Raw genomic sequence first — 70,962 nt, forward strand, 5'->3', positions numbered from 1 at the left:
ATTGAGTATGGTATTTAGCGATTGTTTATAAGACATTTTTGAGTGTATAGTATGGCTTATGTACTTAACTAAAGTGATGAATTGTTAAGAGTTTGATTTGGAGTGTCATTGGTGGCACATTGGTTAGATCTTAGGTTAATTGATTTGGCATGTTATGGTTGTTCTTGAATGTATTTAAAAGCATTATGATCATGTGTTATAAGTTGGGTTAGGTACCTAATCATTTGGATGTGAAATTGGCATGGTTTAGGCTCATTATTGCACACACATGGCCTGGGGCACGGGCTACCACATGACTGTGTCACACACGGGTAACCTATACAGGCGTGTGCCTTTAGTGTGTTATGGTGTAGGTTGATCCATACGGGCACAGAGAGTTACACGATCTGGTGACACGACCGTGTGACCCTGAGCCACACGGTCACAGAGAGTTACACGGCCTAGCCATACGACCATGTGACCTTATATTACACGGGCACAATGAGTTACACGGTCTACGCACATGGGCGTGTGGAGTAATCACAGAAGCGTGTAGAGTAGCCACACGATCATGTCATAAGTTGCATGGCCTAGGCTTTGTCACATGGCCGTGTAACCCTTGATTTGAAAATTTTTATTTTTTCCCTGAATGTTCTAGTTTGCTTTGAATTGGTCTCTAATCGTTCCTAAACTATTTTAAAGGCCTTGTAGGCTCGATTTAAGGTTCATGACTGTTTGTTTCACTCCAATCTGATTATTTATGAATTTGTTAATTAAATTTGTTAAACTTGATACTATTTGTTATTATTTGTTCTGAATTGTACGGTAATACTCCGTAACCCTAATCTGGTGATAGGTACAGGTTTTGGGTGTTACACAAGTTGTAATATAGTTTGTTTACAACGAAACACTTGGTAAGTATTCCAAGGATCGTACCCAATAGATTGCAATTTGGGAAAAACTATTATCAAGCCAATTATCGAAAATAATTACTAATTTACTCGAGTCACAAATTAGTAGTGTTAACCAAGAAGCAAGATGATAATAATAATAAACTAAATGAATTTAACTAAATCTAAATCTATTCCTAGATTCCTATATCAGCTTTTCTTATTCTTTGTTTTGACTACGCGAGTTCCTTTTAGTCTAGATCCAATTATTTTACCTAATTAATTATTGATGTAGAGTTTTAATCAATGAACTAGTCGATACCTTAGTAGGACCTTCCGATCTTCCATTAGAATAATGAGTCAGTAAAACTACTTATCTTACGACCTCACAGTTCAGGCTGGCTCGAGGTTAAGGTGTTCACGGATAAGCCGTACCAATTTTGGGTTAATTCCCACCTAAATGACTTCCTAGGATTGTCAAGCCTAGGGTTTAAGTTCTTCCTCTCCCAAACAGTTGATCCGCTAAGAAACTCAGTCATTCAATCAATTAATTAAGTTAAAGCAATTGAAACATGCAAAATATGTAGAAAACATAAATTGATTCTAAACTTTGCACAAGCATTCATCTAACAATGTTAAAGAAAGAAAATATAAAGAAGAGAATAATGAAAAGAGATGCTCGTGGTCTTTATATATAGGCTAAACTCAGAATATTAAAGTGCCTAAATGAAAACTAGGAATGAAAGGAAAAACTAAGAATCAAACCCTAAAAATTATGTTTAAACTGATTATAATGGTCTTTATATAGGCTAAACTCGAAATATTAAAGTGCCTAAATTATCCTTGAAGTCATTAGAATTCGACTGGGACAAATACACCTAATTTCCCCCTAAAACATCATTAAAATGTGCAGGAGTTTTTGGGCTGCGCAAGAGGTTGGTTGCAACACAGGCTTGCAGTGTTGCAACATTAGAGCTTGATGTCTAAATTATACTAAAATGCTTTCATTTACTATTAAACAAGTTATAATTATATGTAAAAAGGGATATAAATAATAGTGCAATTTATGGCAAGTCAGATTCATGAGAGAATCTCTAGATAGAGCATGGTTATGGCCAGACTAGGGATTATGTCCACTAATAGTCGGCTTAGAGAGAATGAGGCATTGGCCTCGCCAACTAAGTTGTGAATCCTCTTACGAAATCCAGGGAGTTTAATTTTGGGCCTAAAATCTCATTTTGTTAATATTTAAGCAGTCTTCCATGAATTTTATGTACAGATCTCACTAAGTTCTTCTGAACTTATAAAAATATTGCTTGGTTGAAGGGTAGATGAAGATTTAAAAATAAAGAGGAGGGACAAAGCCAAGCCCCGCCAAAGTTAATAGTGGGCACGATAGTTGTTTTATGTATATAGAGGGGTTTCCTTAGAGGCCACGCCTTAGGGTTTAAGTCTTTATGTCAATAACTGGATTTTATTTTGAAACTTTTAAATAGATATGGGAATCAAAGTTGTAAGAATTATTGTCATTTCTGTACGAATCTTAATAGTTTGGTTTTGAATTTTAAGTTGTTCAAGTATGCAATGAATGTAGAATTATAAATAACATTAAGTTTTTTGGGTCATTGTATCATCATGTACCCGAACTCAGTGATTGGATCGGGTATAAGGTGTTACATATATCCCGAGACATGGGTAAATTATATTCTCTCATTAGCATTACATGATTGATGAAAAGTAAATGTGGTCACGAGTCATTCGTCTTTTGTGATGAATGATTTGATTACTATTTAATAGTAATTGACTTTTCATAAAGGAAGATGTAATGGTTACCATGAGATAAAATTGGATCATATTGGGAGAATGGATTTATCCCAAAGAGATGAAGGTATCCTATGAGGGTAACACACTTATAACAAGGCCATTGGATGAGTATTGATCGAGTTACTTTCGTAATGGTATGTCGTTGGGGAGAGCTCAATCGCAATACTATAGTGGAATAACTTCGTGACTAAATGAGTTTATAATTAATAGGCGAAAAGCTTAAACTTAATTATAAACCATTTGAGCCCTAATCGCATATATCCAATCGGTCCCTTCACTAGCTCATTAAAACCAGAAATGAATTGCATGTTAAATGAAATGAACAAAAATGGATAGAAATTGTGAAAATGGATAAATGAGAAACATTTGAAAATGAATGTGATTTTCTCCAAAATAAAAATGAAAATGGAGAAATGAAATCATTTGAAAATGAATGTAGTTTTCTCCAAAATGAAAATGAAAATAACCTGGAAATGAATTTATATTTTTCGAATTAAATAAAGTTCAAAAATAAAAATAAATCATTTGATCATAGTAAATTCGTTAAATGTAAAAATATTAAATATATTTTCTCATAGATTCTTTCACGATAAAGTTGTTATGATTTTAACGAAATTAGAATTGAATTGAGAAAATTATTTAATAGGTAAAATGTTTATTTTGGGAAATAGAAAAACAAATATTGAGTTAAATCAAATTATAAAGTACTGAGCTAAAAGTTCAAGAATTACTTGTAATTAAACCCGATATGTGAGAAGCCCAAAAACCCTTCATGTTTAAAAGAGTGACGACAAATCCTAGTATGTTTAACCAGGGTTGTTGCCCCCTATACCTCTAGTTAGACTAGGCGTTTGTTTTTCTATTTGAAATAGACTTCTACAATTCAACAAGATTTTACTTCTTCTCCCTATAAATAGATGAAAAAATACACAACTTTAATATATTGTTACTCTGCCCGAAAATAGTGAGAATGTATTCTTTGAGTATTAAATATATTTTTTGGAATAACAATTATGTCGATTTTTATTGATAAGAGTTTTTCATTTTCATAGAAGTAAAGAAAATTATTTCTACTTTTGTGTTTGATTCGAATCGTTCGAGCCCACACTCGAAGCAACTTGTGGTATAAGAATAATAGAGAAGGACATTCGATTGAAAGCCAGGAACGATAAAGGATCTATCTAGCAAAAAATACAGGTAAAATTTCAATAAATGGTTTATTGCTATAAATATCACAAATCAACTCAATTTTCAAAATAAATCAACTCAATTTTCAAAATTTTTATTTTCAGTTAGTACAAAAAAATCGTTTTCAAACAAAAAAAAATTCTAATAAAAAGTTGATCCCCAAGTCTAACCTCATAGCACAGTTGATCCCCAAGTCTAACCCCATAGCACCGATATTTAACTCTCACAAAAGAGCTAACTTCATATCCGAGCTCGGATTGGGATCCAAGAGAAAGGGGAGTTCAGCCTTTGCAACAAATGATTGAGGTCCCGATATCTTTTCCAGAGCCATCCATGGGAGCACCCCAGACATTGGTATGGCCAAACAATATATAGAAGTGGAAACCAACTCGTTAGGAATTTCTAAATCACAATTACTACTTTTGTTTTACATTAATCATAGAATGTTGAATTTCACTATGTATGTCTTTTACTATGACAAAAGTTGCTTCTGGCCACCTTTATGAAGATCCATCTCATAATCAGCCAACGATGGCAGGATCAACCGAAAGCAGGATGGCAACAATGAGAAAGTGGCTCCATCAAGTAATATCATCAGCATCAGGGATGAACAGCAGCCAAGTAGTTCCTCTCCGAGTTCGAAAAGCAAAAGGCAGAGTTAGCAAAGCAGAGTGAGATTACAACCTTCACCGATGAAGAGTAACAATCAAGAATAGTACATAAAGTTGAAAGAGTATAGATATTAACCAACTGTTTCCATACTGCATTCAACGGTTTGCCATAGGAGGGAACTTTAAAGTTGAAAGGGTTTCTTTTTTCTAACAAAAGGAACGTCATGGAGTTGGGATAAAAAAAGAAAAGAAAAGAGTTCGGATGTTGAGATGTTGGGATTTAAATTGAAGGATGTCACCTCTGGTTCAATGAATGTTTAATTTTCTCAACAATAACAGCACCCATAGAGCTATTAAATTACAAAGCAGAATTAAATGATGCAAAATTATACAGAAGTGGTGATCTGTATTTCATTTTACTCATGCTGCTGATGTACATTTACAACATAAGGGGAAAAAAAATGAAAATATACATTAGATCTCAGTAATATGACCTGTAATATTCTGGTTGTCGGAAATCAGGCTTTGGCATCCCCAAAGATGACCCTGCCGCTGACTCAACAAGATTGCGAAGCTCCTTTGCATGGCTAGTCATACCACTGATAGAGTAAGCCTTAATCATGGTTCTATATGTGATCTTATCAGGTTTATATCCTTTTTGCTTCATCATTTCAAGCACCCCCTTCATCTCTGCAAAGCATCCCATCCTACCGTAAGCATCCACTAGACAGTTGAAGAACACAATGTCCAATGTTACATCCGAATTCTCAATGATCCGCAAAACACCAGCGATTTTTTCAGCTTTCCCAGCTTGACCATAAGCCCTTACAAGAGAGCAAAGTGTGACACAACTAGGCTTGATTCTTTCTGACCGCATTAGCCTAAACAAATACTCCACCTGTTTCAAATCACCAGCCCTTCCAAAGGCATCTATCACTACATTGTAGGTAACAATCGTCCACGAGTAATGGTATTTTTGCATATATTCCATTACAGCACTCATCTTCTCGTAGTTTCCAGTTTTTCCATAAGAATCTAGCAGAATGTTGAATGTCTTAATATTGGGCTGGATACCAGCACTCTGAAACTTCTCGTAACACTTCTCCATGGTTTCAATTTGCCCACTGCTGCCAAAGGCTCTAATTGTGGAGTTCATGGTCCAAACATCTGGTTCACAATCCTTCCCTCTAAGCATCTCCACGAGTGTCATTTCCATCTCTTGAAACCTTTCAGTAAACCAAAAGAATGAGTTACTTTCGTGTAAGTGGACTTGAAATTTTGTTATAGACTATAGTGCATATAATTTGGCAGCCAGACAGAGCATATTCCTGAAATCATAGAGAAGGATTAACAAGATACATTTTTGCTTTGCCGTAGGCATCGATAAGGGTGTTGTATGTAACTGTGTTGGGCCTGATTCCCCGACTTGCCATGTCGGAAAGCAAGGCGCGTACTTTATCAAAGGCAAAAACCTGCAGGCATGATTTGATGAGGATGGAGTAGGTCTGCACATCAGGGTGACAAATAGGAGTGTCTTTCATCTCCTCTAAAAGGGAAAATGCTTTATCAAAGAGACCGCTACGACTGTAGGCAGACAAGAGAGCAGTGTAGGCTTCATGGTTCATAACACAACCTTCATCGCTCATAGCCTGAAAGAGCTCATAGGCTTTATCAGGCTGCTTGCATTTCCCAAGCAAAACAATAAGCTTGATGTATATAGCAGCGTTGGGTCTATACCAAAGCTGCTCCCGTAGTAACTCAAAAACCTGAAAAAAGAAATGTGATGACCTTGGTATTATCATTAGAATATGTGCGTGATATAGGAAGCTAAACTTGTTTCTCAAAGCAACAATGAAAAGGAATAGAGAGCACTGTTAGATTTTTAAGATAAAAATTTCAGTATCTCTTCCACTTTAACTTGTTTACAGAAGTGGTTAAGCAAAATTTGAAAAGCAAAAGGAAAACTCAAGATTTCAACCAGACCTTAAGAGCAGATTCCCAACGCAAAGCAGTGATTCTCTCGTGAAGGGCTTCAAGAACAGTCCTCGGAAGCAACTTCTTGGAATTGTTGGGTCCTCTCTTTTTTTCGATAAAAGCCTTGGTGGCCTCTCTTCGCATAATGACGGAAATAGCCTTCCTTGAAGCTATCTTCCTGTTCACTTCTTCTCTCCTCCCTCTCGTCTCTCTCTGCTTCAATTCCTCGGCAATTACAAGTCTTCCCTTTTCTCTTCCTCTCTCACTCACCGTTAAGCTCCTCGTTTCCTCTTCTTCGTCTTCGTTTGGAGCAGATGTTTCGGATTTGGAAGCGGATACGGGCGAAACCCGGAGGGGCTTAAGGCTAGGCGACGGTGGCCGATTGACAGCGGGTAGAAATGTGTGGGGGTGACTGCAGAGAGAGGCCATTTAGATTTGCAGAGAAATTGAGCACCAGAAATATAAGTGGAGTTGGTAAGGTAAATTTTCAGATATTTTCACTGTTGGGCTTTGGTTATTGTATTCTATTTTGGATTGTTTGGGTTTCCCCTAATATTAAGTGTTGTCGAAATCCCCGCTTTACAAGTAGTGTTAGACCTTTAAATCTGTATTCAAACTATTTAATTATATATACCTATATCTTTACAATAGTTTTCTATCTATCTAGTCGGGTTTGAGTTGAGCTTTAATAAAATTTTAGGCTCGATTAATAGATTTGAACTCATCTCAAAAAATAGGTCTAATTTTTTTCCAAGCTCAACCCAAATTATATATGTTAAACTCGATTTCAAACCGACCCGACTTGTATTAAAGCTTATAGTATTAATACTTGCTACGAGGTATCGATACAATGAGGAGGATATTGATACTCAAGAAATATTTCTTTAATTTTTAAAACATTGAGTCTTAAAACGGTATTGATACTTTCGTGAAAGATATCTGGGCTGGGCTCGGCTCAGACTAATGAAAGTTTATTCGAAGCATGGCCTATTTTCTAAATAGGTTTTCTCTTTTTTTGTTCAAACCCTTTTTCTTAGCCTATATTTTTGCTCAAATTATCTTATTTTTTGGGTGAGCACTAACCTCACTCATGGTCAAGTTTACTATTTACTAAGGATTTGGGAGTATTAATCTTACCAGCTTGTCCACTGTTCTTTGCAAAATTGTGACAAAACTTCCGCCTTATATCAAAAGCATGTTAAGCTCCGTTTGTTTGCCAGTAAAACGTTTTTCGAAAAATAATTTCTGGAAAATAATTTACTTTTTTGGAAATGATTTACTTTTCTGGTGTTTGGATGAATCTGTGTAAAATATTTTTCGTTGTTTGGCAGATTTCTTGAAAATATTTTTCGAAAAAGCTGTTTTTACATATATTAATAAATTTATATATATTAATAAATTTATATTTTAAATTGTTTTTACATATTTTGCAATGATTTATTTATAAATAAATAAATCAAATTAAATATATAATAATACTCAATTATTAAGCTAGAATATTAATCGTCATAAATTGAAAACAACCAAAGTCAAATAAATTATTTATAATTATGTTATAAAAAATAAAAAACAAGGATTGAATAATTATAAATTAGCTTCCAAACTATAATTTATACTAAAAATTAATAATATTATCCAAATACATAATTAGTAGTGCACCACATAATAACAACAACATTGTCCAAGTGCATAACTAATTTACACCACATTAAAAGTATCAATATTTTCAACCTTGAGAAATTTTTTGAAGCCAAATTTTTCTATGCTTCTTACTTTTACCTAAAAAAAACTTTGGCCTCGGATTCATGACTCACTAGATAATCAAACACAGAACACATGAAGTCATCATCAAATCCTTCTACCTCCATCGACATCACTTCTTCGTAAAGATGTGGTGTCTTACCCGCAGTAAATTGTTCCAAAGCATTAGCAATTTTGCCAAGTTGTTCACCCACAAATTTAATTTGATCATCAACGGCACTTTCTTGAGCATTTTTTCTTGTACATTTGGATGTACCAGATGAAGATACTTTTGTTCTTACCTCTTCAGTCTCTTCATTGTTGCAGTCTATAGGCACTAAATCTTGGTTACTATCATCCAAATCTATATCAGCAAATGTTCGGGCAAATCTCCCTGTTGCCATATCTTTGCCAACAACCAAAGTCATTTCATCGTAATGATCAATGATTTTATTCAAAAATGGTTCATACTTCTTGTGTGCCACATGTTGGATATTATACACAATTAAAATAACAAGTAAAAAACAATTGAAATATACTTAACATATATAAACATATATTACCATCACTGCTGCATCATATGTCGCTCTATCACATATGATCATTTTCATGTTATTATCCCATCCAAAACCACTTTCACCCCGGATTGTGCATATAATCTGCCACTGGTTTTTTACAATCCTCAAATGATTTTCCACATGCTTCACATCACATTGGACTTGAAATCTTTCAGAAATAGCTTCGGCAACTCGATTAATAGAAACTGCTTTGAAAGTATTAAAAGGCTTATTTCCTTTCTGGGCCTCCTCAGCTAGAATTTCAAGAAAAAGATGTTCCATCAGTTTTGTCCACCTGAATTGCTTGGAGGTCCCTTCTTTGTTACCCTTATCCATTCTACATTAATAATTGTCATTGTCAATCATTTCAATATCCAACAAGCTTAAAACATAATAAATTCAATATCTAACAAGCTTAAAACATAATTAATATCTAACAAATTCAAGACATAATAATTTCAAAATCCAACAAACTAAAATTTCAATATCATTATTCAGCCAACATTAACAAAAAAAAATTTAATACTAAAACATACATAACATAAAAACAATAACCCTAAGCCCTAAACCTACATAATATTTCTAGCCATATAATCAGTCCACATAGTTTGTACAATTTCATCTCTCTTAGTAAACCATTCTCTTACTTCTCGCTCTGTAAGAGTTGGTATTATCAAATCAGACTCAGGCTCCTCGTATAGTCCTTGATTAAGTAAATCACTAAGATCAACTCTCATTATATGATTATGAATGATACAACAAGCCAAAATTACATCTACTTGAGTTTGAAAATTCCAAAATGGTTTAACATCTAATACACGAAACCGTTTCTTCAAAATCCCAAAAACAAGTTCAATAGTGATTCGCAATGATGAATGATGAAAATTAAAGAGTTCCTTTGCATTTTCAATGCCCTGAGCACTAAACTCTTTTAAATGATATCTGACACCATGATATGGGATAATATATCCATTTCGGATGTCATATTCAGCATCAGCAAGACAATATTTACTTACAATTTTACAAAATATAATTAATACTAATAAATTATGAGCTTACTAGAACTATTTGGTATTTAATGATAATTATTACCTTCCAGAATTCTTAATTCTCTTGGGAGTGAAAGTGCATCACTTAAAATACGAGAATCATGTGCACTACCTTCCCAACCAGCTAGAACATAGGAAAATTTCAAATCAAATGTAATGGCAGCCAATACATTTTGTGTCGTCCCCCCTTTACGGCTACGAAATCTTCCTTGAATGCTAAACGGAACGGATGCATGAACATGAGTTCCATCTAATGCTCCAATACAATCTTTCTTTAAAATAAGGATAAAACCTTGGATTGTTTTTTTATTTCACTAGGGGTTGACTCATCAGGTAATCTAATAACTAGCTTATACAATTTCAAAATAGCTCTCAATACAACCTTAAAGTAACAGTGAATTGTCTCAGTTGATCTATAATATCTAGATCCAATCACTCGAAACCTTACATTATGACCAATTATATGTAAAAATATAACTACTTGCTCCCTAATATTCACATATTTAGTTGATTGTAACAAATTATTCCTACTAAGAATATTACACAAATTAAAAAGGGAAATCGATCTCATCCTTATCACATCAATACAATTGTGGTCACCATTATATAAAATACTATTAATATAATATTCTCTTTCATAATCTCGATTCACACAAGGGTGAGAAGTAATTTTCTTCCTAGTTTTTAATTTTTTAATCCAAAGAGCCCCAAAGTTAAAACTGAAGCCACGACTCCGACAATTGCATTTTGATCTTGACTACGATCCATCTACACAAAATAATGCGACACAAATATTTGATCACTACAAAAAAGATGCAAGCTTTTCATAAGATCACATATATGAATAAAGTTACCATGACAAAAGTGCATATATACATATATTAAAACTGATATCTGATACACTAGTAGCCCATAAAGATATCTGATATTCATTTATAATTTTTAATAAAACAACGATATAAGTATCTACACTGATCGGGAAAGTTCCAACATGTTTTCCATGCACTTCCCCTTTTGTTTCCTTTTATTATTATTTTTTTTGTCTTTTTTCATGTTTAATTGATTCATTTATAGCAATGATATTATATTTAATGTAAGGATTAATGATTTAGATCATATGAATAATTATATATACTGACTACGAAGGTAAAAGAAAAAAATTAATTATAATTTATTCTATTTTTTATTTTACCATATGAAAAAAAAGACACAAATTCTATACTTCTCTGATTATTTTATAATGCCATGCAACTTAAATTTTTAGTAATTAAAAAAATTCTACTTTTCCTTATTGCTAAACCCAGAAAGAGCTTAAGAAATTGCTTCAATTTGTATTGGCTCAATGTTGAATAAGATCAAGAAGGCAAATCTATTGACAAGTTGCAGTACTGCCTCAATATATTAGTTCATGCACAAACATAAATCAAGCATTCATTGGAAGAAATTGAAGCACTTGAAAAGCTTACTTGCTCCGCCTTTTTCTATTATAGGTAAAACCTCCAAACATAATGGCATTTCCAAAGATCTACCATCAATTCTCTATTGACACTCTATTTTGGTTAAAATATGTTACGTTGCATTAAACTTGCAAGTAAAAAGCACAACAAATACAAGGACATAAGTAAGCAAATGCAGTGAGTGTTAAGGCCAATGTTGGAAACTAAACAATGAAGCTGAATGAAGTCCACCACTGATCTTATGAATTAAAACCAGCCAATAACAAGTCAACTGCCTAAAAGAATTTAAGCACGAAGCTTCATATCTGAACCATGGTACCCATCACGCTTCGCATGGATATTTTATGAACTCCAAAGTAGAATCTTTTTAATTACTAAAAATTTAAGTTACATGGCATTATAAAATAATCAGAGAAGTATAGAATTTGTGTTTTTTCTTATAGTAGATCATATTGTAGTATTAATATAAGTTATAATTAATATAAGTGATATTATATTTATGTAAGGATTAATGATTCATGTTTTTTGTTTCACCCTAAAGGATCACATGGTACCTCTTTTCCTTATTGCTAAACCCAGTCAGACCCATAATTTCATTTTATGGATGTAGCAATAATAATGGATCACAATCAACCATACATGACACTGAATGGTCCTATACAGATTATGACACAAGTTGATAGTTTAATAGTTGCCTCCCTTTTAATCATTTTGCACCACTCAACATATCCCACGAAATAAAAGTAAAACAAAAAAGCAAAATCATGATTTGGATTCTAGTAGAGTTCAAAAAATTATAGATATCATATGCTGTCCTTCAAGAATTTAAACAGGTTGAATGGAAATTGGTGTCAAAGCAAGAATGATGGATACATTTTTAGTTCAACTAGTGCAGCAAAAGCAATAAAAGTGCCATAAGTGCATTAATGAAAATGCTATGAGTTTCAAACTTGCAGAATTACTAGTTCTACTTGACATGGTAAGTAATCACAGTAAATACAACCAATGCAAGTGCTATGAATTTGAAACTTGCAGAGAGCTCTAAGCACCAACCTGTTTGAAGAAATGGACGCGCCTCTTACTCACAGTAAAACTCTGGGAAGTCGCTAGTTCGAACTTAAACGTGGCCTACTTGAACTACTTATACAAACTGGTTGCTGCATAACAAAGCCAAATTCATTATAGCATTTCTCTAAAAGACACTCAAAATATTCATTACTGAAGAAGAGGTACTAACAACACTAGCTCAATGCACTTAACTGTTAAGTAATTTCCCCACAGTAAAAGCAAATCACAAAGTAATGCAATATCAAGCAATTTTATCTATCTATATACATATTATATGTTATTGGATAAAATTTACAGCAATTTAGCTTAGGGCTCAGAACTCAGATAAAAATTATCGAGAAAATTTTACATTACATAACTACTTTTGTTCATAAACGAATATAGAACCCAAACCACATGAATGTCGATCGACATTCAGCACCTCCCACTTTTCTTTTTATACTTTTCATTCGTTTGAGAAAGAAAATGATAATCACAAGAACTTAGCCACCATTTGAAAAAGGTTCAAGCATCTAAAGATGGACAAAGAATTCAAATATATACAAGGAAGAACAAACCCGAAAGTGGAACTCAAAGAGATCAAACTGAAAGCCCACAGCAGATCAGAGATCAAAGAAGATAAAATTACTGGATGATGAAAAAATCAAAACAGAGAAAGAGCAAATCGAAATGGAAGTATTCAAACCATTTATAGATGCAAAGAAAAATGCAGCAATTTTATCTCAAGCTAGTAACAGAAATATATATATATGGAAGAACAAGAAGTAATAATAAAACAAAACAACAAAAGTAAAAGAAAAAAGAACAAATCTCAAGCTCAGGAATTTCAGGCATAAAATCAAGAATTTCAGGCAAATGTAAAAGATGAATATGAAGAGAGATCAACAACAAAAAGAACAAAAACCTGGAAGGGAAGATGAAGAACGGAAGAAGGGGAATGAGCCTCACCTGGATGAAGGAGGAACCGAAAAATGTCTTACAGAAATGAAATCCGTAAGACATTTTCCAAAATTAAGGGCTTCTTTTCTTATATTTTGTAATTGATTTTACCTGAGGAAAATATTTTTAGCCAAACAAACACTAAAAAAGGCTGAAAAGCTTTTCTGGAAAGTGTTTTATTTCCAAACAAACATACCCTTAGTTTAGTTTTAGGCTGCATTATTACTAATAATATTATTGTAGCTCAAGAAATTATTCATTTTATGTATAAAAAATTTGGTAAAAAGGAATGAGTGATTGTCAAAATAGATTTAAGAACAGCTCACCACAAGTTAGATTAACATTTTATTTGTAGGCATTGGCATTCTTGTGAAGCTGTGGGGCATCACTTTTGTATATTGCAACTCAATTAGAAGGGTAGCCTTTTCGAAAGCTTCAAATTGAAAAGAGGAATCCCCATGGTGATCCCTTTTATCACCCTATTTGTTCATTCTTTGTATAAAGTGTTCCCAGGCTTTTTCTTTTGAGATGGGCTTGTTATCTTTTGGTCGATAATATAGTTCTTTTTACAATAAATTATATTAATTAAATGGGAGTATCGAATTGAGTTGTCGCTCATTTTAATTGAAGTTTTAGTTATAAGATCAACTTGCAAAAGACTCAATATACTAAAATATTTTTTTAAATATTTTTTTGACTTTTAAAATTATAAATAAATTGAAAAAAGAATTAAATTTTTAGAGATTAAAATTTTTTAGAATTAGAATTAAAATGATAAATTTTGTAAATATGGAGGGCTAAAATTATTATTAAGCCAATAAAAATGACATATATTAGTTTTTCATCACTCATCTAATAACAACAAATAGGAAAATGACTAAGATATTTAATTTCAAAAAAGTTGAGTGACTAAATCGAAAAAATAATTATTAGGTAACTAAAATAGAACTAAAGACATAGTTTAATTTTTTTTTAACCCTGATAATAAACATAGACAAACTTCACAAAAACCTTTTACGAAAAAAAAAATTCTAAACAGACTTCGCATACAAGATAAAAACTTTACCGATACGTTTAATCTCAAGCAAGATTACTTTATAAACTTACCTTCAATTAGGGCAACAATTGTTTTATATATTCCAAAGCCTCCGCTAAGAGAAGAAATGTTGCCAAACTCCATCAAGAGATATACATTGTAAAGTATTACACCACACCGAGTTCAACCACTTTAATAAAACTACCATCACATCACCATCAACATATACAACAATCCCATCACATTAAATTATAAAACCAACCTAATAAGTTATCCATATTGACGAGTTCCTTTAAATATCCCCTAAGAAGAATAGATCGACTGCCACATTTTTCTCTCCATTTGGAGTATCTTTCAAATTCTTCATAATTTTTTCTCTTCCAACTCGATGACTTGCAACTCTTGACCCACCAAATGAATTACCTTCTCTCTCTAATCACATTTTTCATAACAATATTACTTTATTTATCATTTGTCCTCAATTAAACTCTAATTCTTGATTCTATCAACTGATTTAAAAAAAAAGAAGAAAAATGTAAGCGAAAAAGGAAAAGAGAAAGATGATTTGGTTGGACAAACGACCTACTTTCAAGTGATTGTCCCCTCTTTTTCTTTATTTTAATAAATATTTTATTTTGGGATGAAAGAAAGGCAAAGGTGGGAAAAATATGATTGCTGTCTCACATCAAGAAATATTTACTATTTTGTTTCCTTAAAATTTACAGTGTGAACAATTTAATTGTAATGAAAATATTTTCACCACAGTTGTTTCCGTTTTTGTGCTCTGAAGGAATCCGATGTTGATTTATTTTATTTGTAAAATAATGAGGATTTCTTCTTTTAATCACAGTTTTTAATTCAAATCTCCTTTTCTTCGCTTTTTAAACCAAACAAACCCTCCCAATTTTCTCATTCGTCTTTCATTTCCAACATTTCTTTCTCCTAAAATTCTATTTTATTTTTTACTCTTTTTGTTTTATGTTACTCTAATCTAATGCCATGGAGAGTAGTAACCGGAGACTTACGCTTTTCGAGCAGATGTCAGCGGTCGACAACGGCCGCACCACTCTGGCCGCTGCTTTCACTCTCGATGCCCTTTTGGGAAACACTAAACCGCCTCAACAACCGCCGTCTCACAACCGTACGCTTCTGGAGATTATATTAGACGATGGGTCCAACAAAGACAAGAAGAGTTGGAAGGCGTTTCGGGACAAGATCCGGCTCAAGCGACCGGGCTCTGCCTTGACCTTCTCGGTTCATGTTCCGGTTTCCGATGTCAATGTTCAGACTGATAGATCTGAGTCACCGAGGAGCGGTCCGTTTCTTTCCGACCCGGATGACTCGGTTCGGGTTGAGGATGGTGGTGAACGTGCCCCGGTTTCTGACCCGCCGGTTCTGAATTCTCTGCTGTTATTGGCACGGACGGACTCGGACTCGGATCGGTTCGGGCACGATCCGATGCAGCCCTTTAACGATGATTCAGCTGAAGTCAGCATGCCTAGTAACGCTCCACCGTTGAGAAGAGTCAAGCCACAAACAGACCGCAATGATTCGAATCGTTTACCTTCCTCGAACACTGCTGTAAACAACATTGACAGCAGCGAGGACGATGACTCTCCTCTGGCGCGTCATGTAACGCGCCAACTGGGAGCGGTATTGGCAGAGGAGAGGGCATTGTCTGCAAGAGAAGCAGCGGAAGCAGCCGCTGCGGCGGTGGAACAAGCTGCAGTGACAGTGAACAATGCTCCACCAGTGTCCGAGGAGCCGGTGAGGATGTCATTAATGGAATTATTGGAAGAAACAAGCCAACAAATGGGGCTGATGGGATCCAGTTACATCATAAGCGACGCCGGTGAAGAGTATGAGAAAGAGGAAGCGACGGATGAAGAAGAAGACGAAAAAGAGGTGGTGCAAAGCAGCGGTGGGATGGAGCACGCTTGTTGCGTTTGCATGGTTAGGCATAAAGGTGCTGCGTTTATTCCATGCGGGCATACATTTTGTCGTCTCTGTTCAAGAGAACTCTGGGTTCAGCGAGGGAATTGCCCACTTTGCAATGGCTCCATCTTGGAAATTCTTGATATCTTTTAATCTATATTTAAATCCGCGTTATCGTTTGTTCTTCATAACAATTTTATCTATTCTTTTTCTTCATTATCAGTAAGGATAACAATAGTTCAAGTCTTCTAGTTTCCAACTTTTGGTTGATTGTCTTGAGGTAGATAGTAAATTATCAAGTTTCAGCGATCCATTTAGAATTTGTCAGTTCAGGGAACGCAATGAATGTATATAATCGCTAGGTGGTTGACAACTTGATTACCATGATTATGACCAAGACCCATGGTTTTATCGTTTTCCATTTTGTCCTTTAGGCTAAAAAAACATTTGGAAATAGCTGGAAAGCGAATTGGATGATGCCATGATGATAGTAATATCATGTTCTTGTCTCTATGCTTCAAAATGAATAGAGATGACCAGTGGCCCTGAATATGGGGGTTTCTTTCTTTCTTTCTTTCTTTATTTATATATATGAAAGAAACAAACTGATAGGCTTTGGAGACTGTAAAGCAATGCTGATTTGATGAATTGTTTGGGTGAGAAGCAAAGCTGTCTCTGGCTTTGGAACTGATAAAAAGGGATTGCAATGATTTTTGCTCCTCAAAGTGAGAGATTCTGTCATTGAATTTTTATTTAAACAGTAGGTAACAAATTTTAATAAATTAAAATTAGGTATATATTTGTTTATATTGTACTGTATTTTATAACTGTTTATCGAGAAGAGGTGTGTCGAATTGATCGCTAGTCACGTGCTGAGATGTGATTTATTTCATAAATTTTGTAAAATAAAAAGAATGTCAATAATTTATCATAATGCTCTAAAGACAAGAGGACGTTGATGGTAATTAATTTTGCATCGTCTCGGTTCAATCATTTTGTTTCTGCCACGTAATAAGCTTCGGATACATTTTGTCTAAAGTCATAACCGAAGGAATTAAGTAATCAGAACTAAAACATAATCAAAGGTAATTCGTGCAATCATTTTAGGTATCCAATAAGCGGGAAGCTCGAGCTTCAACGTCTTCAAACTCTTGTCTCTACTTATTTATCTATAATGCCAAAATCCACGAAAATAATGGACAGAAACCATTAACCTATTCAAAGGTCATGTTAGTGGTGGAAAATTTATCCGGAATATAGGAGCGAAAAGTTAAACTCAATTAGAACTTTAAAATCTGGTTCCAACTTAGTCCATTTTCTACACTGTAATACATATTTTATTTTATTTTTATATCAAATAAAATTAAATATATAATACTTGTCTTAAAAAATATGTTAAGTTATCTGATAATATAAGAAAAAGACATAAAATTAAGAAATCTTAAATTTAAAATAATATAAATTTTAAAAATAATAATATGGCCTAATCTAAAATAGATTTAGATTAATTGTTTGCTAATATTGACGGACTTAAGCAAAATTTAAGACTCATCTTTTGAATCGAACCTAACTTAAATAAGTATAACTTGTACTAATATCATGCATAGATACAATTTAAACCCAACCTGATCTGACCAATGATAAAAGTTATAGACAGGATACTTGGTTGGGTACAATACGCTTAAATACACTACTGTTCAGGAAAAGCCCTTTAGCTTATATTTATTGAGGTGTGCAGAGGTTCTACCAGCCTATCTCAGAATCAATTTCAACCTACCACAAACCATATGAGGCTCAACTCTGTTGACCAACAAAGGTTCTAAAATACTACCTACCATACTCCAAAGTAACACACTTATTTTCGCAACCGAGAAAGCCATGAGTGCATTACTGAGCCATGGTTTCTAATAATTCTGGAGGCTACTTTAGTTTCTACATAAGAGAAAGCTTAGATGATACAACAAACAGCTTCTATTTTGACCTTAGTATCAAGCAATCACTTGGCTAGATTCTGATGATACAATAAACAGTTTCTGTTTTTCCAAATTTTGGGTTTGTTTCATTCATGCTATAAAATAGAAAGTTACTTCATGATGCAAAGTTGTCCCCATTTGTGGACCAGATGTTCAGAGAAGTTAGTTCTGCATGAGAAAACTAATATTATCATGATCTTATTTCTCTTTTTTTACATTCCATCAGCTGTATCGCATATAACTATAGCTGTAGCATTATTCCCTCATTTTATATATGCTTGAAAATACCTGGATCTTCCTTAAAGCCCTACAAGGGAACATTAAATTCCTTTGTAGTGTCACTCAACTGTCTGCAAATGAACTTTTTGGGAGTTTGATACTGCCAAGACACAGCTCAGGTTGCCTCACTATGTAAACTTGATCGCCAACCTTACCACTTGAATCCTGGTTCCGATACCATGTCCATAGAGCCCAAGTCTCATTCTTCACCTGCAATTCACTTAGAAGTTAGAAAAAGCCAATCAAGGGCTCGCCATTAAATCAAGAAAAAATAAAGCAGAAAAATAATTAAGTACTCCACGTCAGAATTTTTAAACATGTTGTGGAGCATTTCGAATCTAGTTGTCTAATATGACGCTTTCGTTGAATGATAACAGACTGAAATTGAACTCACAATCTATTTGTTTTGCAAACTAATGTTTTTTTTTTTCAGTACGTTTATCTGGTGAAACATTGACTGATTGCTGGATCTATCTAAATTTTCTCTCTATATTTCAGCTGATGTCTGCAAATTTTCCATGCAACTATTGCTAAAAGGTGCAGATGTGATGAAGGGCACCACGACAATGTTGTGGACAGTGGCACATACTAAATCAAAGGTCTCTCAGGTGCCTTTGGAAATATTATAAATAAAACAAATTAGTACGTGGCAAGTTAAAAATCCAAATTCAATATATATAGGAAATTTTTGACAGTTCTATGATGCTTAGGCTGTGGAACATGCAGAAGCAGAGAGACAAAGATGCACAGAAAAAATACCTCCAAGATCCCATGACCAAAGCTACTCTCTCTGAAGGCACTGTAATCAGGTTGCTGGTCCCAACAGAACTTTCCTGCTGCTGGACCTCTAGTGAAGTTTGTTGCACAAAAGCCACCCATATCTTCGTCATGGGTAGATGATGGCTCTGGACAGTTAGCAGCTTCATCAGCATGTTCAATTGCCATTTTTTCACGGTTTCCCCCATCTCCTACTGTGATATGTACTGGTCCACATGGATCTAATGTATAATTGTAAACTCGATTGGACCTCTCATAGGCATGAACCTGTAAATTTTGGAGCGGAGTAAGTTTGACATTTCTAAGAGATAACATATGTTTAGGAGGAAAGGATTTCCCCTCCAAACCCCCAAAGAAAAAAAACCCATACATACATGCATGTATGTGTGCACGCGCGCGTGTGTGTGAATTCAATCTAATGGCTCTATCTGTGAATTCAGATGATTTGATTAAAAATTAAAAATTAGTCCATGACCATCAACTCTTCATGTTCTTTTACTGTTTCAACCTTGATACCATATTGCCTAAATACCAAAGTTGGTTTTCGCGACTTACGTGTCCATTAAAGACTATATCAACACCATAACTGTACAGTAATTCTTCCATTTCCAGCCTCATACATTCTGCTTCTTTATAATGAGCAGTATATGTATTGTACCATGGTGGGTGCCAGGCAGCTACCAGCCATGGTATCATGGATCTATCAACATTAGCTAAGTCTCTCTCAAGCCACTTGTATTGCTTTGCTGCAGAAGAAATAAGTAAAGGTCTTAACAAGGTTTGCACAATAATTTAAAATAAGGAGGGGGGACTCGTGAGTCAATATTATAATTTTTATTCTTCATATTAGCAAGAAAATGGTACATATTCCTAAGATATGTTTACTCTCATAACAGAGTAGAAAATCCCAACTGCTTGCTTTATTTCAAAGAGATTAAAATGCTTGAAACTCTACATTAGTAATAGATTATTATCCTTGATATCATTACGAAAAAGCTTTGTAGAATTATTATACAAGGAGTCAAGGACAGATACTACCTGATTTACTATAATCAACATATGCTCCAAGCATGATAAAATGTATCCCCCCTGCATTAAAGGAATAGTAAAATGGAGATGAAGATTTGCTTTCTTCAGAAGGGAATGCAAATCGCGAACTGTAAGCTACAAAGCTCTGTTTCCCAGCTTGCTCCTCTATTTCATGGTTCCCTTCTATCACCATTATTGGAGTTCTAGAAATTAAACTCTGCATAAACCTGCAGAGAACATTCAATTAACAGAAGTTCAGCCTTTTGGCACGGTTGATTTTAGGCTTAATAAGGTGACTCAACAAACTCCTCTCCTAGCCACAACCAAAAATAGACAAAAAGAAAGGCAATAAATACAAAAAAGAAGGTAATAGTGAATTATCTGACCTGCCCCAGTAATCCCAACGGGGCTGATAGGTCTCATGTATTGGAGTCTCCGGAAATGAGCAATCATAGCAGTCAGAGCCAGTACCATTCGTGCGGTAAAGGTTTGCATAACTTACGTCACCAACTAATAGAACTAGATCAGGCTTGTTGCTTTTCAAATTATGGATAGTGTCAGTTGTATTATATGTTAGTCCAAGATCTCCCACAACTGCTATTCTGTTTGGATAGCTCCTGGGACCAGAAACTGGCATGGTCCTGAAATGGTAGATATCACTCATGGCTGATATTGAGGGATCTCCACATCGATAATAATAGAGTGTGCTGGGTTTCAGTCCTACATTAAAAGGGAAAAAAAGAACACACAACACTCATCCAACGGCTCAAATCACAAGTCCTCACAATAGGGGAGTAAAATGTCTGGGAAGGGCTTTTGGGAAATGATTTCTTTTTCAAGAGTAAAATACTTGGAAAAAAATCATTTTCCATCATCTAATAACTGGCAACAATCATCAGGTAACCTTATCCTAGTTTCTTCGCAGAATTCATGCATTATCTTCAGCTCAAACATTTGTGGATATCATAAAAATTGGTGGTAAAAATAACTATTTGATTTAAATCCAACCTGGTTGCTACTATTGCAAACTGCATGATAACTGTAAATTGAATCCAACAACTCCTCCATCAAAAGTAGAAACACTTTACCAATCCAATAAAACAAGAATAAGGCCAAAAGTTTTCATTAAGCTCGTCTCTATTGGTTCTTATTTAATTTTTAACTTTTTTCCAATCAGCAGACCTCTTCAAATACTATCATCACATTGTTGGAACAGAAAAAAATCCGGTGGAACCAGGCATAGTGGCATACTGAATTCCAAGTTAAAATCCATATGATACTGAGTTAAACTAAGGTAACCACTATGTCTCAAACCTGTTAGACGAACATGGTGGATGATTCCAGAAGTGTAATTCTGGAGACCTTCAAAGGGATAAAGTTGGTTGTACACCAAAGAATAACCACTGGCTTCATCAGTTAATGGAACCCTTGACCTCCCATAACGAACCACACTTGCAACAGTATTGGGGTTCAGTGGCTTTATTTTATTACCAACTTGGAATTCCCCTGCCAAACTTTCCAAAAGCTAGCTCACATAAAATCAAGCAATAGACTAGTAATAACAGAAACAGAGACAGATAAAAGCAGATATGCAGCTAAATTTAAAATATCAAACGAAAATTTATGGCAGCTAAACAAATTTGTGTTGTAGCAACCAAAAAGAAAAAAAAGTTTTGCCTATAAATTAAACCAATTCCAAAATCAAAAAGAAAGAAAATTCTCATGATTCTCCTTTTACTTATAGCTTTTGGTATTTAAATTTCATTTTATTTACTTAGAATTTGTTAGAAAAAAAAACAAATGGCTAATAAACAGCGGAGTTCAAACATGGTAAAGCATTTCTTTCATGTAAGAAAATTATATAATATTGTACTTGAAGCTTAAGTAATTGAGTTCATTTCGTTCGTGGCATGCAGATGCATTCCTACTCAAAAAATACTTTCATTTTAACTCTGTTATTTATGAATTATGATTCTATACTTTATACAGTCAGCAATCTAAAAAATGGTATTTTACTGGGAGCCAAACAAGCCAGAAACACAATAATAAATAATATAGATAAGATTCGGAGGAGCAACCGGTGATCCATGAGATCCAAACAGAGTCGTAATTGACGGAGAGAGAGACAGAAATCTGCTCGGGCTCGAATCCTTCGACGCAGCGGCGCACACGGGGATCGGTGTCGGGCAAATCGACAGCGTTACCGCGCAAGCTGACATCGTAGGGGACGGTTACGGGTTCGAAAGGCCCGTCGAGAGTGGAAGGAATCAGGTCGTCGTCGATAGCGGTGACGGCGATGGAGACTGAGAAAACGAGGAACCACCGAAACGTCATCGTTAAGAACATCTTCGACTTTCCAGCGAGAGAAATAGCGAGTATGTAAAGAAATGAATATATTTTCCTTTTTATAGAGAAATGAATATATCAAACGTCGGACGATCGGAAATATGATAACCTGACGCGTGGATTTTGCTGGCAGTTACGACGGTTTAGTTTATGAAACTTGTCTGCACTGCGTGTATTAATATTTTTATTTTTCTAGACCCCATTAATTTAATTTAATAATTAACTTAAGCATATTCCTTTTCTCATAACTTAATTTTTTTTTCTTAAGTGATATTTAAATTATTATTTTTACTTAGTATCGTTAATAGTCAAATTATTAGCTAACTGTTTAAATAAAAAAAAACTTAACAAACTATTTTTCTCATTTTAACATTTAAATATTTTTTTAACAAATGGTATTTAAATTATTTTTTTTCAAATTTATACTTTTATTAGTTCAACTATTTGTGAATCATTAAATTTATTTTTAAAAAGAATATATAAATAATTAATATTTTTCATGTAACAAAACAGATAAAAGGTATTATTTTTCTCGTTTTATGTATAATCTTTTTACTTCAATTTTATTTCCTTTCTTTTTTTCTCTCATTTTTTTTTTGATTTTTTCTATAAATGTGAGTATTTTGAATTTTAAGATTTTTAAAATCGAACAGATGGTAGAACCAATCAGGCCATTAATTTTTGTTTTGATTTTTTTGTTGAATTCAATCAAATAAATTATTAGAAAAACCATAAAATAAAAAACAAAACAATATTTAACTCAATTAAAAAATGATTAAAAATTATATTATTATAAGGATATTTTATCTTTTCTATTTTTTATTATATTATTATGGTACTTTTGTCTTTTTTTAAACAAAATTAATAAAAACCAATGTATAATGAGGTTTGAACCTATAGTATTAAAGATTTTAAACTTTCAATTTTATTATTTTAACTAAAATATCATTTTATTTTTACATAATTTTTTAATAAATATGTTCTTTTTTCATAATTCTTTCATCTACATAATAGATTTGTCATAATTTAAACTAATTTAATTGTAAATATAAAAAAATTATTTAATTCCACATATAAAAATTTCATCTTAATTTAGTTATACTCAATTGCACTCACTGTGTAGCAAATATATTTTAGAAAATAAAGTAGTATCTTTTAAGTAAATGGTTATTTTTAAGGGTAAGTATTTGGTATTGTATTTTTTAACTCCACAAGCATGGTTAAAAAATTAACATGTGTCTCATTTTTTTAAAGTGAGTATTTGATACACTGATAATATTTTTTTTACAAATAATTTTAAAAAATATTGACACATGTCATTTTTTCTTAACATTTTATTATACTTCTATGAAACACTTGTTAACCCTAATTCAATTTGTAGAGTCTTAAAACTCGACTGATAATATACTAAGTATTTTCCCTCTTTATATGTATATGTATATATAATTTATTATATTCTAAAAAAAGAATGCGTGTTTGAAAAGAATATTATTAATAATCACAAATCTTTAATATAAACTTTAAAATCAACATAAAAAAATATTTTAAAAATATTATACATAATTACACTAAATCTCAATTCACATCATAGTTATACTAAAATAAATTTCATACATAATATGATATTAAAGGATTTATTTTATTAAATTATTGAAGACCGTAAGTAAGAAATCTAAGGCTCAAAATAAATATATAAAATCAGGGTGCTTAAGATTCGGTTTACCACCTTAACTTTTAGAAATGTGTGAAGCGACCATCTTTCTAGACTGCTTTTCCCTAGGCGTGAAAGATACGTAGCCCAAGAGTTTAGTAGTATACAACATTCACTTCACTTCTTATGTTCAGAAAATGGTTAATATATAATTTAATAGAAGTATTTAGTTGGTATTTAATTTTTTTATTTAGTTAATATTTAAATTTGTATTATATTATTTAGGTTGGTATTTTTTAAGGGTCAATTAAATTAACAGTCATTCAATCTTGATGCTATTGGTAAAACTATTTGGTAAAACTATCACTTTGATTTTAATTCAGTCACTTAATTTTTGAAAAATAATAAATTATTCATTTAAACCATTTTCCGTTACAGACATAACAAAAAGATGACCTGTCATCCTACTGTGTAAACGGCCCCAATTTAAAACCCTAGCTGGGCTGGGTAGTAAAAGAAAAAGAAGAAATAGAGAAGAAGAGAAAAATTCTAGAATGGTTCAGTAGTAGCATAAGGCTGTGAATTGCCGCGATGGAGGTGGGGCAAACTTCAACCTTATTTTCTAAACTACTTCGATTTTCCTCTCCATCATCTTCTTTATAACCCTCTGCTTTATTGATTTGAAACGTTTCCTCATTTAACGAAAAGAACCCTCTACAAATGCCAATATTGACTACTAGAGAATTCTTTTTAAGTTGAGAATGCGCTCATTTGAATGCAATACAAGCACATTTCAATAAACTGACGTGGGAGGTCTTTTTGTCTTTTTGGCCAAAGATGGTGACAAATATTTGAATCCTCCTTATCAATAGTTTCAAATAATTTGAAAGTATTCAAAGATGTTTAATCCCATGTCCGCATTTATAGAGCAATAATTAGCATAAAGCTTTTCAAAAACAATTCAAGAGACTTTATTAAAAGCTTATTCACTTACTTGTAGAAAGCTAGGAATTAGCCCAACATAGATAGCGGGAATTCCTTCTTGCTCAACAATCTTCAAACCAGTTGCTAGTGCACCTATTTTGCTTGCTTGGACTTGCAATTGCAACTATCTTCTCACAACCTCAAATGGGTAAGTAGCAACTTCGGCAACAACAATAGCCCCATATAGTAATGTCCTCATTGGTCCCAACTCTACTTGATCCAAAGCATTCAGATGCTACCCCATTTGTCTCATGTTCTGAATTCTTTTCTTACGTTTCAGACCTAGATGGGGAGCGATTGGAAGGTAGAGAAGGAGACAAAAGAGATTGATGGTAGAGTGAAGCAAATCACCTTTTTTAAAACAAAGATTGTTGGAGTGGAGAAGAAGAAGTACAAACATATTGGGTCATTTGCGCAAAAAGTAAAAATATTGGGTCATTTATTTAAAAACGAAAAAGGAAGGACTAAAAAAAACTGACACTCAACTTTGCCTTGTCCAACGTGGCAAGTTAACTGGCCATATCAGCTAGTTAATTAGCCACGTCAGCTGTCCCATTAAGCTTGTGACAGAAAATGTTAATCGGTGACTGATTTGTCCCTTTTCGATACGTTAGTGATTGATTTGTTATTTTTCGGAAGTTGAGTGGCTAAATTGAAATCAGAATGATTGTTTTGTCAACTGTATCAAAGTTGAGTGGCTGTTATTATAATTTACTCTTTTTTGTAATTGTAACGTTAATTTGTGCTAACGTGACACTAATAATTAATCTAATGGTTACATGTGGCAATCTCTCAACATACCACGCAGTGAACATAAATTAAAAAATATTTTAAAATTTAAAAATTTATAAAAATATATTTCTTCACATCAAGAATGAACCTAGAGAAATGGTTGTTCAAGTACATCAATTTGTCTAGATTTATTCCAGATAAATTTTTTAGTAAGTTTATATTTTTTATTTTTTATAAAATATTAGTTTTAGGTTACTATTATTTTTAAAAATATATAAAATATAAACATAGTAAAAATATATAAATTTATAAAAAGAGTGTATAAGAGAACTAAAAAATATGTCTACAATGAATCTGGATAGATCTAGATGCATTTGAATTTAGACAACTATACGAGGAAATTCATTCTTCTATGTAAAAACTTTTTTTATTTTATTATTTTAAAAAAATAATTTTGCTTAATTAGCACCAGGTATTTCTTTGAAGACTCAAGATATTTACGCCATCATTTTTGGTAGCTATTACTTGGACATTTTCACTGATGAAGTTAATATGTTTGGTAAGCTCCTTTTCGATTGTTTGGTACATGCGTTTCCATAAGATTGTTCATAGGTCTTATGATAAAGACCATGACACTTTCCGTCATTGCCTTGCCTATTGTTGGCACTTCTCGTTCATGAGAAATTCACCTTCAAGGAGGTAATTGTTGTTCAACTTTTTTCCTTTTCCAATTATGTTTTGATTTTGTGGAAAATGGGTTCCAGGTAATGTGGACTTTTTCCCTTATATCTAGAAGCTGTTACCACTTACCATACTTCCTCAACTTGTACTCTTGACAAAGGACTAGAAACATTGACAACTGACTGGCAAATGCGTATTTTTTCTTGGGTATGCTTCAAAATTTTTCAATGTTTTTAAAGCAGTGTTTATTTAGTTTATTGACAATATCTTAGATCTTTTGCTCTCTATGTTAGTACTTTTTTTTTTCTTCAATTGGTCCAAATTATGTTTTAACTTTTAATCATATGGTAAGGATTATCTTTTCAATTAGCAATTTGAAGTTCACACTTCATACTCTCACAGCCAAAACTTGGGTTTTCCTTTACCTTTACATCATATTTTGGATGCTAAAGTAGCTTTTGTTGTTTTAAGACTCAATGAAGTTTAGTATCTTTTTGTGTGAGTTCTTATCGTAATATGAAATTGTTAGGTGCCTTTTATTTCCGAAGAAAAGAATAATAGGCCTGAATTAGAGAATTAAAGTTTACTTTATTTTGGCAAACTAAATATTGAAATTGTAAATTGTTCTACATATGACTCCAAATGCGATATGAAGTTTTGAATAAAACAAAATGAGTCCATTTTGTCAAGTAATTTTTAGATTTGTGATTCACAGATTTCCTAATGTCTTTCTTTTGTATTACAGTGCATATCGGATTGTACATTCTTAACTGCATTTATTGATGCTTCACTTAACCACACTATGTCCATTGGATACGCAAGTCTTTCTTTCCCTCCCAGACCATGTATTGCTTTGAATGCTTTACTTTTTTTCATCACCTATGAATTGGGCTTTGATTTTAAGTTTTAATACTCTTGCCTTGAAAACGCTGCAAAGGATTTTTTTTTAATTGGTTAGGGATATTTATAGTAATAATTTTTTTTTAGAAAAATGTGTTTTGTGCAAAATGGATCTTAAATATTTTCAGCTTTCAACTGAACAACTTTCTTCGTTAATCTCGAATTACAAATTATTTCGAGTGTGAGTTCGAATAATCACGAACCAAACACAAAACCATAAACAATTTATTACTCTCAGTAAGAAAGTAATTCTATCTTAATAGAAATCGGTAAATTGTAATTTCCAAAAAATAAAACGTATTCTAAGAAAATGAATTCTCACCACAGAATAATAATTTTTTTAACTTATTTGTAACTTATGTGAATAGCTCTACCAATGTCATCTATTTATAGAGAGAAATAAGAAAATTCTGGTTGAATTAATAAAACACAAATAATATTTATTTAATATAAAATAATATTTTAATCTAAGTAGAATGGGGTGGGCGACACACTCTAGTAAATAATCCTAGGAATGTCACCCTTTTCTCTTATGATGAGAGGATTTGGACCTCTTCTGTATTGATTCTAATTATACGTCCTTTCTAAACTTTTAACCCAAAACTTTTAATTCAATCTAACTTAATACATTTATTTTTCATATTTGATAATTTAAAGCTCATTTATATTTGATGATAATTAAAATTATATTTTATAACAATTAACAAGGAAAAAAAAAGGAATTTGAACTTAAACTTGAAGTTATCTTGTGCTTCTGTATTTATACGTGAAGTTTGGAATTAAATTATATTTTTTACAGTAAAGATGTAATTTGTTATTTTAATAGTTTATATTTTCATAATTTTTAAAAATTTAAATTAATTTTTTATTATTTTTAAAGGATTAAAGTGTAATTTTATTATTAATTTAAATTTTTATAAACTATAAAAGTACCTATCAGTTCAAAAATTTGTCATTATACTTCTAATGCCGAATCAGGATCAACTAGGACAGAAATAAAGCATTGGGTTGAACTCTTCTTTGGTGTCAAGATAATAGTTATGAATAGTCATCGACTCCTCGGAAAGGGTAGAAGAATGGGACCTATTATGGGACATACAATGCATTACAGACGTATGATCATTACGCTTCAACCGGGTTATTCTATTCCACCTCTTAGAATGAAAAGAACTTAAATCAAAATACTTAATAGCACGGCGATACATTTATACAAAACTTCTACTCCGGGCACACGCAATAGAGCCGTAGACAGTCAAGTGAAATCCAATCTACGAAATAATTTGATCTATGGACAGCATCGTTGTGGTAAAGGTCGTAATGCCAGAGGAATCATTACAGCAAGGCATAGAGGGGGAAGTCATAAGCGTCTATACCGTATGTCGAAACCATTTTTTTGAAAAAAAAAGAGTCGACTTGGTTTTGAAAACGAAAAAACGAGAGTCGCCACCAACCTTTTTTAGGTGTGATCGGATCACCTGGTAATTCAGTCGTTTTAACAAAAAATTAAATTTATTAAAACGATGATTTTTGGTCTACAAAATCCAAAAAGACGGGTTCGGGAGTCGGTTATGCACGAGGAAAGATTAGCACCCTCGTAACGCCCAAAATTGGTACCTAGTTGATTAATTAGTGTCTTAGTATCGAAAATTGAAAACTTTAAAGAAAAATACGATCCATCGTTAAATTATTGCTTAATTGAAATTTTTTAAGAAAAAGGGCATATTTCACGTTAACCGAGAAAAATGATTACATCCCGTAAGTTAGGACATAATGCCTTAAATCCTCGAAATGAGAATGAACGCCAAAAAAATTTTATTTTGAAAAATGTTCGATTATCTCGATTTTAGGAAGAAATCATATCTCGTAAGTTAGAATACGATTTTTTCTTAATTCCCGAGAATATTTAAAAATGTTTTTAAAACGTTCATTATTCGAATTTATTGAGAAAGTCAAATCCTCATTGTAATGAACCGAAAGTTATAGTATCGGAAATTGAGTCTTGAGCACTGTTTCCGTGAAATTAATTCATGAATATTTATTAGAAATATTTATGAATTATAGTTGAATGGTTATTTAGTGTTTAATTAAATGAAGTAGCTTGAATTTAGTTTAAAGGACTAAATTGCATATGGTATAAAAGTTTAATTATAGATTAAAGATTAGTAAAGGGACTAATCTAGCAATTAGACCCTAAGTGCCATGTGTGTGAATGTATGATGTAATATGTGTAATAGTTGGTAAAGATATTAAATGTGTTAAAGTAGTTTTTCTTATAGATTAAGTTATTTTATTAGAATAATATTATATTATTAATATTATTATATTGAATATAGATTTATGAGTAAGTTAAAAAGAAAGAAAGAAAGAAAGATAGAAAGAGTTACAGAGAGCAAACGTGAGAAAGAAAGAAAGAAAGAAAGAAATAGAAAAGGAAAATTTGAGGATTAAGGCCCTAAAGCTTGATTGGTAAGATGTTTTAGCTTATTTTCTTATAATTTTTATGTTTATGGATGCCTAATTCAAAGTTCTACATGTATGAGGTTAAAATGAAGAAAAATAGAAAATTTTTAGATGTTGATTTAGTTGAATAAATTGTGGTTTTATGGGTTAAATTGATAGAAATTGAAGTTAGAAGTGAAAATTGAGTGATTTATTAAAAGAATTCTAAGTTAGGTTTAAATAGGGATTAAGTTGAATAGAGCTCAAAATTTATGTTTTATAATGAATTTTATGAGTTAGAAATTGTTAATGAGTTGATTAAAAGAGAATATGAAGCTTAAGTTAAAGAAAAAAGATTAGTAATGGAAAAGGACGAAATTGGAATTTTTGTAAAAGTTTGATAGAAAGTGAAAATGTGTTTTATGAATTAGTATATTGATGATTTTTAATTGTATGATTGTTAGTAGCAAACGTAGCACCGGATACGTCATCAAAGAAGGGAAAAGAGAAAATGAACGAAGATATCGATTAAATTCGATAAATAGTGGTTTGTATTTCTATAAACCGAGCTTAATCATTATTGCTATATTTGATATTTATATTGTATGAAAATGTGAATGGGGTAAGTATTTTTACTATATTGAAATGAATGTGATTTTGAATACCCTATTAACAGTGTCGGGCTAGTCGGATATAGTTGACATGTCATAGGAATTGGAAGTATTGGGATATTCCGACATTGAGTCGATGAGACACTATGTGTCGACTACTGTTAAAGTTCTGGATTTGTTCCGATGAAGTACTTTGTGTACTATAATGTTAAAGTTCTGGATTTGTTCCGATGAAGCACTATGTGCTTATCCCGGAGTGTGGGTTGGATCCGTGTATCCGTTAGTGTCCGAGTTATGTTAATAAGGGTAAATAAAGTAAAGATTATTAAAGTACTGATTGATATTGAATAATAGCAATAATGTGTTTGAATTACCATGTTTTAAAGTTGATTAAGCTATTGTTTATAGAAATACCACTGAGAGTATTCTCAGCGTACAGTTTGTTTCCGTGCGCAGGCTAGGTACGAAAGTATAAGGACTCAGCAATAATGGCATTGTACCTAGGATGTCTTTTGGTCATTTTGAAAGTATCTAAGTTGTTAAGTGATATTTTGGTATGTTTTGTAAATGTTACCAAAACCTTAAGTATGGTATGTTTTGATATGTTAGTGAAGAGTAATAAGAGGAAGTGTTGGTAAATATTGTAGAGAGAAGAAATGAAGATGTTATAAACTTAGTTATCAACATTTTATACTAAAACAGATTTGGACAGTAACAGTAGTCCAACTTTGAAAATATACCAAAAATAGTATAAAGTGAATTAGATGATGAATAAAATATGTAATTGAAGCTTAATGAATCTATTTTTATATGGAAGAAACAAAATAGGTAAAAGAGTTGTATTTTATGAGATATTTACGTTTTGGTGAAATAGGGTTAGAGCAATTTCTGGATTCCCTGTTTTGAATTTATAAATTCACCATAAACTGTGTATTAATAATTAGGACTCAAACTTTATATGTATGGATTCCTTATTGAGTCTATTTTTAATTGAAACAAATGGCATAGTCATTGGATTTCTGTACAGGAAGAAATTTGATTCGTAGTACACAAGGGTCAGAGTACCCGAACCCTGAAACGGGGGAGACTTTTTCTAATAAACTGTACTAATTGGCCTAACAAAAAATTCTAGAAAAAAATTAGTAAGTATATATATGAGTCTAGTTTCAGGAAAAATTTACGGAATTAGATTTCGAGTTTCGTAACTCGAGATATGATTTTTTTAGCGACCGTGACGCAGATGGATAATTTACTACGAAAACTGTTTAAGTGCTAAGATAAGTTTTGTAATGTCTCCTGCTTGACTCCGGCAACGGTCTCGAGTAGGGAGACGTTACACTCATAAGTTAGGGTTTGACTTTTTGAATCTCGAAATACGAAGAAGAATCGCTTATTATTATTTTTAAAAGAAATTTTCGATATAATGAGTAAAATGCAACATGATTTTGTAATAAAACTTAAAATGAATTACGGTGTTGATATGGGTGATGGCATAATACTGACGAAAATGATAATCATGAAGATATATAAAAACATATATAATGCAATAACAATGAAGACAAAAATAAAATAAGGATGAAACAATAATAATAAAATAAAATAAAAATAACAATACATTAATAAGAGTAATAATAATAATAATGATGATGATGATGGTGATGATGATGATGTAAGTAAAAAATATAAGTAAATGCAAAAGGAAACATATAATGAAGTAATAATATAAAATTAATTAGCCTAATAATATGATAATAATATTAGTAACAATGCAATAATAGTAATAAGATAGAAAAGATAATAATAATGTATTAAGAAGAATAATAATATAATAATAATTATGGAAAAAAATAATATTAATATTTTAAATAAGCTAATAATAATAGATAGAAAGTAGTAGTAATAATACGTTAATAAAAGTAATAATAATAATAATAATAATTAATTTGAAAATAAAATAGTAAAATAATGAGAAAGGACTAACTTAAAACGAAAGTTTGGGGCAAATTCAAAATAAAAAGAAAGGGGAAGGACCAAATTGTAACGTGCAAAAGAAGTGAAGGGACCAAAAAGGCAATATTCTCCTGTCCCAAAACGCGCAGCTTCAAAAGGGACTAAATTGGAAACGAAATAAAATTTTTGGGCATAAATTAAGAAACAAAAAAACGAAATTTGAAAGCAGAAAAATGCAGAAGGGCTAAATGCGCAAGTAGACTACCAAACGAAAACACGCGGATATCCTGAGGCGGGTCGGGTCAGCTCGCGGGTCGTATCAAAACGACGTCGTTTTGGCACTTAAATGGTTAACATGAAACGGCGCCGTTTCACGCTATTATAAAATGCCAAAATTTTCTAAAATTTCATTCTCAGCCCCACTTTTACAAAAAAACAAAAAAAAATTCATTCTTTTCTCTGAAAGCCTTCAAAGTCCGGCAAGAGCTCCGGCGGGCCACCGTCGTCGACTGCCGAGGAAATCGAAAAATTGCCCTTTTTTGTGATTAGAAGGTAAGTTTTTTCTTTCTCTTTTTTTAACCTTTTTTTTATATGTATAAATATATAGTAAAAAAATAAAATAAAGAAACATATATATGTATATAAGCAATTTCGGAAGAAAGAAAAAAATAAAATAAAAGGCCTTAGCCTACTTTTGAACCTTTTGTTTTTTTAGCTGTTTGCTTCTTCTTGTACTCAATCTCTATTATGTGTTTGAATCTTTGTTTTTTATTTGATTTCTCCCCAAAAAATACAAAGATTTCAAGGCTTATATAGCCATTTACAAAATATTAAATATAGTTGTGTATCCCTGCTTGTCATTTCCGTTTTCAATCTTTGCAGGTGCAACTTGGGTGGTAACGACAGAGATGGTGGCCAGTGGCGGCGTCAGGCTCTGACAGTGGCTAGGGTAGGTTGCGGCGCCACTTGTGTTAGGGGGCTAGGGCTTATTTTTTTGTTAAGGTTTGGGCTGTATTGGGCTAGGGTAATTAGGTTTAGTTAGGTCTAAAATTTGGGCTTCGGTTTTGGGCTTGTTGGTTTGGTTTAGTTTAATTAGGCCTGGTCTATGGTTTAAGTTTTGGTTCTGTTTATGGGCCCTGGGCTAAATTGGGCTTGTACAGCTGCCCTTCTTTGCTCATTGTCCTGTAAAGGTAATGGAGCAAAGACTTTCAAAAAAGACCAATTTTGCCCGGTCTTGCCGAGTCTTGACTTCTTTGGTGCTATTCTTCTTTAGGTAGCTTCATTCCAATCCACTACGGCTTGTTGCTTTGATACATTCCATCGCAACTTCAAAAAGATAAGATTTGTAGTTTTAATCTACTCTGCTGCAAATTTAGGAAGGTGAGATTTGTGGTTTTAGGTTTAATCTGACCTACTGCAACTTCAAAGGTATAGGACTCATCATTTTAAATCGCTCCACTGCAACTTCAAAAAGATAGGATTAGTTGTCTTCAGTCTGCTCCGCTACAACTTCAGGGAGATAAGACTTGTAATTTCAACCTGCTCAACTACAACTTCAAGGAGATAGGATTTGCTATGATCTGCTCTACTGCAACTTTAGAGATATAAGATCTGTTTATTTGTATCTTCAATCTGTTCCCCTGCAACTTCAAGGAAATAAAATACGTTATCTTCAGCCTGCTCCGCTGCAACTTCAGGGAGATGAGACTTTAACTTCAACCTGCTCCACTGCAACTTCAGGGAGATAAGGTTTGCTATGATCTGCTCTACTACAACTTTAGAGAGATAAGATCTGTTTATTTATAGCTTCAATCTATTCCACTACAACTTCAAGGAAATAAGATTCGTTATCTTCAGTCTGTTCCACTGCAACTTCAGGGAGATAAGATTTTAACTTCAACCTGCTCCACTGCAACTTTAGGGAGATAAAGTTTGTTTTGACCTGCCCCATTGCTATCTCAAGGAAACAAGATCTACAATCTTCAGTCTGCTCCATTGCTACCTTAGGAAGATAAGACTACAATCTTTAGCTTGCTCATTTGCTCCCTCAGAGAGATGAGGCTGGTGGTTTAAATCTGCTTCCCTACTACCTCGAGAAAATAAGATTCGCCGCTTTTGATCTGCCCCACTGCTATCTCAAAGAGACAAGATCTACAATCTTCAATCTGCTCCCTTACTGCCTCAGGAAGATAAGACTACAATCTTTAGCCTGCTTCTTTGCTACCTTAGAGAGATGAGGTTGGTGGCTTGAATCTTCTTCTCTACTACCTCGGGAAGATAAGATCCGCCGTCTTCGATCTGTTCCATTGCTACCTCATGGAGATAAGATCTACAATCTTCAGCCTGCTCTAATGCTGCTCAGGGAGACAAGGCTAGTGGCTTAAATCTGCTCCCTTGCTACCTTAGGGAGATAAGACTCACCGTCTTCAATCTGCTCTACTACTGCTTAGAGAGACAAGATCTACAATCTTCAGCCTACTCCATTGCTGTTTAGAGAGATAATATGGTGGCTTAAATCTGCTCCACTACTGCTTAGAGAGACAAGATTAGTGGCTTAAATCTGTTCCCTTGCTACCTCAGGGAGATAAGATCTACCATCTTCGATCTACTCCATTGCTACCTCATGGAGATAAGATCTACAATTTTCAGCCTGCTCCACTGCTGCTCAGGGAGACAAGGCTAGTGACTTAAATCTGCTCCCTTGCTACCTCAGAGAGATAAGATCTGCCGTCCTCGATCTGCTCCATTGCTACTTCATGGAGATAAAATCTACAATCTTCAGCCTGCTCCACTGTTGCTCAGGGAGACAAGGTTAGTGGCTTAAATCTGCTCCCTTGCTACCTCAGGAAGATAAGATCCACCGTCTTCGATCTGCTCTATTGGTACCTCATGGAGATAAGATCTGTGAATTCACTGATGTTGCTATACCATCCTCTAAGGACATGATCTGTAGAATCGATTTCACGTACCTATGCTTATGCCAAATGATTAGGATGCTATGATCGAAATGAATTAAATGCTCCTAACTGGATGTGTTATGAATGATCTATGAATGCAAAAATGAGAATGATCATTTTTTAATTATTTAAGGGTTCATCGCTCGTTGTTTATCAGGGCATTATCATTGACATATTATGCTGCCATCTTGTTCGGCTGGCATTCTTAGCAAAAAACCCAAAGAAACAATCACGTTCTGCTCAGCAAGCTTGCCCCGCTGTAATTTTAGAGTCCCTTCCAGTGTACCTTCTGGGACATAAAGTTTGTACCTCCCACTGCAACTTCAGGGGAATAACATTTGGTTTCTTCCATCCATCCTGCTGCAACTCAGAGGTATAGGATTTGTATCATCTTCAATCAATTTGATCTATTACACCATTCTCTGGGTGTAATGACTAGACATATATACATGATATTTGCATGGATGCAAAGTATCATTTTTCCTTTACCGAGAATGATCCCCTTTTACACTTGGGTTGACATTGCTCGTTATTTGTCGAGGTTGTATCACCGATGAAATGTCTTGTCTTTTTGTTCAACCAATAAAAGGTCCAAAGAGATAATCATCTTTCTTCAATATTTCTAACCCTTACGCTTGGTGAGTTTCAAACAATAATCTTGTTTCAGGTTTTTGTATTATTTAGAAGCTTCCAAAGTAATATGCAAAACTCCTTTTATGAAAGTATTATTAGTCCACTAATCGTTATTTCAATGAAAAGTGCTTGAAAAAGATCATAACAATGGACCAGAAGGAAATTAATTAGGAGCATAGCTCGAAGCAAGTAAGTTAATCAATGATAGCAAATGCAATTAAGAAGGAAATTTATTAGGACGTATCTCAAAAAGATTAAGGTAAGAAAATTCAAAATGGGTAAAATGGAAAGCTAAGTGCCCTAGATATTGCAGCTTGAACTTTTCTGTACCAACTTTTTGAAGACCATTTCGAGCTTAATTTGTGTTTAAGGGATCCAGAGTACTTTGTCGATGCCCCAAGACGTAGCATACTTCTTCATTGCTAATTCAAGCATAGCAAGATTTCTGTATGCCCTATTTTTATTTGATTTGCCCTTTACGGGTTTTCAATTCAAAATCTCTTTGGTCTCAAAATGCCCTTTATTGGTTTTTGCCTTGGCCTCTTCTTTTTTTTTTGAAGGCCTCAAAGCAACCTTTGCGGGTTTTGGCCTTGGCCTCTCACGTTATAGGTGAAATGCTTCTTGACGGAATCTGAATTCACAGGATTGGGTAAGTTTTTACCAACCATTTCAGCTAGAATCAATCCTCCTCCCGAACATGCCTTCTTCACTACATAAAGTCCTTCCCAGTTTAGCGTCTACTTTCCTCTGAAGTCCTTTTGTATAGAAAGGATCTTTTTCAACGCCAGGTCCCCATCGTGGAATTCTCTAGGATGAACTTTTCTGTCGTAAGCTCGCATCATTCTTTTTTGGTACATTTGACCATGACGAGTAACTTTTAACCTCTTTTCTTCAATTAAGTTCACTGGATCCATTCTGCTTCATCCAATTCTTGACTCAATCGAAACTTGGAGAGAAAAAATCTTGATTCCAATGGGTAAACCACTTCTATTTCATAACGAGAAAGGTGCTGCCCCGGCGAAGATCTTGGCCAACGTTCGATGAGCATAGAGGGTGAATGGTAACTTCTTATGCCAATATTTACAAGTCTCGGTCGCCTTTCACTGTGTCATTTGTTTTGTTATTTTTATTATTCTTTCTCTTTTTATATTTTTTTTGTACTTTTGTTTTTCTTTTTGGCTGCCTTCACTACACTGTGATATGGCGTCTAATCTTTGAACAGACTGCAAGCTTTTGGCATTGATCCTTTCTGACATTCCTTATCGGCACCTAATCTTATTCTTTTTTTTTTTAGAATTTGATGACTAATGACGACCCCAAAGATGAATCGGTATTGGTTAGAAGCTTTTGACGAGATATAATATCCATGCCCCACATATAGAAAATTTGTGAAGAAATTGAGGAGGCACATAAGTCTTGTCTTTCTCCGTTTGGCATTTATGGCATAACTGATACAATCCCCTTCCATGGTGGATCAGCAGTACCCGAACCTCATGATTAGCCTGGCTAATCGTAAAACCATTAGCATGTGTTCTTCTGACATCCGTATGGACCCTTTTTAGGATTCACAGACCTTAGTAGCCCAGGCATATCTTGATGCGATCATGCAAAAATATCTTTGAATTCTTGACATTTCGCTTTGTCTCTATGGTGGTATAGGCTTCGATCTTCACCTCTTTTCTAGGCTCACAACGTCCACTAACCCTTTGTAGAGTAGGATCTATTTTTCATCTTATTCTACCATTCTTAACAAATCAGGAGATAAGTTATAATCTCTGTCATTTTTAAAGTCCTGAGATCCCCTTAAACATATATCTTACCCAAAAGAAGACTCTAAGTCAGTGATAGTGTCGCTCACGTCATTGATATCTGAAGACCTATTGTAAGTACGAAGGTAGATTCCAAAGAATAAATGATTCTAAGGATGATTATTTGTATGGTATGATCATGAATGAATAATAAAAGCATATTTGAAAGAGAGTCCAAAGAACTAAATAATATATAGAGAATAAAAGAATATTTGCTCAAAAAGATGCATTTTATTGAAATAAAGATTTTGAACATAAGTCTATTTCACGAAAGGATTCTTATTGCCTCTAGGCTTAAAGCAACAAACGTGTTCTGAATATTACTCTAAATTAGCTCTAAAAATACAAGTATCTTTTCCACAGCCCCATTGTTCAAAACACTCCCAAATACGTAAGGGTAGAAGCTTAGACAAGCCTATTTTCCATTTCCCTCTTCGGATATATCGTTAATGTTTAGATTCCCCAACATTACCGGGCCTTTGATCTTTTCAATTCCTTTATCATCCATCGGGCCTTGTACTAGAGCCTTGAGTTCGATGCAATCTTGGATCTCATGCCACTATCCATCATGGTACTCATAACGTTTACCCCTTTAATTGGGTAAAGGATTTTCTGCACCAGAGGAATCATTGAATTTTACGATACCCAATTTGATGAGTATTTCGATTATCTTTTTAAAAGCGACGCAGTTCTTGATCGAATGCCTTGTAATTCCCCCATGGCATTCTCATTGGGCATTTACGTCGTACCATTTGGGGTATGGGGGTTGTATTGGTTCTACATAAAAAGGGCATACGACCTGTGTGTCAAAAAAAATTTGGTACAACTCCCTATATGTGATTGGATGGGCGAGAGCTGGGGTTTTTCTGAATTGGGTGCCTTGGGGGGACCTGATGGCTAATAGTTGCCGTCATTGGCTGGCTTACTATAATCAACTTCGAATAGCCCTTGTTATACCTACTCGCATTATTCGCTTCCTTTTTCTTCTTCTTCGGGGCCTTTAAAGTCCACACTCCCCTTTCCTTTGTTTCTGCCTGAACAACCGGTTTGGCTCGGTTATCCTTCAGGTTAAAACCTGAACCCATTGGGAAGTTCAACAGTACCGAGGTATCAGTCAGACATTGGGGTTCGATAATGACAGGTACCCCATACAGATGCGTGTCTAGTTGGGTCAGGATGCTTATTGAAGAAAAACCTGGGGAATAGATGAAGTCTTTATTATCATCCCTACTGTTGACCACTGGGCCATTCCTTTTTTCAAGTCCTCCGGTTAGTAACTGGGTTAACTGGCCCATCATATTCCTTTGGAATTTTATCATTTGTTCCCGCATCTCTTGTTGAATTTTGGTCAATTGTGCATTTTCTCTATTCTTTCCAACCTTCGGTCCATGGCTTTTGTTCTTACGCGAGTATCGTAACGATGCTCAATTTAGTAGACTTTTGTCGATTCCCAAGTTAGCTGAAATAATTTTACCTAATTAGGGTCCTTTTGTGAGAATTTAATGCATGGGATGAATGCAAATAGAAAGAAATGCGTTGATTCTGGATTCAATTCCATTAGAACAACTTTTCTAGAAAAAAATTTCTTTACGTAAAACGGATTACATATACGGCATTGCCCTCATATTCCAAGTGAAGATATCGATCATTTTCTTCATATCCGGATGTTATGGTCAAATATTACATATTTTCCAAAAGATGTCTCTATTATCTCCTTTTTGTTCGACCCGGATCGCGACCCATTTCTCACTTATCCCCATGATGCTCGTCAGCTTCTTTAAGACATGACGACTCTCGAATAATCTTTGTTGGCTTGAATCCTCAGGCAATGAAACAAAGTCGTGTATTCCTTCATGGACTATCAGCCTTCTCTTGTTGTTTGCTCAGACCATATTCGGACGACCGTATTATATTCCATTTTATCAAAAAATCTATTTTCCATGACAAGCTTTTCTATTTAACAATCAAATGTGACTCAACACATCCTTTCTATGATGAAAATGTAATACAATCAAAAGAAAAGAAAACATGTTAGCACAGGAGAAATAAAAAAAATAGAGTACCTATCCGGGTGACCACTAAGGGTTCGGAGTGGCTCTACTTAGGGTGGGCTCTTAAGGTTCTCTATATGCGGTTCGGTTCTAAAGTAAAAGGTACTCGAACCTGTAGATTCCTCGATCCTCACCCATTATAAGCTCATATGGACCGAGTTCAGTTCAGGAGACTACATTTCCCTATGGCTGCACGGAGATGAAAATCTAACAAAGACATAGGTACAGATGTATCCCGAAAACGATCCATTATCCTACACGGAGGTGAAGACCTCACGGAGGAATAGTTTCTCACTCCCACCTAAAAGGGTATAACTGTGGTCATGCAATGCAATGTGCAAGGATATACAAAAAAGCTCGAAGCAAATAAAAAAAATATGAATAAATGAAGATCGTAACACAAAACGGATGAAATGCAATGAAAGGATCGTATATCAAAACCAAATTTTTAATTTTCGACAAAAAGATAAAATTTAATCAACTTGTGGCTTGACTCTCTTATTTGGGTCCCCAGTGGAGTCGTCAAGCTGTCGAAACCATTTTTTTGAAAAAAAAAAGAGTCGACTTGGTTTTGAAAATGAAAAAATGAGAGTCGTCACCAATCTTTTTTAGGTGTGATCGGATCACCTGGTAATTCAGTCGTTTTAACAAAAATTTAAATTTATTAAAACGATGATTTTTGGTCTACAAAATTTAGAAAGACGGGTTCGGGAGTCGGTTACACACGAGGAAGGATTAGCACTCTCGTAACACCCAAAATTGGTACCTAGTTGATTAATTAGTGTCTTAGTGTCGAAAATTGAGGACTTTGAAGAAAAATACAATCCATTGTTAAATTATTGCTTAATTGAAAATTTTTTAGAAAAATGGCGTATTTCACGTTAACCGAGGAAAAGGATTACATCCCGTAAGTTAGGACATAATGCCTTAAATCCTCGAAATGAGAATGAACGCCAAAAAAATTTTATTTTGAAAAATGTTCGATTATCTCAATTTTAGGAAGAAATCATATCCCGTAAGTTAGAATACGATTTTTTCTTAATTCCCGAGAATATTTAAAAATGTTTTTAAAACGTTCGTTATTCGGATTTATCGAGAAACTCAAATCCCCGTAAATTAGGGTATGATTTTTTGAATCCCGAAATACGAAAAAGAATCACTTATTATTATTATTTTTAAAAGAAATTTTCGATATAACAAGTAAAATGCGACATGATTTCGTAATAAAACTTAAAATGGATTACGGTGTTGATATGGGTGATGGCATAATACTGACGAAAATGATAATCACAAATAAATTCGCAGGTATAAAAAAGCATATATAATGCAATAACAATGAAGGCAAAAATAAAATAAGGATGAAACAATAATAATAAAACAAAATAAAAATAACAATACATTAATAAGAGTAATAATAATGATGATGATGATGATGATGATGATGATGATGATGATGATGTAAGTAAAAAAAAAGTAAATGCAAAAGGAAACATATAATGAAGTAATAATATAAAATTAATTAGCCTAATAATATGATAATAATATTAGTAACAATACAATAATAGTAATAAGGTAGAAAAGATAATAATAATGTATTAATAAGAATAATAATATAATAATAATTATGGAAAAAAATAATATTAATATTTTAAATAAGATAAAAATAATAGATAGAAAGTAGTACTAATAATACGTTAATAATAATAATAATAATTAATTTGAAAATAAAATAGCAAAATAATGAGAAAGGACTAACTTAAAACGAAAGTTTGGGGCAAATTCAAAATAAAAAGAAAGGGGAAGGACCAAATTGTAACGTGCAAAAGAAGTGGAGGGACCAAAAAGGCAATATTCTCTTGTCCCAAAACACGCAGCTTCAAAAGGAACTAAATTGGGAACGAAATAAAATTTTTGGGCATAAATTAAGAAACAAAAAAACGAAATTTGAAAGCAAAAAATACGGAAGGGCTAAATGCGCAATTAGACCACCAAACGAAAACACGCGGATATCCTAAGGCGAGTCGAGTCGGCGTGTGGGTCGTATCAAAACGACATCGTTTTGGCACTTAAATGGCTAACATGAAACGGCATCGTTTCACGCTATTATAAAAGATCAAAGTTTTCTAAAATTTCATTCTCAGCCCTACTTTTACAAAAAAGCAAAAAAAAAAAACTTTCATTCTTTTCTCTGAAAGCCTTTAGAGTCCGGCAAGAGCTACGGTGGGCCACCGCCGTCGACCACCGCCATCGGTCGCCGTGGAAATCGAAAAATCGCCCTTTTTTGTGATTAGAAGGTAATTTTTTCCTTTTCTTTTTTTTTAACCTCTTTTTTATATGTATAAATATACAGTAAAAAAATAAAATAAAGAAACATATATATGTATATAAGCAATTTCGAAAGAAAGAAAAAAATAAAATAAAAGGCCTTAGCTTGCTTTTGAACCTTTTGTTTTTTTCGCCGTTTGCTTCTTCTTGTACTCAATCTCTGTTATGTGTTTGAATCTTTGTTTTTTATTCGATTTCTCCCAAAAAGATACAAAGATTTCAAGGCTTATATAGCCATTTACAAAATATTAAATATAGTTGTGTATCCCTGCTTGTCATTTCCGTTTTCAATCTTTGCAAGTGCAACTTGGGCGGTGACGACAGAGATGGTGGCCAGTGGCGACGTCAGGCTTTGACAATGGCTAGGGTAGGTTGCGGCGCCACTTGTGTTAGGGGGGCTAGGATTTTTTTTGTTAAGGTTTGGGCTGTATTGGGCTAGGGCAATTAGGTTTAGTTGGGTCTAAAATTTGGGCTTCGGTTTTGGGCTTGTTGGTTTAGTTTAGTTAGGCCTGGTCTGTGGTTTAAGTTTTGGTTCTGTTTATGGGTCCCGGGCTAAATTGGGCTTGTACACCGTAAAATTAATTTTCGACGAAATGAAAAAGACATATATAGTAAAATCGTAACCATAGAATACGACCCTAATTAAAATGCATTCATTTGCCTCATACACTATTGGGATGGTGAGAAGAGATATATTTTGGAAAACAATGAGAAATCATTATTTCTGGTACAAAAGTTTCTATAAAAATAAAAAATGCCCTACCATTGATATGATGTGGTAAACATAACATGAAGTAGTTTAATAAATGCACTATAATTTCTTACCTTTCTAAAAACGGCTAGCTGGAACTCCTTTTCATTATACTTTCAATAGATTCATCAATATCATTCATAAAATTTACAGAAATCATGCTTATTAATGATAATTAAATGAATATTATTGAGTAATATAAAATTTATGAAAAGCATACTTATTAATGATAATTAAAATTATATTTTCTAATAAATTAACCGAAAAAGTAAGGGGAAGGAATTAAGAATTTCCCGTATCTTCGTTATAAATAAAATCTAAAAAGAATATATATTATTAAATAAGAAACTTGTAATTTTCTTTAAATACACTACTTTCTTTCTTGATCAGGGAAGAAAGTATGTTTAGGGTTCCATTCATTCAAGCAGAAACTTCAAAGATAATAGCTATGGCAAAGAGGTGCCTTTTTCCCCTTGTCTTGCAAGCCACTTTTTTTTAAAAAAATGGGTTTCATGGTTTGATATATTCATATGGTTTTATTCTAAAATACACGTTGTTGGTCGTTATGATTGTTGCAGTTATAATGTGGAAGCAGAGCTGATCATAGTGTTAGTTTTGACAAGAATTATCACGTCACATGGGGAAACTCTCATGTAACCTCTGTAAACCAGGGAACTGAAGTCCATCTCCGGATGGATATAGCGGCAGGTCTTTTGAAAATCAATTAATCTTAATAGCATGCATATTTATGTGTTTCGATGCATGCATGCGTGTATGTTTTTTTTAGTACACAATGCATGCATGCTATGCAAACATATTACTAGCTAATTTTATGCATGTATGCATATAATAATTACGAATATTAAAATACACATAACATAAATACATGAATTTATTAAAATTTACATAGGTTGATATATTTAAAAAAAACCTTTAAACTATTATACAGTGTTTATATAAGCTCTTATATTATTTTTTAATTAAATAAGCCCTAACATATAATTTTTACCCCTTTTGCTTTTAATATTAAAGTACAAAAAATTTGAAATTTGAAATTAATTTGTATTTTGTGCTGATTTAAATTTGATAAAAATAGTTTATTAAATAATAATATTTAAAATTTCTGTCCTTATAAACTTAACTCATGTAATCATTCTTTTGTAATTTTTATTATTCTTTTTTATTTTATATTGATGTTAAAAATATATAGAATTTTTATTACATCAACAAAAAATTAAAATAAGAGTTTGAAATTCAAAATGATTTTATTTTAATATTAAAATCCTTAGCTTTTATGGGTAAAAATTACAAAATAAGGGCTTGTTTAGCTATAAAAATAGTTTAAGAGCTTGTTTAAACACAATGTAATAGTTTAAGGACTTTTTTAGTATATTAGCCATTTATCCAGTATTTTTTTTAACATTAATCTCCTTATTATATATGCTATTTTTTATACAATGCTTAAAACTACCCATAGTTTCTTCCCAACCCTAAAATAAGAAGATAACGTACTTTAACGCACTCGAACCCGCACTCTCTTGCACTGATAACAATACCAATACCAATCAAGCTAAATTCAATCTGCAGTATTTTAAAATGCGACACTACGTATATAAGTGAATAACATGGTTTCTTTGTCCAACATAATGCAGGGGCTGGGTTTGAATCCAACGTGGGATATGCTTCAGGGTATTTCCAGATAAAAATAAAGCTACCCAACAAGGATTTTTCTGGGGTTGTTGTAGCCTTTTACGTACGTTATCATTTACCTTTCAGGCTCTCTAACATAACATGTATGAAATTTACTGTCTGTATGTGTGTTTCTAATGAACAAAATAACGGGTGGGTTGATTGCATGCATGCATGCAGTTGACATCGGACCCAGATGGCAAAGAAGGAAACCATGACGAGCTGGATTTCGAGTTCTTGGGTAGCAATGGACCACCTTTTACATTGCAAACGAATGTGTTTTCCAATGATAAAGGAGGGAGAGAGCAAAGATTTCATCACTGGTTTGACCCCACTTCTGATTTTCATACCTATGGAATTGTTTGGAACCAACACCAACTAGTGTAAGTAACACCTAACCGTGTTTGTTTGTAGATTATCGAGATGTCCAATGAATTGGATCGGGTACTAAAAACCCTTTTACTTTTACTTTTACTTTTTCTTTTGGGGTAGGTTTTATGTGGACAAGACACCCATCAGGGTTTTCAAGAACAACACAAAAATTGGAGTGAGTTATCCATTGCAAAATTTGTGATTCAAGGAAGCATATGGAATGGAGAAACTTGGGCATCAGGTGGAAGGAAAACCCATTGGAGCCAAGCGCCATTTGTAGCTAGTTTTGTAGGGTTTGGTGTCACCGGCTGCCAATTCCAGAACAGTGCTAGCAAAGATCAATGCTACATTTCCAGCCCCAAGCTGTGGTGGAATGGGGATAAGTATTTGGGACTTGACCCTACTCAGCGTAAAGCTTTGCAGGATGCTAGAACCAAATATTTGTATGATGGCTACTGTTCTAAACATGCTGACATTCATAAAGAACGCCAGATTAATAAAAATATATCGTATGTATAGTTGATATGAGAAAGTATTGTATGAAATAAGATATTATCACTTCCTAATAAATTAATGTCATATTAGTAATTTTATTTTGAATTTTAAAATTTTTATTTGAATTTAATTTTTTAAAGATAAAAATACTAAAATTCAGAATAAAAATATTGATGTGATATTAAATTATTAGAAAAATTTTCAGAAAAATTTGCATACATCTTTACCCTATAAATACTTACAATTAAGAAATACTAATATATATAATAAAAAAAATAGTTCTTCTGTGTTGGACTGTTTCACACATAATTAGATAGAGCAAATAAATTATACTATATGTTTTCTTTATTATATTGTTTTCTTTGTTTATAAAGGGATATTACCTATAATTAAATCTCTAATTGATGTTATCGGTTAAAAAAATATTATATTAGTATCAGCATATAAGTAATTCAGTTTCTTTTAAAAAAATTTGAAGGGTGAATTAAGTTATGTATTTTAATTTGATATTTTAGTTTTTATATTTTTAGATTTTAAAAATTTTAGTCCTAACAAAATGATAATTATTAAATTTATTAAGTTAAGTTCTATTATTTTTAAAATTTAGTATGTCAAAACATATTATCGCATGCGTAGTGTTATGTCTTTTTATTATTTTCATATATTACTCACAAAAAGTTAATTTATAGATTTAACAATTATCATTTCCATATTAAGATTGAAATTTTGAAATTTTAAAAATATAGTCACTAAGAATAATTTAATGGGTGAATATGAACTAAATCTATAACTTTATGCATAATATAAGACTAATGACATAATTTAATCAAACATATTTAACTATTACTATTAAGTTAAGACTAAAATTTTAAAACTCGAAATATACAAAAACTAAAATTAATTAAACTAAAATATATGATCGACAATTTTAGTCGCTCTCAGTCTCATAGAATTTTTCACCCTATCAACTTTTAGATAGTTTTTTTTAATAATATTTATATTTTACTAACCGTTACTTGAATAGTTTTTTATCAAAAAAAATAGTATTTTTTTTTAAAAAATTGGTTTTTCACCCAATTTTTAAATACTTATACTATTTATTTATCCAAGCACATAATGAGTGTGCATATGACTGATCATATATGTTGGTAAAATAAGAATTATCATGCTTAACTTTCCTCTGAAAAAAAATTAATAAACAAATTTTTTGGGTTTTCAATTAGTCAAACTGCCAAAAAAACAAATTTCAAATGTAAAGAACTAATTTGAATATACATTAAATTTTAAAATATAATTTTGGTTTCAATCAAAATTTTAAATTTGATTTACTGTAATAAAAGTTAAAAATTCATAACTATCAATAATTAATTTTTTATTCAATATTAGGGGTAAGGAATAAGGGTGCATGTGTACCGTTCCAGTACCGGAATTATCATTTCTCTTTAATTTTCATACAAATGTAAATTTCAATTTGTATCGGTTGCACCGGCTTGTTCCAGCCAATTTCAATTGCACCAACTGAAACATTATGTAACAGCCAATGCATAAATAATGTTAAAAATAGATAAAATTATTTTTTTACCGACTTTAATTTTTTATTAATATTTTTTATCAATCAAATTTGAAATTCAACATTAACGAAGTAAAAGAGCAATTTTAAATTTTAAAGTAAAAAATTAATAAAGAATAAAAAAATAAGGAATTTATATAACAAGCAAATCGAAGGAAAAAAAAATTTAAATGCTTCACGAACACAACTTTTTGTTTATATTTTTATTAAAATTTTATTTTATATTTTTAGTGTGGAATAATCTTATTGTAGATTTTTTTAAAATAATGTTGTGATAATTTTGTTGTTTAATGTGTAAGATATTTTTTTCTTTATTTACTTTAGATTTATTAAATGATAAATTTTATTTGTGAAGTTTATTGATAAGTATTTTATATAATCAATTAATATTTTTATATTTGAAATTTCTTAATCTAATTCATTTGATATATTAAATATTTTTTTAAAAATCGGTAAATTTGAAACATTACATCGAAATAGGCCAGTACCAATACATACCAGTTCCAATAGAAAAACGATATGTCCATTAGTGGTACCGGCTACCTTGGGTAACGCAATTAAAACTCATGCCAAACAAGCGTTTGGCAATATTTTTAATCACCACTCCATTCTAGGGTAAGCTTTCGATCGAATCAAGTTGAATCAAGTGAAAAAAATTTCAAATTGACAAGTCTTATTTTATCATTCTAACTCAATTTGAAATTTTTTAAATCGAGTCGAGTGAAATGAAATTTGAGTCGAGTTGGATCGAGTGAAATTATTCGAGTTAAATTAAAAAATTAAACATGTCAAATTAAATTCTTGTTACAGTATAATTAATTTCATGTTAGAGTACATAAATTTGAAACCATATATATTTTAAATCTTTTTCAAACCAAAATAATAAAAAATAACATAATTTAGTATGATAAACTTAAATAATTAATAAACTTATTTAGGTCCCAAAATTTTTATTTTAGAAAATTTTTATTTTTATATATTTTTTAGAATTTCTTTTAGAAATTTTATAATTTTTTTAAAAATATAAATCTTTGAATTTTAAAAAATTATTTTGAATTATTTTGTAATTTTGTTTAGAGTGAGACTAGTTTGCTCATTTTTAAAATTGACTTTCTTAGATTGTATTTAAAAAATAAATAATCATGACATGTAGTAGGTTTGTGTGAAGTTCTAAAAAAAAAGTATAATATAAATTTTAGCTCTCAACGTTTACATTTTTTATTATTTTGATTATTATTCTTTTTTTAAGCTAAATTTGACATCAAAGTCAAATTTAATCATTTATTTTTTATAACAGTCGAATTATTTTTTAATAAAAATAATAACTAAAACATTAAATTTTTAAACATGATAGTTTGAATGACAATTCACATATATTTTATACTATTTTTATTGAGTATTTATTAATTTTTCATATTTTTTGAATTTTAAATTTTTAATATTTGTATAAATTTTAAATTATTATTGATATAACATATAAAATAAATAATGTTATACCAATATGAAATAAAAGTGGATTGTCATACAGATTTCGACAACAACATTATTAAAAATTAATATTTTATTTAATATTTTTATTAAAAAATAATTCAATTTTTTTTAAGATTAATAACCAACTTTAGTTTAAAAAGTTCAAATTAATAAAATATATAAAAATGCAGCATAAAAGATCACCATGGTAAAAAAATAGAGATTTATTACTGGTTTTTTAAAGAAAATCCGCTTTTATTTTGTAAAAGTCAAACTCGTTCATTCGCAATGTAAATGGGGTTTTTAAGCCCAATCATAAAAAGAACATCTGAAATCGGCCTAAAAGAGAAAGAGCATTTAAGGTTTTTTTCATAACAAAACAAAAAGAATGCTTTTTGGTCTTCACTGATCAGGATTCAGGTATTATTTTTTAATAATTAATAATATTATTATTTGAAACCTCCGCGGACTGGGTGTCCCATGGCGGAATATGTGCACTCAATATTATAGTTTCAATTTGGTAAGAAAACCCAGTAATGGTCCTTCTTCAGAGACCACATATTTTGCTCCTCCTTATAGACACTCATCAATTCTTGCAATGCTGGATTGCTTTTGGATCGGCCAATGAAGAAGGCCAACAACAAGAAGAATTCAGTGAAGAACTTCTAGTGAAGCCTTTGCCGGATCACAAACTGTTGGCTCATTTCCATTTTCAAAGCTCCGCCCCTCCTTCTACCTCTAATGGCTGCCACCACCACTTATTTCCCAAAGCCATTTCTCAGTTGGTACTTTTTCTTCTTTTAATTCCTTTGGGTCACTGCCAATTCTTGTTTATTATGTTCTTTCATGGTTCTTTTCGTTTAAATGAAGTTTTAGCCAACTGCATTCCTATAGTGTCTGAATTTATTGGTAAGAAAAACCTAAGGATTTATGCATTTATTATTAGTTAATTATTGAACATTTCTCTTTTTCTATGTTGATACATTGAATTTATTGTTGTAGGAGGACCTTTTATTAGCTTGGCTCGGGTCATTTAAGATAGTTCTTTAAGGTTCCTTTTTTGGAAAACTTTTTATTAGCCTATAAACTTTAAAATTATCGTTCCACCTTTTTCTTCTATTTTCATGCTCAAGGTATGATTTCCAAATTCATAAATGTACATGAGAGTGAAATGTTTTTGAAATATCTAACTTTTTCGACAATGTTATGTTTGACATGAAGTACAAACTCGGTTACAAGTTTACTTGAAAAATGTCTTGCACTAGTTGTGTATGTGTTGCAGTAATCTGCATCTCACTTTCTGCAAGGAAAAGATAATAGTTCTGATAAATAGCTTTGTTGTAGATTTCAATAAATTGACAATTAAGATAAAGTAGCTTTCTTGTAAATATTAAAAGATTAATGATTAATCTAATTTCTTTTCTTTTTTTGGTGGGGGTTATAGGCTAATCTGATTTCTTTTCTTTTTTTGGTGGGGGTTATAGGCCTACTGCCCTCCGCCTTACCAAACATTATAAATGATCAAGTCTTTGCAGTGTTTAAAACTGTGCACGTAAACATCTTTGAACAGGTTCAGAAATTTCGAGTCAAGGAAATGGAGTTGTCTTTCACACAAGGTCGTTGGAACTATGAAAGCTGGGGTGGATTTGATCCCATATCAAGCAGCAATGCAAAGCCCCCTGGAGTTGAGTTATGGGCCGTTTTTGATGTCCCACAACATCATATTGATGCTTCCTGGAAGAACTTAACACACACTCTCTCAGGTCTTTTCTGTGCCTCAATCAACTTCTTAGAGTCTACTGCTACTTATTCTACTCCAGAATGGAGTTTTCCACCAGCTTCAGGCAATGTGAGGTATGGTACATTTCCCTGTGAAGCTGTTTGCACGGAGAATCTGACTCCATGGTTGAGGTTGCTTCCTTGTCGGGACAAAGCTGGGATTGCCTTGTTACTGGATAGGCCATCACTTTACAGAGGTTTTTATCATTCTCAGCGGTTGCATTTAACCTCAACTGAATCTAGTTCAGAGGGGATTGATTCGGGCATCATATTAGAACAGACCCTTACAGTTGTTCTCCAGCCTAATAGTGAAAGGGCCATCGAGGTCCATGCTAGTGAAAAACATGTTCAGCCAAGCTGGTCTCTTAGTTCAATTTTTGGGAAACAAGTTAGTGGAAGATGTGTTCTTGCAAAGTCCAGCAGTGTGTATCTTCTCCTTGACAGGGGCTTAGTTGCCGAACTGAAGTTTCCAAATAAAGAAAATGGGAAGTCTGCAGCAAATGGTTTGACCTCTGAGAACTTTTGGTCTAATCCGAGCTTTGAGCTGTCTGTTAACCCAGACAGGATATTTTTAGAAGAAAGCAGTTCGCATAGCAAGAGCTTATCAATTTTGTATATGTTTCAAGTTGAGAAATACAGTGAATCTGAACCATTTGATATTGGTCTTATGTGGAAGGTTCCTGTAGCTTGGTTGTGTCAACAAACACCATTACATGCTAGTAGGTTTTTGATGGGAAGCGGAAATGAGAGGGGTGCGATTGCTATTTCATTAAAATCTACACAATTCACTGAGGGCTTCATGAGTGCTAATTCCAAGGATGGAAGTTGTGAACTGCGAGTTGATGTTTTCCAAGTTGTCCCTTGGTATGTTAAGGTCTATTTCCATTCTTTGCGGGTGTTTGTTGATCAACAACCTAGGGCTGTTTCAGATTTTATTGAGAAGATACACGTTTCACCTTCCAAAGATAAAATGTCTCCTGGTGTGATGGAGGTGGTTCTGAAACTTCCTTGCAGAGTGAACACTGCTGCTTTAACCATAGAGTTTGATAAGGTGTGCTTTTTATTATATTTATTCAGCTAATAGTCATTCTAGCTTTACAAGTTCTATTAATTCAACACAATTTATTTTCTTTTACCTCTGAAGTTAATTTGTTAAAACTGTTAATTTGGTTCATAGCGGTAAGGTGTTAGGCATAGTGATATCAGATAAAAATATTGGTGTGTATTTCTGCTGCAATGGAGTCCAAATATTTAGCTTAAAACAGAAAACCTGTTTCTGTAAAAGCTATTTCTGATAAAGCAGTCATATAAAATGGAAAATTGAATCCCTCGAGCATATATAATATTGATGATGAAACAATCGGTTGGCATTGGCATTGTTGCCAGTGCAAGAGGATGTGGGGTTGAGCGCGCTGAAGCGTGTTGATCCTCATATTTAATGGTTGGGGAGGGGTTATGAGTTGTACTAGGCATCATATTAAAAAAGTATTGATGATGCAATGTATTTGAATTCGGACCTTGACTATAAATGTTTTAAAATTCGAACAAAAACCAATTAACCAATGCCATTTTTTATGTGTAATGCTGAAACATAGACCTATCCCAATTTCTAGATTCTCAACCCATTGGTCACTCCTTAGGCTGGATGGATTTGATGAAACCTACCAATACCTTCAAATTATATAACCTTTGCTTATGTCTGAAAAAGAAAAACGGATAAGTTAGCAGTAGCTGTTTCCATCATCCTCAAAAGACTGATGTATCTTATTTTTAGATATCTCATAATTTTTTATTTCACTTACAATGTTAGAAATCCTTTCATTGCATACACTGCTGCTTCAGCAGAAAATAGAGAATTAGTTGCTATCCTAATATACTGCTATCAGTCTAGGACATTCCCTGCTTTTAGATGATATATATTTTGATGAGATTAATAATATTGAACTGAAAAAATACATAGTGGTTCTTGCTTGAAGGGCCAAACTTTACTATGATTTATGTGTCTTGGTATATTATCGATTAGTTGATCCTCTGTTCTGAAATGTCTGAATAGGGTTTTTTGCGCATTGATGAATATCCCCCAGATGCTAATCAAGGATTTGACATACCATCTGCTATTATTAGCTTTCCCAACTTCCATGCAAGCATGGTTTTTCTCGAAGATGACTCTTTGAACAGGTCACCACTGTTGTCAAAGTTTCAGGTATTAACCGCTTGATATTTTCTGTTCCTAAACATGACCAATTTCTCTTTTACTCTCATTTGATATTAGTTTGATTTGTCATGCAGGATAAATGTCCTGTAATGTCTTACACAGAAGTCTTACTTGTACCTTTGACAACTCCTGATTTTAGCATGCCTTACAATGTCAGCACAATCAAATGCACAGTGTTTGCACTATACTTTGGATCATTGCTCAATGTGCTGCAAAGGCGTGTTGCTGAGGAGGAGAGATTTCTTAAAGCCAAGGGTAAATTTATCTCATTGAATAGGACATTATCAGTTATCTTGAGAATGTGATTAACGTCATTCTCCTAAATTTTTTGGCAATAGCCCTTCTATGTGTAGTTTGTCAATACCAGACAAGTCTATTTGTCATGTTCAATGCAAACTTTTGTAACATCCGTAACAGTTGTGTCTATCAGTATATATATAAGTACTTTAGCCCCACAGTCAGTTGAGCAGCTTTGGAGATGAACCCAAAATTAAAGGTGGTAGACTTAAGTCGTAATGAATGATACTTAAATTGTGGCCCTGTCAAGTTGCTTAACAACTTGATAATATAGTTCCTATTTTCTTGTTTTTTAATCCAAGATCTCTATGTTTCTGGTCTGGTTGGTATTTGGGGTTATGTTAATTCAACTCTTCATTTTTTTTGAAGTACCTATATTCATGTTGTGGTTGCAGCTTTTGATGTCTGACTGATATTTTACTTTTTTTTATTTATTTTTTCTGCTTGCAGCTGCCAAGAAAACTGGCCGGCTACCTCTGCTGCTATCGAAGTTGTCTGCCAAGCTTAGAGGTAGAAGACGGGAACCTCTTCATTCACCTCCTTCTTCATCATCTTTCATAAATTCTAAATTAGTATTAAAAGTCATACTAGTAGCTGGACTTGCTGTAGGTTGGCAATACTTTTTCTCTTAGAAGTAAAAAATATGGAACTTTTCAGCATAGAATATGAAAGCAAAATGAAAGAATACTAGAGCTCCGAGTTAGTGAAAATGATTATGTTCCTCCAAAATCCCATGAGACTCTACTTTGCATCATTCTCAGCTATTGATCATTTTCTTTTACTTCCTGAAATTTTTAATCCTTTTCATGAAACTCCGAAACTAACTGAACTTTGTTTCACATGGTTATTATCGTATGCATCAAAGTCATTGAGTTTCAAGCTGTTGTGGTGTGAGGGTTTGTGTAAATCTCCTAGTCCGACAAAGAAAATTGATCAAAGTTTCAAATTTGGTATATCTGCCATTTTCTTAAGGATATTCCTCATGTTGCTGAAGTATATGATAATTTAGCCTTTACTAATTTCTTGTCTCGTTATTCTTAAAAACCAGTCATGGCATCCCATTAGAGCTACTTTAATAAGTTCCATCAATAAAAGACACGACTAACATGCACGAATAACATAACAAAATCATCGGCTATCAAGGAAGAGATCCAACTTTTCTTTGGCACTCTTTATTTTCATTGCAGCAAGTAATTTTCCAGTATAGATTTTACATGTTTGTTGTGGAAATAAACTAAGCTGTGCATGTAACCTGTAAATGCAAACTAGGGTTATGGCAGGCTTTCTTCTTTTTATTTTTTATTTTTACTTTTTGTGTGTATCTTCACTACAAGAAACATGAATTCAGTCGAACCACAATTTACATCCTTAAAACTTACAAGACTCTCATCTACAATGTTTGCCATTTGGTGCATTAGGCTCGGGAATCAACCAGGACTGATCCTCTTGCAAGGTACACCTACAATCACTTCATCTTCCCTCCTCCTCTTCATAGTGCCACTCAAATAACTGCACTTAAAAGGTGTGCTCGGAACATTGCTAGCTTTACTGTTACCTTTAATATCTACAATATGAAGCACCGAAAGCATCAGTGGAAATGGTAAACGAACAAGGAATTAAACAATGAATTAGAACCATTCAGCAGTAATGATGATGGGATGATTGTTGAATGGTAAATGGTAAATGGTTTTAACAAACCTGAGTTTGTGTCATTAATCTTTAATTTCTTGAGCAAGCTTGCATGGTCTATCGAACACTGTCTTTTGAGGCCAACCCCAACATTGATTTCGGAAACTGAGCGATCACCTCCATCATGGGATCCTGTATGCCAAGGCGAATAAGCTGCTTTAGCCAAGCCAATTCCCCGTTATTTTTAAACAATGTTGTTTGTATTTCACCTGTTAAGCTGCTTTCCCTTAACTTTTTGTTCTCAAACGAGTAAATATCTTTAAGTTGTAGCTTTGCAGTAAGTCCAACATCGTTTATTCCAGGCTTTCCAGCTGAATCTCGACTCCAGCTAATACCATCTTGAGGCTCATGTGCTCCTACAAAAAAAAGAGAGGATAAAATGGCAACAATTCTAAAAGAACAAACCAGTGGCCACCTTCCTGATTTTCCCAAACTTTCCCGAGAACCAAACAGAAATCCAAAAAGACGATTATATTCATCCGAGAAACCCCATAAAAAGACAATAGTGCGCGTACTCTTGCTCCCAACTTTGCAAAGCTTGCCATCGACTATGAGAGCACCCTTATGATCATCAGTCCCAGTAGACAAGCCTTTAGAAGAGAAGAAAGAAAGCAGCGACCTCCACGTAACAGAAGAAGAAACAAGATCAACCCCTCGGCTTATAAAGTGGCCATTGAGCTTAACCGTTGATGGGTCTAGCCCGAACATTCGAGATATGGACCCAATGTCCAGTTTCTGGCTATCCCATGCCACGAACCAGATTAGCTTGGATACCGAAGGGCAGAAAAGCTGGATTGTCTTTGGTTTCTCTTTGTTATCAATTGACATTGATTCTCAATCTCTGTTCTCAGCCTTGCTTTGCTGAGATGGGTAGAGTTGATTTCTAGTTTGCGTTGCTTTCAACTTCCAACGGCTTCTGGAAGTATCTTTCAAAAAAGTTGTAGACCCATTGAACTTTGGATGGGGCTTAAAGACCATGGGCTGATGGGCTTTTAGAGGCCATTGTTGAAGCTTTTGAAAGACCATGGGCTGATGGGAACAGTGGGTGTAGTGGTGTCAGTTGAATCTCAAATCGATCTGTATTATTGGCAACCCTGCATGTAGCAATTCCATCCGATATTACTTCTTTAATTTGTGCTCTGAATGTAGCTTTACAGACAAAAAAATGGGTTTATGAGCTTGGGGTTGAAATCAAAGGATGAAGTATGAGGCGGCTGTCAGCAAAATTTAAGAGCAACTCATTCATTTTGGCCTCCATAGACAACACATCTGCCTACCAAAATTTCAGTTCCGATCGACCCTTCTCCGCTGTTTCACCACCATCATCGGCCATCCACGGCTGCCTTCATGGTGGATTCGGTTCTATAATTTTCCAGTTTCATCGAGAACAAACTTAAGCAAGCAACAAACAATTGCCGTCTTAGCTCAGCCGGTAGAGCGCATGGCTTTTAACCATGTGGTCGTGGGTTCGATTCCCACAGACGGCGGTTTTATGCTTTTTTTTTTGGCTTCAAATTTCTGACACATGGGAGAATTGTGCCTTGTGGGACAAAAGTAGCCTGCTTTTTCTTGATGGAGACAACAAATAACCCACCAAGAATATGAAGCTATGGCATCTCCACTCGACTGTAAGTTGACAAGTCTGCCTATCAAATTTCAATCCCAGCTTCCAGATTGAACTCCTTTGAAATGGACCCCCTATCACTACCGTCAGCGCCAGCCATCCATGCATGCCGGAATAACTCTGCCTCTCACCCCGTTTTGGTGGGATTCAGGTTTCCACTCGGTTTGAGGGTTAACTAAAATTGTTTTCTAGGCCTGAGAACCAACTTAAGTACAGTTGACCATCAAGGCCGTCTTAGCTCAGCCGGTAGAGCGCATGGCTTTTAACCATGTGGTCGTGAGTTCGATTCCCACAGACGGCGATTTTATCCTTTTTTTTTACTCTCTCTGGCTCCATCCACTGAGATATGAAGGTATTGCATCATCAAAGAAATTAAGCTCCCTTTTGCCTTTTTCATCATATGCTTTTATAGTTTATATCATGTCTCCTGAGGTGCTCTTTTTGGTTACTGTTCATATGCTAGTCAGTTATGAACCCAATACACAATGTAAAACCTGCAATACCAAGTTCATACTGTCAAACATGACCAATACCAGTAAGAAAGAGAGAGCTAGCAATAGAAACAGAACAACCATTCAGCCAATTCACTTCCCTTTTAGATCACCCAATGGCATAATTGACATCAGAAAGATTCAACTTTTAAAATTTCTCTATCTTTTCTGTCTTGTAATCACTTAAACACAGAAGAAATTTGTACCATTCTGCAATTGGGTTTCCGATTAAATTCAAGATCAAGTTAGATCAGATTTCTTGACGAGAGGCAAAGCTCTAACTTGACTTTGATGTCATGCCACGTCAAAGGAAAATGTTGACCGATAGTTTTTGTAATTTTCATCTTATTTGAAAATTTGTTGCAATATTGTGAGTTGAGAATGAGGGAAAAAAAATTAAGAGCCAAAGTGAAAAAACTCACAAACATTAGGGTAAATTTTGATCAAAATAATTTTTTTTTGCAACATTATGGGGGGAGAATGAGAATGAGAAAAAAGATTAAGGGCCAAAGTGAAAAAATATAAAAACATTAGGGTAAATTTTGCAATTCTGCCAAAAGAATACTACTAACAGCAATCCAACGGCGTGAGTGAAAACGCAAGAGCGCCAAACTTTTCGCGGTTGCTTCAAAACAATTCAAATTCCAAAATCCAAATTAACGTCTTAGCCAAATTAAAACACAATTCCCTCCCTCCTCCTCTCTTTCATTTGCTCCCACCACTGAGACCTGTGATTTTAAAAAATAAGGTGAAAAAGAAAGAGATCGGCACAAAGGAATTTCACCCTTGTTTTTTCTTTTCTTCATTCTCAGGTACTTTGTACTGTTCTTCATTTCCAGTTTTCGAACTGTTCCTCTTCTTGGATCCTTCTTCTGTATTTTTATTATATCACCAATTTTTAATTTGTTGTTTTTGGTTAACATTTTCTTGTATGTGGAAATGTCCCAGTTTTTTTTTTAATTGTAGCTAATTGAAATTAATATGTATAAATTTTTATTATGAGCTGTTTCTTCTAGGTTATCGATGTTGGGTGCAATCTAGTGAAATGATAGAAAATCGAAGAAAAAAGGGGTGTTTTCTTTCTGGGTATTGATCTATCTCTTAAGATCCCCGATTTTTTTTTTCACGTCAAGAAAAGTTTCCAATTTTGCACCGAATTTAAGTGTTGGTTTGAGGGAAAAGCAATAACATGGTGAGGAAGAAAAGAGTAGAGTCGTTTTACGCAAGGCTCAGAGAATCGGTTAAGGCATCATCTTTCTCTTCTTTACTCATATTCCCTTCAACCTCTGATGTGGACTCTCTTTGTACTCTCAAAATCATTTTCCACATTCTTGAATCTGATTCAGTCCGGTACTCGTGTTATCCGGTGTCTTCATTTCAACAAATCCGTGAATACGTTGGTTCTGATTTGAGTTCTTCCTCTGAGCCTGTTTGTTGTTCCAATAGGGTCGGAAGCGTGTAAATTATTGTACTAAAAAATCACACAAAGTTCAATTCCCAGGAAAGAGAGGTGGATCACATGGATCTCTTAAATACCAAGTCTTTCCTTAGACAGAATATCCCTTCTATAGTAATTTAATAGCACAATTAAATACTACTATTATACCCTCAAATATTGAAAGAAAAATAGGACAAGAAAGAACACAAGAGTTTTAACGAGGTTCGGTAAATTATACCTACGTCCTCGGGCACTAACACCAGATGATAACTTTACTATCTCCAAAGTATTACAAACAAATAGAATTCCTTAAGAATTCTCAAATGGGAGAAGAGAGAAAACTAAGAGAGAAAGATTGGTTGGGATGAATTGAAATGAGAAATGAGAAGGCCTATTTATAGTTGAGGTTTAAGGACCAAATAATAAATAGCCCATTATCTCAAGGACCAAAAAAAATTATCCCATGCCACTTTTTCAAAGTCAACTTTAGGGTGCTAAACTTGCACCACTTTGTATTGTTTGCCATTAATGTTGTCTCCCATTAATGTTAACAATCTCCACCTTGAAGATTTGATTAGGATAATCACATCTTCACACACTTCCTTCAACTCCCCAAATTCGATAAAGCTATCTTTTGTAGTGCCTACAAATGCACTCTCGAGCGCCATACACCTGAAGGTGCTCAAATTCTCAGGATGTTAATCAAGTTCAAACAATGATTAAACTTGATTGTTGTTACCACCTTGGTCATTATATCTGCGGGATTATCTGCTGTCGGAATCTTCTGAAGTAGAATTTTTCCTTTTTCAAAGACTTCCCGCACAAAGTGATATCTTACGTCGATATGCTTGGTTCTTGAATGATAGACTTGATTTTTCGCTAAATGAATAGCGCTCTGACTGTCACAATATAAACTTATGTGACTTTGAACAACTCCTAAGTCTTTCAACAATCCATTAAGCCAAATAGCCTCCTTAACAGCTTCTGTAACTGCCATATATTCTGCCTCTGTAGTAGACACAGCTACTGTAGACTGTAAGGTAGACTTCCAACTCACTGGGGCTTTCGCAAGAGTAAATAGATACCCCGTAGTTGAACGACGTTTATCTAAATCACCAGCAAAGTCGGAATCAACATATCCAACTACAAACTGACCAAGTGCTTCATCCTGTTCAAAAATTAAACCAACATCTACGGTTTTTCGAAGATACCGTAGAATCCATTTCACAGCTTGCCAATGTCCTTTTCCAGGATCATGCATATACCTGCTCACAACTCCAACAGCTTGTGAAATGTCAGGCCTCGTACACACCATCGCATACATCAAACTCCCAACTGCATTAGCATATGGGACTTTCGCCATATATTCTCTTTCTTCTTCAGTTTTCGGAGATAATTGAGCACTAAGTTTCAAATGAGAAGCAAGTGGGGTACTTACATGTTTTGTGTTTTCATTTACACCAAAACATTGTAATACCTTTTTCAGATATTGCTTCTGATTTAAACAGAGCTTGCCTCTCGGTCTATCTCTACTTATCTCCATGCCGAGAATCTTCTTAGCCTCACCTAGATCTTTCATCTCGAACTTTTGATTCAACTGAGCCTTCAGCTTATCTATGTCATTTTGGCTCTTCGAAGCGATTAACATATCATCAACATACAAGAGTAGATAAATGAAAGATCCGTCATGCAGCTTCTGCAAATATACACAATTGCCATATTTGCTTCTTGTGTACTTCTGCCTTCTCATAAAGCTATCAAATCGCTTGTACCACTGCCTCGGGGATTGCTTCAATCCATATAGCGATTTGTTCAGCTTACAAACCCAATTTCTACCACCAGCATCTGTGTATCCTTCTGGCTGAGTCATATAGATCTCCTCTTCTAACTCACCATGCAAGAAAGTCGTCTTAACATCAAGTTGAGTTAGTTCCAAATTCAACTGTGCTACCAAGGCCAACAAAATTCTAATGGAGGAATGCTTCACAACAGGGGAAAATACATCATTGTAGTCAATTCCCTCCTTCTGAGCGTAGCCTTTAGCTACCAATCTTGCCTTGTAGCGAATATCCTTCTTGCTAGGAGATCCATCTTTCTTTGCGAATACCCACTTGCATCCGATTGCCCTTTTACCTTTCGGTAATTGCGCCAACTTCCAAGTATTGTTCTTCCGGAGAGACTGCATTTCTTCATCCATGGCGCTTTTCCATTTATCACTTTCTAAGCTTTGCATTGCTTCTTGATAAGTGATAGGAATATCATCAACAACGGGAAGGGCGTAGGCCACCATATCAGTAAATCGAGCAGGTTTACGAATTTCTCTCCGTGGCCTTGCAACTGCAACTGGTTCTGGTGTACTTAGTGGTTCTTGGGTCAGAACCTCTTCAACCTCTAATTCCTCCATTGTGGCTGGAGAATTAGACTTATTAACTGGGCAAATCCCCATCTGCTCAAACTCCACCTGTTTGGAGTACACTCCACCTGCTGTGGAGTATTGCTCGTCTGAATATCTTTATCTGCTACCTTTTTCAATGTGGCAGATTCATCAAAGGTAACATCTCTACTACAGATCATTTTCTTTGTGCTTAAGCACCAAAGACGAAATCCCTTCACTCCAGAAGTGATTCCCATAAAGAGAGCTTTCTTTGCCCTCGGATCTAACTTTGACTCCTTCACATGGTAATATGCAGTGGTTCCAAACACATGTAAGGAATCATAATCTGTAGCCGGTTTTCCAGACCATACCTCCATAGGAGTTTTTCTTTCTAATGCAGATGATGGCAAACGATTAACAAGATGGCCAGCGTATGTCACAGCCTCAGCCCAAAATTGCTTGCCCAACCCAGCATTGGACAACATACATCGAACTTTCTCCAGCAATGTTCGATTCATACGCTCTGCCACTCCATTCTGTTGTGGTGTATCCCTAACTGTGAAGTGTCGAACAATACCATACTCTTGGCACACATCGAAGAACGGATCACTTTTATATTCCCCTCCATTGTCCGTCCTAAGCCGCCTGATTTTCTTGCCAGTCTGGTTTTCGATCATAGTTTTCCATTTAAGAAAAACTCCAAGCACTTCATCTTTAGTTTTCATGGTATACACCCAAACTCTTCTGGAAAAGTCATCAACAAAAGTAACAAAGTAGTGTTTTCCTCCCAACGAAGGTGTTTTGGAAGGCCCCCACACATCTGAGTGAATATATTCCAAAATACCTTTTGTATTATGGATAGCAGTGCCGAATTTCACTCTCTTTTGCTTTCCCAGAACACAGTGCTCACAAAATTTTAATTTGCAAGCCTTTGCACCTTTCAACAATCCTTGCTTTGCCAGAATTTGCAAGGATTTTTCGCTGGCATGTCCCAACTTCATATGCCACAACTGCAGTGAGTCCAATTCTTTGTTGCCGGAAGCTGTAGCGACTGCTCCAATAACTGTACTACCTTGGTAGTAATACAAGTTATTTTTCCTGATGCCATTCAATATCACAAGTGCGCCAGATGTCACTTTCAAAATCCCATCTCTCATAGTAACAACTGAACCATTGGATTCCAAGGCTCCCAATGAGATGAGATTTTTCTTCAAACTGGGCACGTACCGAACATCAGTCAGAACTCTGGTTGATCCATCTTGATTCTTTAATTGGATTTAACCTATCCCAACAGTTTTACAGGCATTGTCATTGCCCATATAAACAACTCCTCCATTTAGTTTTACTAAATCAGAGAACCACTCCCGGTTAGGGGACATATGATAGGTACAACCCGAATCCAATATCCACTCATCTGAATGGAACGACGATGATAATGCAACCAGTGATAGTTCAGAGTCACTAGTATCATGCTTAGCAACACAAGCATCTACAGCAGCTTTTCCCTTATTCTTCAGCTTTGGACAATTTTTCTTCCAGTGGCCTTTCTCATGACAAAAAGCACATTCATCTTTCCCGAGTCTGGACTTTGACTTTGATCTCCCCTTTTGAGTTTTCTTCCGAGTGTATGAACGACCTCGGACTACTAAAGCTTCTGTATCTCTGATTGAGTTTTTCTGTTTGTCCTTCTTTCTCTGTTCATAACTGTATAAGGCCGCACAGACTTCGCTCAGAGATATATCACTCCTGCCATGAAGTAGAGTAGTTTCTAGGAACTCAAACTCCTCAGGAAGTGACCCCAACAGCATCAAAGCCAAATCTTTATCTTTGAATGTCTCATCCATATTCAGCAAATCAGTGACTAACTGATTAAATTTGGTGATGTGATCATTCATTGTGGTACTTGGAACGTATGTGAAGCGAAACAGTCTTTTCTTCAAGTGGAGCTTATTTTGACTGTTTTTCTTCAAAAAATTTTCTTCAAGTGCCACCCACAACTTATTTGCAGAAGTCTCCTTTGAAAAAGCATACCTCTGCTCTCGAGAAAGGCACGATCGAATTGTGCCACATGCCAACCGATTGATCGCCTTCCAATCTTTCTCCTGTACATCATCTGGTTTCTCTTCATCAATGGCAATGTCTAGACCCTGCTGAAAAAGTGCATCTAGAACCTCACTTTGCCACATACCAAAATGGCCCGTGCCATCAAAGATCTCCACGGCCAATCTTGCATTTGCAATTGTCGGTCTTGTCCACATGGACGATGTTGAAGCTCCTACACCGACCGTTTTCTCCATAATCTTTCAATATACCTAAGGAAATCTTTTCTGATGTGGAAGATCAGTTTAAACTGCAACCACAGAGCATACTACGATTAACCTTTGGCTCTGACACCACTTGTTGTTCCAATAGGGTCGGAAGCGTGTAAATTATTGTACTAAAAAATCACACAAAGTTCAATTCCCAGGAAAGAGAGGTGGATCACATGGATCTCTTAAATACCAAGTCTTTCCTTAGACAGAATATCCCTTCTATAGTAATTTAATAGCACAATTAAATACTACTATTATACCCTCAAATATTGAAAGAAAAATAGGACAAGAAAGAACACAAGAGTTTTAACGAGGTTCGGTAAATTATACCTACGTCCTCGGGCACTAACACCAGATGATAACTTTACTATCTCCAAAGTATTACAAACAAATAGAATTCCTTAAGAATTCTCAAATGGGAGAAGAGAGAAAACTAAGAGAGAAAGATTGGTTGGGATGAATTGAAATGAGAAATGAGAAGGCCTATTTATAGTTGAGGTTTAAGGACCAAACAATAAATAGCCCATTATCTCAAGGACCAAAAAAAAATTATCCCATGCCACTTTTTCAAAGTCAACTTTAGGGTGCTAAACTTGCACCACTTTGTATTGTTTGCCATTAATGTTGTCTCCCATTAATGTTAACACTGTTACCATACTTCTGATAAACTGGGGATGCCACCGTGACCTCTAAAAGGATCTTAAATTAGGACCTGGCGTGCGGGTTTTTGTTGTTGATAGTCATAGGCCGATTCACTTGCATAACTTGAGTGAACAGAATGATCAGGTGGTTGTTATTTATACAAATGACGATGAGCGGTTGGCTGATCTGGCGCATGATTTTGAGGTCATGGAGTTGGCTAATGCCAGCTATTGTTTACATAATTCGGAGTTGGATAGTGAAGAAGATGAAGATAGTGAAAGTGAAGATGAGGATGAAGCCAATGGTGATGAGGAGGAAGGTGGAAGTCGGGATGGGTCTAGCAAAAGAAGAAGAATGTCTTCAGAAGGTGAAGAAGAGCCCGCGGCGCGGCGTTTTAAGAAGTTCAGAAGGGATTATTATCGGATGGGAACTTTTCATGGTAAGCCATCAGGGTGTTTGATGTATGACTTGTCACATTCTTTTGAGGAAAAACACAAATGAGTTGCTTTGGCTGGCCTGTGTTTCGCTTGCTGATCAGTTTGTTCACGAGAGGCTGACAGATGAGAGGTATGAAGCTGGAGTCATGGAGCTTCAGCAGCATATCAACAGTTTAGGGAATTTGCATGTAGTTACTTCAGTGACTCTTAAAGATGGAACCAAGGTTCGAGCACCTGATTCCTCAAGAATTGCCTATGAAGAAGAACCAAGACTTATGCTGTTAAGAGAATGGAACTTATTTGATTCAATGTTGTGTTCCTCGTACATTGCCCCTAAGCTGAAGACATGGAGCGATAATGGTATGAAAAAGCTTAAGCTTCTTCTTGCAAGGATGGGGTTTGCGCTGGTGGATTGCCAGCAGAAGTTTCAGTACATGAATTATGAGGTGAAACAGAAGATGAAAGATCAATTTGAACAAATTTTGCCTGAATATGGACTCAATGATTTTTACTACAAAAGTTTCTTGCGTCACCATGGTTATACTTCAAGGGTTTCAGCTGCAGACATGGTATATGGAGTCACTGCACTGCTTGAATCATTTGTGCAATCTGATGGCTTTTGTGCTTTGAAGCAATTCGGGATGGCATACGATGCATTGTCCTTAAGTAATCTTGATAAGCTGAAGGCTGGAATGGAACAAGCAATCAAGATACAAAGGGCTATTCTCAGACAAGGAAGTGCCGCAATAACAAAGAGTGGGTGCATCAGGAGTGGAAGAAAGTTTAGGTGGGTGAAGGTTGAAGATTCAGTGGACACAAAGCTGTTGGGTCACCCACAGGCTCTGACCAAGTTCTGCTACTTTCTAATGGATGCCTTGAAGGAGAAAGGAGCTAGGTTGAAGCCTTTGCTTTGTGCCTGCATGTCGGAAGAGGCAACTAAGGTGTTGATTGTTGGGGTGTGTGGAAAGCCTTGCCTTGGAGCACTTCAAGGGAATGCATTTGGTCTTGCATTCAGGAATGCTGCCGAGGAAACTGGAGCTGAATACTTCCATGAGCTTTTTGAATCTTCATGGATTGTGTTGGATGCAGGTGCTATCAATTCCTTCATGGTTAGATTAACCGAGAAGCTTTGATGTCAATCTTTCAATGTCTGGTGAACCGAAAACTTTGCATGTTCTCAATAGAAAAACATTTGCTCCTTGCTCCAAGTGACTAATTTTTTAGCTAAAATGCAAATCCATTATTTTCCTCAATCCCTTTTTGTTGATACAGAGAGATTTAGCCGACTCTAATAATTATCTACGTTATTAGTAAGTTTCCTTCACTTAAAAAGTAGTGATAAATTAATTTAAATGACAATTAAAAATTAAATACTTTTGAATAATTAATATAACTTGTTAAATTTTAAATTAAATATAAATTAGTTGTTAAATTTAATAAATTTGTGGCTTAATTGAACAAAAAGTTTTTAAAACTATGATATTTCGCTAAAAAAGTCATCTCAACCAATCAAAAAAATCATGTTATCACCTATTAAGATATAATTAAAAAATTATGTAAAAAATATAATTAAAAATTATTTTATATTAATATTAAATAAAAGTAATTATATTAATATTAAAAAAATAAGCCACCCAGTCCCTCTCCCTCTTTCCATCTTGAATATTGTGAAAAAAAATAAAATAAAATAACACAAATTTTATGTGGAAACTCTTTCGGGAAAAAATCACGGGCAGAGGAGAAGAAAATTCACTATGTCGAAAATTTGAAACAATACAAGAGGAATAGACTATGTCTATTTATAGGCTTGGAAAGCTATATTTTAGTAGGATTGAAACACTTTATCCTAATCAAAATATAAAATAGATGGAGTTTAATAAGGTTTAAAAAATTTTATTCTAAAATAAAATAAAAGAAGTCTAGTTCTATATGGATTTTACTTTTATTTTATTTTCCATCGTATTTTATTTAAATAAGAATTTGGGTTACTTAATTCTAACAATCTCCACCTTGACACAAATTTTCAATGAACAAGTTCTTCATCGCGAACTTTTAATGAACAAGTTCTCCACCTCTTCCATAAAACCTCTTAAGGGTTTAACTTCAACAATGAACACCAACCAAGTCAAAGCAATGCTCAAACTTGGTTATAGGAAGTGACTTAGTCATCATATCTGCAGGATTTTCATAAGTACTAATTTTACTCACAACAATATCACCATGAGTAATAATATCACGAACAAAATGATACCGAACATCAATATGTTTTGTTCTCTCATGAAACATTTGATCTTTTGTAAGGAAGATACACTCTGACTGTCACAAAATCCTGTACTGATTTGAAGGTCTTCATTGAGTTCACTAAATAGTCCATTCAACCAAATAGCTTTTTTACAAGCCTCAGTAATCGCCATGTACTCAGCTTCAGTGGTAGACAAAGCGACTGTAGTTTGCAAAGTGGCTTTCCAACTAATTGCACAACCTCCGATTGTAAAGACGTAACCTGTGAGAGATCTTCTTTTATCAAGGTCTCCAGCAAAATCAGCATCAACATACCCTATGACTCTATCTTTAGTTCTTCCAAACTGTAAGCAAACATCAGTAGTGCCTCGTAAGTATCTTAAAATCCACTGAACTGCTTTCCAATGTTCTTTACCGAGATTTGTCATGTATCTGCTAACTGCACTGACTGCATATGGTAAATCTGGACGTGAACAAACCATAGCATACATGAGAGATCCCACTGCACTAGAGTATGGAACATGTGACATGTACTCAATCTCATCATCTGATTGTGGAGACAAAGCCGATGAAAGTCTGAAATGGGCTGCTAAAGGAGTACTAACAAGCTTAGCACTCTGTATATTGAACCTGTAAAGAACTTTCTCAATGTACCCCTTCTGACTTAGGTACAATTTACTTGCTTTTCTATCTCTGAGAATCTCCATACCAAGTATCTTCTTTGCTGGTCCTAAATCTTTCATCTCAAATTCTTCACAACTCTCTCATTTATCTTTTGCTGCTATCAACATGTCATCAACATAAAGAAGTAGATACACAAAAGAACTATCACTGTTTTTCTTAAAGTAAACACAACTGTCTAAACTACTTCTTTTGAAATCATGAGAAGTTATAAAGGAATCAAACCTCTTGTACCACTGTCTTGGTGACTGTTTCAAACCGTAAAAGGACTTTCTCAACAAACAAACATAGTCCTCTTTTTCTGAGACTATAAAACCTTCTGGTTATTGCATGTAAATATCCTCCCCAAGTTCTCCATACAGAAATGCAGTTTTTACATCTAACTGCTCAAGCTCCAAATCATGCATTGCCACAATACCAAGCAAAGCTCGAATCAAACTATGCTTAACAACTGGAGAGAACACATCTGTGAAGTCCACTCCTGGAATTTGACTGTAACCCTTTGCAACAAGCCTTGCTTTATATCTGGGTTCTTCAACTCCTAGAGTCCCTTCTTTCTTTTTAAACACCCATTTACAAAGAACAGTCTTTTTACCTTTAGAAAGTTTCACAAGGTCTCATGTTCATTTTGTGGAGTGATTCCATCTCTTCTTGCATAGCAAACATCCACTTTTCTGAGTCTTCACAGCTAACCGCCTTAGAATAATTAGATGGCTCTTGATTCACATCTATATCTTCAGCCACATTTAAAGCATAAGCAACTAGATTAGCCTCGGCATACTTCTTTGGAGGTTTAATTTCTCTTCTAATTCTGTTTTTTGCGATAGAGTATTGTGGTGAAGAAGCAACTCTATTCTCAATTTTTTTCTGGCTTGAGGAGTTGACTCTGTATTAATCTGATGCTCCACCTGCTTTTGATTTTCTTTATTGAAAGAGTCTTTAAGAGATAAGTTAGGTAGCATAGCAGTTTAATCAAAAACAACATCTCTGCTAATCACAACTTTTCTATTTTCAGGACACCATAACTTATACCCATTTTACACCAGCTTTATAACCAAGAAAAACGCATTTAATGGATCTCGATTCCAATTTTCCATTATCAACATGAGCATATGCAGGACACCCAAAAATCTTTAAATCAGAATAATTAGCAGGATTACTAAACTATACCTCTTGTGGAGTCTTTTTCTCAATAGCAACGGATGGAGATCGGTTGATCAAAAAACATGCAGTAGAGGCTGCTTCTGCCCAAAACGACTTCAGTAAGTTGGCATTTGACAACATGCATCGAACCTTCTCCATGATCGTTCTGTTCATTCGTTCTACAATTCCGTATTGCTGTGGAGTATGACGAACTGTCAAGTGTCTCACAATCCCTTCTGACTTGCACAATCTATTAAACTCATCAGAATAGAACTCTAAGCCATTGTCTGTGTGGAGGTATTTTATTTGTTTTCCCGTCTGTTTTTCAATCATAATTTTCCAAGACTTAAATGCGGAAAATACATTTGTGCTTCAGGAAGAACGCCCAAACTTTTCTGGAAAAATCATCAATAAAGGCTAGCATATAATTAGCTCCACCTCTCGAAGGCACTCTAGATGGCCCCCACAGATCAGAATGAATATACTCTAACGTTCCCTTCATGTTATGGATTCCTCTAGTGAATCGAACTCTTTTTTGCTTCCTAAAAACACAGTGTTCACAGAAATTCAGTTTGCAAATTCCTTGCCCATCAAGAAGTCCTTTTTTGCTCAATTCTGTCATGCCATTCTCCCTCATATGCCCTAGGCGCATATGCCAAAGTTTAGTAATATCATCATCTGACAAGGAAGAGGAAGCGACAGCTGCATCACCAGTAACAGTAGAACCCTGCAAAACATATAACTTGGAAATCTTTCTCTGCCCTTTCATCACAACAAGGGACCCTTTGGAAATCTTTAAAACCCCACTTTCAGTTGTGTATCTATACCCTTTTGAATTAAGAGTACTCAACTAAATTAAATTTCTTTTCAATTCTGGAACATGCCGTACGTCACTAAGTGTTCTGACAACTCCATCAAACATCTTAACTTTAATTGTTCCAACACCTGCGATTTTACACGAAGCATTATTTCCTATCAAAACAACACCTTCAGACATTGTTTCGTAAGTTGTAAACCAATCCCGATTGGGACTCATGTGGAAGGTGCAGCCTGAATCAAGTATCCACTCCTCGCTTACTTTAGAATCATTGACAGAAGCGACTAGAAGTTCACCATCACTGTAGTCTTCTACAACATCAGCTTCACCGGAATTTTCTGGTTATTTTCCCTTTTGATTCGCAGCCTTCCTTTTAATCTTATTTTACAGCTTATAGCACTCAAATTTAATGTGCCCTTTCTTCTTGCAGAAGTTACAAGTTTTACCTCTGTTTGAAGACTTCGATCTACCCTTAGATTTACCACGAGGATTCCGTTCCTGTGTCCTACCACGATCATCATCAGCATTCCGATCTTGTCTCCCATGAACAATGAGACCCTCTCTCTGAGAGCCGGGTTTAACCACAAGATGCTTCATCTTATCATACGAGGTTAAAGAATCATAAACCTCATCAACTGTGAGAGACTCGCGACTATATAAAATCATGTCTCTAAAGGTTGAATAAAACGGGGGCAACGAACAAAGTAGAATCAACCCTAGATCTTCCTTATCATACTCAACCTCCATGGCCTCCAAGTTTGAGAGATTTCTTTAAACACTGTTAAGTGTTCGTGTACAGACGCACCTTTCTCCAAACGATAAGCATAAAGACGCTGCTTCATATGCAACTTGCTTGTTAGAGTTTTCGACATATATATTTGTTCTAGCCTCTTCCATAATGCAGCGGCAGTCTTCTCTTTCATCACATCCTGTAAAATTTCGTTGGACAAATGTAGATGTAATTGTGTTAACATTTTTCGATCCTTACGCTTCTTCTCTTCATCTGTTAACGTCGAAGGCATCTTATCTATCCCTAGCAGGGCATCCTCCAGATCCATCTGCGTAAAAACTGCTTGCATCTTAATCTGCCACAATGCAAACCTGGTGTTGCAATCCAACAGCGGAATTTCATACTTCAAAGACGCCATTACTGTGATTGAGATGAACAACCCGGAAGCTCTGATACCAATTTGTAAAAAAAATAAAATAAAATAACACACAAATTTTACGTGAAAACCCTTTCGAGAAAAACCCACGGGTAGAGGAGAAGAAAATTCACTATGTCGAAAATTTGAATCAATACAAGAGGAATAGACTATGTCTATTTATAGGCTTGGAAAGCCATATTCTAGTAGGATTGAAACACTTTATCCTAATCAAAATATAAAATAGATGGAGTTTAATAAGGTTTAAAAAACTTTATTCTAAAATAAAATAAAAGAAGTCTAGCTCTATATGGATTTTACTTTTATTTTATTTTCCATCGTATTTTATTTAAATAAGAATTCGGGTCACTTAATTCTAACAAATACGTATTAGCAGGTTAGACATAATACAGAAATGCTGTAAAAGTGATTTGAAGTGTATTAAAAGAGGGAAAATTAAGGAAGCATGAGTAGTGGATGGTGCAATTGTAAGGCAAAAATTGGCATAAGTTATGCAGTTCTTTCTAGTTGTGATCGATAGTAAGACAAGGTGGAAAAGAAGGAATAAGGGTTGATGTTTTAAGGTCAATCTATTTACTCGTCTAGATAATATTTTTCCTTGTTCACTAATAAATCGACTAATTAAATTCATGTTTCTATAATCAATTCGATCCCCCGATTGGATTGAGGGCAAACACCTACGAAAAGATCACTTCGATTTCAGAAAGAGTCGCTTAGATTTATCCATGATTTCTTTATTCCTTATTTCTAAAAAGAATCCTATCCCTATCTCTATTTCTAAAATCCTATTTTGAAAATTCAAATTATAGAATTAATATAATAAATAGTATTTGGCTTGTTTATTTTATTATTGTATTGTTTATTTTATTATTATTTATCATTTCAATATATAATTT

The 70,962-nt window shown here is 34.0% G+C and overlaps 5 protein-coding genes, 1 long non-coding RNA gene, 2 other non-coding genes and 2 pseudogenes across 12 annotated transcripts; 6 read left to right on the forward strand and 4 right to left on the reverse strand.

Moving 5' to 3' along the window:
• Window positions 1-4,273: 4,273 nt before the first annotated feature.
• On the reverse strand, window positions 4,274-7,089 carry LOC107924644 (pentatricopeptide repeat-containing protein At5g48730, chloroplastic). Of its 2 annotated transcripts, XM_016855180.2 has the most exons (4): window positions 6,476-7,089; window positions 5,852-6,258; window positions 4,987-5,718; window positions 4,274-4,565 (listed from the first exon to the last, which is right to left on the reverse strand). In XM_016855180.2, exons 1-4 carry the CDS (start codon window positions 6,893-6,895, stop codon window positions 4,559-4,561), a joined length of 1,566 nt encoding a protein of 521 aa, XP_016710669.1. In that variant the 5' UTR covers window positions 6,896-7,089; the 3' UTR covers window positions 4,274-4,558. The 2 variants fall into 2 exon arrangements, with proteins under 2 accessions (XP_016710669.1, XP_016710668.1); XM_016855179.2 differs by having other exon boundaries at window positions 4,274-5,718.
• A 955-nt stretch (window positions 7,090-8,044) lies between these two features.
• LOC107922906 (uncharacterized) lies at window positions 8,045-13,806 on the reverse strand. Of its 2 annotated transcripts, XR_001691459.2 has the most exons (4): window positions 13,603-13,806; window positions 13,286-13,387; window positions 12,323-12,426; window positions 8,119-9,100 (listed from the first exon to the last, which is right to left on the reverse strand). It is a non-coding gene; the product is annotated as an uncharacterized lncRNA (long non-coding RNA). The 2 variants fall into 2 exon arrangements; XR_001691458.2 differs by lacking the exon at window positions 13,603-13,806 and having other exon boundaries at window positions 8,045-9,100; window positions 13,286-13,590.
• Window positions 13,807-14,350: 544 nt separating this feature from the next.
• On the forward strand, window positions 14,351-16,644 carry LOC107924634 (uncharacterized). The gene has a single exon (XM_016855162.2). It carries the CDS (start codon window positions 15,312-15,314, stop codon window positions 16,398-16,400), a length of 1,089 nt encoding a protein of 362 aa, XP_016710651.1. The 5' UTR covers window positions 14,351-15,311; the 3' UTR covers window positions 16,401-16,644.
• A 1,639-nt stretch (window positions 16,645-18,283) lies between these two features.
• Window positions 18,284-22,796, reverse strand: LOC107924257 (purple acid phosphatase 15). Its single transcript, XM_016854619.2, has 7 exons — window positions 22,384-22,796; window positions 21,620-21,811; window positions 20,692-21,025; window positions 20,315-20,532; window positions 19,832-20,022; window positions 19,259-19,543; window positions 18,284-18,709 (listed from the first exon to the last, which is right to left on the reverse strand). The coding sequence occupies exons 1-7, from the start codon at window positions 22,649-22,651 to the stop codon at window positions 18,563-18,565; spliced, it is 1,635 nt and encodes a 544-aa protein (XP_016710108.1). The 5' UTR covers window positions 22,652-22,796; the 3' UTR covers window positions 18,284-18,562.
• Window positions 22,797-40,914: 18,118 nt separating this feature from the next.
• Window positions 40,915-45,704, forward strand: LOC107923456 (xyloglucan endotransglucosylase/hydrolase protein 2-like; annotated as a pseudogene).
• Window positions 45,705-49,063: 3,359 nt separating this feature from the next.
• Window positions 49,064-55,831, forward strand: LOC107923205 (GPI transamidase component PIG-T). 2 transcript variants are annotated; one of them, XM_041081226.1, is made up of 6 exons: window positions 49,064-49,505; window positions 50,291-51,550; window positions 52,553-52,702; window positions 52,789-52,969; window positions 53,462-53,521; window positions 54,430-55,831. In XM_041081226.1, the coding sequence occupies exons 1-6, from the start codon at window positions 49,257-49,259 to the stop codon at window positions 54,450-54,452; spliced, it is 1,923 nt and encodes a 640-aa protein (XP_040937160.1). In that variant the 5' UTR covers window positions 49,064-49,256; the 3' UTR covers window positions 54,453-55,831. The 2 variants fall into 2 exon arrangements, with proteins under 2 accessions (XP_040937160.1, XP_040937159.1); XM_041081225.1 differs by lacking the exon at window positions 54,430-55,831 and having other exon boundaries at window positions 49,069-49,505; window positions 53,462-53,985.
• On the reverse strand, window positions 54,160-55,570 carry LOC107912558 (uncharacterized). Of its 2 annotated transcripts, XM_016840790.2 has the most exons (4): window positions 55,216-55,570; window positions 54,910-55,056; window positions 54,710-54,832; window positions 54,160-54,575 (listed from the first exon to the last, which is right to left on the reverse strand). In XM_016840790.2, the coding sequence occupies exons 1-4, from the start codon at window positions 55,526-55,528 to the stop codon at window positions 54,439-54,441; spliced, it is 720 nt and encodes a 239-aa protein (XP_016696279.2). In that variant the 5' UTR covers window positions 55,529-55,570; the 3' UTR covers window positions 54,160-54,438. The 2 variants fall into 2 exon arrangements, with proteins under 2 accessions (XP_016696279.2, XP_040937161.1); XM_041081227.1 differs by having other exon boundaries at window positions 54,910-55,528.
• A 283-nt stretch (window positions 55,832-56,114) lies between the features above and the next one.
• Window positions 56,115-56,187, forward strand: TRNAK-UUU (transfer RNA lysine (anticodon UUU)). The gene has a single exon. It is a non-coding gene; the product is annotated as a tRNA-Lys (tRNA).
• Window positions 56,188-56,552: 365 nt separating this feature from the next.
• Window positions 56,553-56,625, forward strand: TRNAK-UUU (transfer RNA lysine (anticodon UUU)). The gene has a single exon. It is a non-coding gene; the product is annotated as a tRNA-Lys (tRNA).
• An 862-nt stretch (window positions 56,626-57,487) lies between these two features.
• Window positions 57,488-65,271, forward strand: LOC121209976 (cell division control protein 45 homolog; annotated as a pseudogene).
• The last annotated feature ends 5,691 nt before the right edge of the window (window positions 65,272-70,962 follow it).

The sequence above is a fragment of the Gossypium hirsutum genome, chromosome A11 (genome assembly GCF_007990345.1).
Source record: "Gossypium hirsutum isolate 1008001.06 chromosome A11, Gossypium_hirsutum_v2.1, whole genome shotgun sequence".
Classification (NCBI taxonomy): domain Eukaryota; kingdom Viridiplantae; phylum Streptophyta; class Magnoliopsida; order Malvales; family Malvaceae; genus Gossypium; species Gossypium hirsutum.

What these genes read in the sequence shown, in the direction of transcription:
- LOC107924644 (XM_016855179.2), bottom strand. Translation starts at nt 6,895, where the DNA reads ATGGCCTCTCTCTGCAGTCACCCCCACACATTTCTACCCGCTGTCAAT. An exon ending in GTTGGGAATCTGCTCTTAAG is followed by an intron (nt 6,259 to 6,475) that starts GTCTGGTTGAAA and finishes TTCTTTTTTCAG; the next exon opens with GTTTTTGAGTTACTACGGGA. An exon ending in GCCTACGGCAAAGCAAAAAT is followed by an intron (nt 5,719 to 5,851) that starts GTATCTTGTTAA and finishes GTTTACTGAAAG; the next exon opens with GTTTCAAGAGATGGAAATGA.
- LOC107924634 (XM_016855162.2), top strand. Translation starts at nt 15,312, where the DNA reads ATGGAGAGTAGTAACCGGAGACTTACGCTTTTCGAGCAGATGTCAGCG.
- LOC107924257 (XM_016854619.2), bottom strand. Translation starts at nt 22,651, where the DNA reads ATGTTCTTAACGATGACGTTTCGGTGGTTCCTCGTTTTCTCAGTCTCC. An exon ending in ATATAGTCTTTAATGGACAC is followed by an intron (nt 19,544 to 19,831) that starts GTAAGTCGCGAA and finishes CAAAATTTACAG; the next exon opens with GTTCATGCCTATGAGAGGTC. An exon ending in TTGGTCATGGGATCTTGGAG is followed by an intron (nt 18,710 to 19,258) that starts GTATTTTTTCTG and finishes AGTGAATTGCAG; the next exon opens with GTGAAGAATGAGACTTGGGC.
- LOC107923205 (XM_041081225.1), top strand. Translation starts at nt 49,257, where the DNA reads ATGGTCCTTCTTCAGAGACCACATATTTTGCTCCTCCTTATAGACACT. An exon ending in CACTGTTGTCAAAGTTTCAG is followed by an intron (nt 52,703 to 52,788) that starts GTATTAACCGCT and finishes TTTGTCATGCAG; the next exon opens with GATAAATGTCCTGTAATGTC. An exon ending in GAGATTTCTTAAAGCCAAGG is followed by an intron (nt 52,970 to 53,461) that starts GTAAATTTATCT and finishes TTCTGCTTGCAG; the next exon opens with CTGCCAAGAAAACTGGCCGG.
- LOC107912558 (XM_041081227.1), bottom strand. Translation starts at nt 55,528, where the DNA reads ATGTCAATTGATAACAAAGAGAAACCAAAGACAATCCAGCTTTTCTGC. An exon ending in AAGGGAAAGCAGCTTAACAG is followed by an intron (nt 54,833 to 54,909) that starts GTGAAATACAAA and finishes CTTGGCATACAG; the next exon opens with GATCCCATGATGGAGGTGAT. An exon ending in GATTAATGACACAAACTCAG is followed by an intron (nt 54,576 to 54,709) that starts GTTTGTTAAAAC and finishes TTCATATTGTAG; the next exon opens with ATATTAAAGGTAACAGTAAA.